At 39.3% G+C, this 71186-nt stretch overlaps 6 protein-coding genes and 1 non-coding gene across 11 annotated transcripts; 5 read left to right on the plus strand and 2 right to left on the minus strand.

The window, feature by feature from the left end:
- The first annotated feature begins 29306 nt into the window (after window positions 1-29306).
- LOC107188104 (soma ferritin-like) lies at window positions 29307-30744 on the plus strand. Its single transcript, XM_015576354.1, has 3 exons — window positions 29307-29463; window positions 29590-29814; window positions 30254-30744. Exons 1-3 carry the CDS (start codon window positions 29365-29367, stop codon window positions 30437-30439), a joined length of 510 nt encoding a protein of 169 aa, XP_015431840.1. The 5' UTR covers window positions 29307-29364; the 3' UTR covers window positions 30440-30744.
- Window positions 30055-30126, plus strand: Trnaa-cgc. Its single transcript has one exon. It is a non-coding gene; the product is annotated as a tRNA-Ala (tRNA).
- A 363-nt stretch (window positions 30745-31107) lies between the features above and the next one.
- LOC107187733 (soma ferritin-like) lies at window positions 31108-32076 on the plus strand. Its single transcript, XM_015575898.1, has 3 exons — window positions 31108-31344; window positions 31440-31631; window positions 31792-32076. The coding sequence occupies exons 1-3, from the start codon at window positions 31108-31110 to the stop codon at window positions 32074-32076; spliced, it is 714 nt and encodes a 237-aa protein (XP_015431384.1).
- A 370-nt stretch (window positions 32077-32446) lies between these two features.
- Window positions 32447-39837, plus strand: LOC107187960. Of its 3 annotated transcripts, XM_015576179.1 has the most exons (7): window positions 32447-32743; window positions 32812-33006; window positions 33334-37058; window positions 37125-38203; window positions 38275-38553; window positions 38631-39248; window positions 39378-39837. In XM_015576179.1, the coding sequence occupies exons 1-7, from the start codon at window positions 32704-32706 to the stop codon at window positions 39478-39480; spliced, it is 6039 nt and encodes a 2012-aa protein (XP_015431665.1). In that variant the 5' UTR covers window positions 32447-32703; the 3' UTR covers window positions 39481-39837. The 3 variants fall into 3 exon arrangements, with proteins under 3 accessions (XP_015431665.1, XP_015431658.1, XP_015431673.1); XM_015576172.1 differs by having other exon boundaries at window positions 32447-33006; window positions 33313-37058; XM_015576187.1 differs by having other exon boundaries at window positions 32447-33006.
- Window positions 39838-40209: 372 nt separating this feature from the next.
- LOC107187742 lies at window positions 40210-40773 on the minus strand. The gene is made up of 2 exons (XM_015575910.1): window positions 40538-40773; window positions 40210-40444 (listed from the first exon to the last, which is right to left on the minus strand). The coding sequence occupies exons 1-2, from the start codon at window positions 40771-40773 to the stop codon at window positions 40210-40212; spliced, it is 471 nt and encodes a 156-aa protein (XP_015431396.1).
- A 4552-nt stretch (window positions 40774-45325) lies between these two features.
- LOC107187906 lies at window positions 45326-56911 on the plus strand. The gene is made up of 6 exons (XM_015576107.1): window positions 45326-45821; window positions 50871-50976; window positions 54803-55014; window positions 55098-55205; window positions 55906-56090; window positions 56569-56911. The coding sequence occupies exons 1-6, from the start codon at window positions 45690-45692 to the stop codon at window positions 56726-56728; spliced, it is 903 nt and encodes a 300-aa protein (XP_015431593.1). The 5' UTR covers window positions 45326-45689; the 3' UTR covers window positions 56729-56911.
- LOC107187888 lies at window positions 51677-58684 on the minus strand. Of its 3 annotated transcripts, none has more exons than XM_015576096.1 (4): window positions 58575-58684; window positions 54276-54530; window positions 53735-54162; window positions 51677-52311 (listed from the first exon to the last, which is right to left on the minus strand). In XM_015576096.1, the coding sequence occupies exons 2-4, from the start codon at window positions 54515-54517 to the stop codon at window positions 51776-51778; spliced, it is 1206 nt and encodes a 401-aa protein (XP_015431582.1). In that variant the 5' UTR covers window positions 54518-54530; window positions 58575-58684; the 3' UTR covers window positions 51677-51775. The 3 variants fall into 3 exon arrangements, with proteins under 3 accessions (XP_015431582.1, XP_015431564.1, XP_015431572.1); XM_015576078.1 differs by lacking the exon at window positions 58575-58684 and adding an exon at window positions 58148-58262; XM_015576086.1 differs by lacking the exon at window positions 58575-58684 and adding an exon at window positions 57768-57859.
- Between the last annotated feature and the right edge of the window lie 12502 nt (window positions 58685-71186).

Raw genomic sequence — 71186 nt, forward strand, 5'->3', positions numbered from 1 at the left:
CATGACACCTTGAAGACACCCATTTTACGGTTATTTTAGGTCTAAGCCGTCTTTAAGCCGTCTTCAAGGCGTCATTGGGCGTCATGTGCTATCTAGGAAGTGTCCCAAGTCGGTTTGTGCAGAGTTTTCGGTGTACATCTGTGAAAAGCATTCGTAGAACATTAACTGCAGATGGCCATTCATTTTTAAACCCTTCAGACCTGGTGGTCACATTTGTGTACATGAAGTTTTTTACAATTTCACACAAAGCCTTAGGTATAGTGTGTTGCAGATCCATATTTTTGTTATAATTTTGAATTTCATTCATGTTCTGAATGTTTTTGGAAATTCTAGCGAATTCAGAATTGAATAACATTACAAAAATAAAACTATTGGACATATAAACATTTTTTTTAAACAAAATGTCATCTAAACAGTCTACTGAGGTAAAATTTTTTGTTTACATTTTTTTTTATTCTTAAAAGAAAATTAATGTCAAATGGATAAAACTAAATCGTGGAATAGTTGAAGAACGCGCCTCTCAAGTAGAATAACCTGTCTCGTGAGGCGTATTTTACGCGAATTTTTCCCGTATTTTCAACAATTAGTAACTCAGAAACGAAGCCTCAAAAGCAATTTCGTCAATTATTGATTTTCATTTCAGTTTGACATGTAGCATCCACTCTGTGAAAGTGTCCCACTTTTTTTATTAACAGTACATATACATATAACTAGACTGTGGATTTTTATGAAAATATCAAGCGTTCGAGATTTATTTATGGAAAGTAGAAAGACAGGAAAATTTATTTACTGCATCAAACGTTGAAACAGATCCCACATAAAATGATAACCATACTAAACTTTATTGAATATATTATACTGAATTTCTGACTCTCGGGTACACTATAAATACATAATATCAACCGCCAGCATATGAAACATCAATGTGTATTCAAAAATTAATACACGGTTGCTGAAGCTAGAATATATAATACATGTTATTATGTGTACCAATCCATTATTCTGTCGCATTCACCGTCCATTTTGAACATAATTAATCAGTTTGATGGTCTCGTCAATAAACAACAGATTTAATGCATTTCTATTTGAGTCTGTAAATCTCAATGGTACAAATTAACATTTTTATTTTATATTCGACTTAATAAATCTCTTAGTTAGGAAAGTCAATTGTTCTTTTAACTTAGTTTCCGTAAAATAGTCTATGGAAGTCTGTATTTGCATAAACATCTCCAATCAATTTGTTAATTATTGTTGTCATTCGTCAACACAATACATTACTTTTTCAAGTAAAAATTCAAAAACTGGTATATTTTTAATCATTCATTACAAACATCTACTAAAGAAAGTAGTGGATTATTTATTGATACATACAATATAATAATTTCGAAGATATACTGAAATAAACTCATTTCGGTCAAAAGATCAGATTAACAGCAGCTTATGAAAACCTATGGAAAACAGATGTAGATCTGGAACCAACTGAAACATCAAGTTCATGCATCACTGCCCCATCAGCTGAACTTATAATCAAGTTAGTTCAACAGTTCTAGAGACTCCTTCCGGATGAGATTAAGTCAATCGACGTCACTGAAATGTCGCTTTATTATTCATGGAATCCTTTAAACACATTTCTTAAAGTGTTATATCTACAGGAAAAGTAACACATTAGGTCTAACAATTTGTTCTAACAAACATACTTTACCTCAACAAATGTTTTAATAACCATCTACCTTAATAATCTAGTAACACAGCTTAAATTCGAAAAATTTCCACGTCATTTTATTTTATAAATATTATGAAACAAGATATTGACAGATAGACTACGGATTTTATGCATTTATATCCTACCTAAACAATTACCCTAACAGCATAACAAGCAACTAACGATTCTTTTATTGATATCCATTTCATTTTCCAATCCACCCCGTTTAAAATTTAAAGCCACTTAAACCTTCCGCTATCCAGGATCCGCCATTAATGTGAAGGTTATTAAAAATAACTTCCACGGTACAGGTATGTTCCCTGGAGATGGCGGGGAGGGAGGACTGACTGGTCTGAGGGGTGGAATAGGTGCGAGAGGCTGGTGGGGTAGCTTCGAACCAAAGGTGATTAACCCGGCGTCCCTGTTGCCACGACGACGATCCCGTGACGTCACGGGACAAGCCGGGGTTTATGGGTGACCCACATTCCAAAAATAGCCATCACCGACCTACCATCCCACCCCTCTACCGCGTCGCATTTACCCCCGAGCACTGTCGCCCGCTGAACCACCGACCCCGTCGCCGTGCCCTATCCCCCTCGACCCTCACCATTTTCCTTCCTCCGTTACCCATCCTCCACATCCTGGACTGTTCCTTGTTTTTCCTACCTGCTGGCGAAACTGCAAACGTCACGGCTCCGCAGACTCTATGAAGATCGAGATACCGGGGAAAAAAAAAGGAACAACGCTAATCACGATTTCGTTAAGAATCGTTTTGGTCCTTCGAGTGACCTTCTACAAGGGATATGTAAATCAGGTTACTTTTATTACCAACAAGTCTAGAATTTAGAAGACGTGATAGGACGGTATCGGCAATCGATTCAGGGGTTGAAGGAGAAACGTATATGCACAAGGTTTTGAGGTTATGTGTTTAGAACGCGAGGGAAATCTCGTGATCGACGAGGTTAGGAAAGATTCTGGTATGAAAAACACGTGAGATTTCGTTTTTTTTTTCCTTTTCTATAAACCAATTGCCAGCATGTATACCAGAGTTCCCAGTTATTCAAACTTGCATTGTCAAATATTTTTCAATGCCTGTTATGGTTACAAGTTTGATGCAAGATTTGCTACATTAAAATTGGTAGCAACATATGCAGCAATTGGTACAGGTTATGTTGCAATGTGTAACAGCTAAGAAACAGGCAGCGATAGACTCAAAAGCTCCTAAGTTGCACAAACGAAATAGAAATAAATAAAATACAAAATTTATTGGTTATTGGGAACATTTACAGTAGATTGTACGTATGAAAGGAAACGAAACTCAAAAGACCTCTCGACCGCAATGCGGTCGACCAATGAATTTTGACCGAGCACACATCGATACAGGTACTTAGATTCCATCGCGTTTTCTGTCAGTAAAATGTGGTCGTGCATGGATACCAGATCCTCCAGCGCAATATCTCAATAACTATTCGACAAAAATTCTATACATTAAAAGTTACTAAATTCACCTTGAAGCACACTATCGAGTACTGTAAAAAAATAAGAAATTCCATTTAAAAACCCAAACTCGACTTTATCTAAAATAATACTGTTAATAAAAATTCGCCATTGCCCGTTAATTAGACCCTCTGTGCCCTTCAATTTTATTTAAACAGTTTCTTCATATTCCAAATATTTTAGGAAATTACGGACTGTATACAATCTTCTGGATTATCGTCCCAAACTCGGGTCCGCGCCGGGACAATAATCTTGTAGGAAGTAGTACTTCGGACCCTCAAAAAATCGTTTTTTGCCCGAAGCGCGAACCTCGCCAGCAAAAGTGGAGAGGCAAGAAAGTATACGCTTGACAGGTTTCACGCTCCCCCCCCCCTCAAGTAGTGGGGATAATGCATGGACAATAATCGAGAGAAGTCTGTAATATTCGTGTGGACACCCTGTGTAACTATGATAAAAGTAAAAAAATTCGTGAAATAGCAACGAATAAAAAACAGTGTTAACCCTTGTGTGGGCAACCAAAACATTCACGATTATTGAGCAATCGGAGTACCCCAAACATCCTATTCTGAAAAATTAGATAAACATACATAATTATACTTTCATACTTTTCCGAAACTCCTACAATTAGTTTTCCTTTCCTATAATATACAAAATGCTGTCTTAAACAAGAACAAACAAATTTTTGAAAGGAAGTATAGAAACTGGTACCTGTGAACCCGGTTGCCCACACAAGGGTTAAACGGTTCAAATTGTTAAAATGTGCATGTGAATCATTTACATGTCGTGTAATATATACAGGAAAATATTTCTTTGGTAATTTCGAAATAATCGGAAAATGAAAGGGTTAACCAGTATCCAAGACGTAACAGAAAACCCTTGATCGTAACGAATAGAAGGGAATTGCATTATCCTTATTGCCTGGCGTTTCTTCCGTCTAGAAAATTATATGTATACTCCTGATCCAGTTTCTCTTCGCGCAGAACGTTCTGCTACCCCATACATCTTCGTCGCGGCTCATCCTAGCCTGGAAACATTCGAAATACTGCCATGGAACTGTGAATCCCATCTACCACCGTGAGCCAGATCGACGAAGTAAACTGTTTCTTCGTTTTCTGATTCGTGTGTATTCTTAGCGGCCGGATTTTTCTTTGTGCGCAGTTTCCACGGAATATGGACGAGAATATACGGTTACGTCTTTCGCCGGTAGCCATGGCGACCGGTCAATGCACCGTACGACTTAATGTTGTAGAGAGTACGGTGGAAAATACTACCTATTGCCTGTTATGGACGTCAGGGGGCTGTGCGCCCTTATTTATCTGTTCTATAGCCAACGGTCAATTAGTGCGTCAATTTCTTATGAGTCGCCTCTTTTTGGACCCGCGACAGACGTCGTTGTCACACACCCAGACGTATGGACGGTTACCTGGTTGCATACCTTCAGTGAGATATGAAAGAGTGACACTCTATACCTTCTGATAATATATATACAGACTCCTCTCGAATATCGTCCCGAATTCGGATCCGCACCGAGACAATAATCGTATAGGGAGAAATGCTTCAAAGTCTCGTAAATTCGTTCTTTTCCCAAAGCCCAAGCCTCGGCAAAAAAAGCGAAGGGACAACAGAGTATACGCTTGGCGGGGATAACGCCTGGACAATAATCGTGTAGAACAAGCCGGACGATAATCGAAAGGAGTCTGTATATATATTATGAGAAGGTATAGAACATGCAAAATTGTTGCCATATGTCACTAAAAATATAACAATATATTTTGGAATAAAGAAGATACCATTATAAGTGTATTTTTAATTCTATTCTTGGTCAACAATGCAATAAGTGGCAATTCCGTGAAATCTGTGTCGGTGACTTCAGTGGGGCCCTCAAGATCAGCTTCCCTTTTACGACAATGCTAAAAATTTTGGAAATCCTGAAAACTGTCCTGGGTCCGAGGACTTTAGCTAGGTAGTGCCCTTAAAGTTTATGACTCCACCATGTTTACTATCCTCATTACATCATCATCAGCCCCAGAAATCCCATTGCTATATTCCACCAATTAATAGACCTAAGTCCTTCTGACGTATTCTCATGAATACAAACTGAGTCCAATGTGAACCAAGTCTACGTCACATGACGCAAAATCGACCACCAGACGAAGACGCAAAATGGCCGTCAAAATGGTACCAGGAAAACCAAGTATATACCCCACTGTTCCGACGCATAACGTATTTCAAATTGGAACTATTATCACCCCTCATTCAAAGTATATATAACAAATTACCGCCTAGTACGCATAATAATTACATTAAAGCAAAGAACACATAATCACAGACCCAGTTCTAACCAAAACGTGTCCGAAGAATTTTCCCAAATACGGTCTCCAAGTGTTACCAAACACGAACAATGAGATAACGATGTCACGGAAAGCATCAGGGCCGTTCTTTCTCGACGGGGATAAGGATATTAAATCCCACTCCATTTTTTCAATGAATCGAGCCATCATGCAAGGGGGCAAGTATCCACGGAAAACCGAACGGGGGTGCTTCGACCTCGCGACCCAGTTTCTGCTCCCGTGACGTCATACATCGACGTCATTGCCCGGGCGAAACTGGGTCGAGCGGACCTAGCCGGGCCCCTTAAAGACGCTTTCGAAAGTTTATTGAGAAATTCCCAGGTCGGGGCTCGAACCTATTCACCGTCCCAACCCCTCGACACCCAAGGGGAACTTTCTCGTCGATATAACTGAGCTTCGATTTGGACGCGTATCCCTTTCTCCATCGGTGAAACCGAACGATAAGATCGACGAGAGCATCTGGATTACCCCTGTGGTCTCGACCAGCTCGTCATTGACCTACCTCAAAGATCCCGAAATTCGTACCGAAGGGAGATCCCCGTAATATTTCTCTCGATAACTCGATCCGCCCCTATCGGACCACTTGATCGGGGTCATTGTCACAGTCTTCCTTCTTCTATCATTCACACGGATTACTGTTCATTGGATCATACGTTCTCAGTTTCGAAATCTTGAAGCTAAAGGTGGAAAGAGTTTGTACCTCGGAAGACGAACGTTTAGAAATAATTTATTAACCCTTTAACGCCTAATGGCACACTGGTCCAACGCTCATTTTACAAGTGCATACGTTCTAAGTTTCGAAATCTTGAAACTAAAGGTGGAAAGAGTTTGTAGGTCGGAAGACCAACGTTTAGAAATAATTGATTAACTCTTTAATGTTCCCCTTAATGTCCCCCTAAAATTCTGTCGCTGGTTGATATCTAACTTTTTTAAGGGACCGTAGTTTCACTGATGCGAAATAGATCTCCGTGATTTCTATTGAGAAATTCAAGTATTATGCCCAGAAATAAATAAAAAAAGGAAAAAGATTGGTATATTTAATATCGATATTTTTAACTTCGAAATAACAAAATACGACGTACATATCAGTTTCATAATTTTGAAATGACGGTTTAACGCTAGAAATACCAGCGTTGAATGTCTACTAAATTAAATTGCATAATACAATAATATACATAATATATACCACAATTTAACATAATATAGTGTAACATGAAATGTTCAGTAAATCAAGAGTCAACATAGATTCCTCCAAAAGCACTATTACAATTTCAATAATCGTAAATTAAGAAATCTGCAATCCGTCATTTCGACAGGTTTGTTAATTCTAGTGTTAAGAGTCTGCCCGTTAAAGGGTTAACAAGTTCAGACGACGAAGACGAAAGATCATGGCAAATCTCTAACAATATCGACGATTCCATTATCGGTCAGTATAGAAACCACCAAAGAAAATTCACTGAAGACACAGCAATTACGAAATCCTGGGAAAGAAAAGAAACGTGAAAGTGTTTGATGGTCGAGAGAAATGTAAGGGGGTGGGGGTGGTTTTCGAAAAAAGTCAAGAAATGTGCCGAAAGCATGAAAGCCGAACGAACGGTTGGCAAATCTCATGAATGGCCGCGTAATGTGAATGAAGCTCCAGTGACCCAGTTTCGTTGACCGCCCCCTCCATACCTACCCTTCGCGGTGTTTCCACCCTTCGACCAGCCCCCTTTGGCTCCCACCACTGTGCCGCGTGGGCGTTACGTCAGGGACAGGTTATCGACTGCACCGCCGAGAATATTAATTCGCGAAATCGATTGAAAATTCGAACGATAACACATACACACACACACACACACACACTCGATGGTGATCACAATGGTGGCCGGAATTAGCGGTCAAGACGCTACGAGGGAATCGTGCATATTTTAAGATGAACGTATCACGTGGATGGGCTGTGTAATTCAGCTACGTCATTCGATCTGGATGAATTTCATATGTGAGAAACGTTCTCGTTTGGAAGCTCGAAGATCTGATATTACAGGGTAGTTATAAAATAAACAGAGACTTTTGGAAAACAAAGCAAGAGGATCTATCCAGTGAATGAACATTATATATTAAACGGAGTAAATTAAGGTATTACAGTAAGCAAATGATTCGGTATATTTTTGAGTATTTTTTGTTCAAAGTTGACCTTCATATGAACTCTAGAAAAAAATTACTCACATCAGGAAGTATGCTACTTGATACCATTTAATTTTCGTCTGAAACATTTTTCAATATCGTCAACAGTTTCGGAGATATTCGAGTGGGTCAGTTTAAATAAGACACCCTGTATAACGTTGATAGTATTTATTCCTTTTATAGTAACCCTGTATTACGGAATTCGAATAGAGTACTAATAGGTCTCTCGAGAAGAACAAATTTCCCGAATAACAATCCATCATTGGCAGGCGACACGTCGAGGATAATACCGCAAACCGCAGCGCGAATATTAAACTGCGGTACAGTATCGCCGAATTGGGATGATAACGCATCGACAGCAAGAACCTCGTAGTCGCCAACGATGGCAATCAAGTAGAACGTCGAGATAATTCGTCCCTGCTTGTCGCGGTCGAAATTGCATCGTCTTGTTATCGCATATTCACGCCGACAACCGCGATTCCGTGTGTACTGGACCTGTAAAATTGCATATTCTTGGAATACAGTGAATCATCGATGAGTGTTCGAAGGCTCACCGACACTGAGTGTTCAGACGTCATCCCCTCAATGTGCGCTTGACTGGTTCCTTTCTATTCTTTAGGCTCCAGTTTACTCGTATTTCTGTTATTTCTGTAGTGAACACTAGATACAGTAAATCCTCGATGAGTGTTCATAGGCTCCTCGGCACTGACTGTTCAGATACCATCCCTCCCCTGGGCGCTTGATTGGTTCTTTTGTGTTATTTAGGCTCTAGTTAAGTATTTCTATTATTTCTGTAGTGAACACTAGATACAGTAAATCCTCGATGAGTGATCGAACGCTTCTCGACACTGAGTGTTCAGACGTTATCCCTCCATTGGGCGCTTGACTGGTTCCTTTGTGTCCTTTAGGCTCTAATTTAGTCGTATTTCTGTTGTATCTGCAGTGAACACTAGGTACAGTAGGTCTTCAATGAGTGTTCGAAGGCTCCTCGACACTGACAACAAGAAATCCTCAGGTGTACCGCTGACCCATTCGACGAGGCTTGACACAGTGATAGAGCTTAGAATTCTAAAGCGAATTATATTTGTTTCCGTCGCATACGGTCATTAGTTTATGAAATATTTAATGTTAAGTGCCGACGAACTTTCGAACACTCATCGATGATTTACTGTCTTCAAAGACCTGGCGTTCCTGCTTAGAACCCAGTTCAAATAGTTGATAGAAAAGAACGAGAGCCAACGATTTCATCAAGATTCCTCCCGCGATCGATCAGAAATCAAAAGCCCGAACGAAAATTGGCTTTCCCTTCGGGACAGAGAGTGGGAGAAAAAAAAACACACAAGAGCCTAGCGGCGGATATACGATCTCCCTAATGAAGGCGAGGGAACGAGACACCAGGACCAATTAAAAATCGCATCGACTCGATCCACAACCTGAAATCTGACCTAAAAAACCAAGCCAGATGCCGCGAAAGGAAGAGGAGGATCCAGTTTTGTTCTTTTTCGAAGGACGCAGAACTTGGTCCCGTCGAGCTCTCGACATTTACATTGGTATATACCAGCGAAGCTGAGGATGACGGTAGGGGGTGGGTGGTTAGGGGCGTGAGGGTGGTTTGGGGTGGGTCGGGCGCTCGAATGACGTCAGCGGACGACGCAGGGCGTCGAACCCCCGTTGGCAAGCGAGCGAAGGGGTGCATCGACCTGAAACCCCCAGTAGCCTGCCTGGATATATCTCTCCGTCCTTCTCAGTCGCGCGTTGTCTCCCAGCATCCCCAGTTCGCGGGAACGAAATAGGAGATCTGCTGCGTCGCAGGACACACGACAATTTTAGCAGGCAAACGTGAGAGTCTCGCTTTTTTTATTCGATCAAATATGAAATAAATCCATTCTGTAATTCTTTATGAATGAAGATCATCCTGCATTGTTTGAAGGCACCAGGTGTAAGGTTCGATTTGATAGCTGGGAAAATGGGTTTCGGCCTTTACACTCTACCAATTTACTTTACTTTGTACTGTAATTTTGTAAGTTTAATGCAATCTATTATTATTATAATAAATCTATTTATTATGAAATTATTATGTACTATTGGAAACACTTAAAGGCCAATTAGGTCGTACACAATGCCCCGAAAGAATTAGGGGTTCGCTAATATGGTTCTTAACGCACCCATTGAGAAATAGAATCCTGTTGCACCCACTGAACGAAAGAAACGAAACAAATGTCTATAGGTTTTCTAAATTGATATCTTTTCCGCCAAATACTAACATCTACTAACATTTATTTATATTCGTATAAAAATCTTTTTGGAGATTATACATCGTATTGACGAGCAACTGCAATACAGCAAATCCTCGATGAGTGTTCGAAGGCTCCTGACAAGGAGAGATCCCCAGTGTAACGCAGACCATTATTGAGGTTCAGCACAATAACAAAGCACGGAATTCGGAAAATGATATTTGTTTCAGCCACATATGGTTCACGAAATATTTAATATTCAGTGTCGAGGAGCCTTCGAGCACTCATCGAGGATATACTGTACATAATACTCTAATTCTCTTCAAATTTGTATATCTCTATAAATTATACATAATAATAAGTGACAGGAGAAGGCGATTGTAAAAGGCGACTGTGTTTGCGAAAAGGGTACTTTTTTTAGATGATCTCGATTAGCCAGGGGTAGCTACGTCGAAGAGATACGCCAGACTCTCCCAGCGAGAAGGGTCACCGCACAGTGCAGCAGGGGAGAAAACTGGGTGAATGAGGTTGCTGGAGAAGAGCATCAGCAGCGGTGGTTGGTGGTGGTGGCGGTCGGCGGTGGTGGTAGTTCTGTCGCCGCCGCCACCGTGGCTGCTCCTCGACGAGTTATTTTTGGAATCGTCCGAATTAGGCATTCAGGACAAGCATCACACCGTCCGTACGGGACGCCCGGGTTTACGGGAGGAAATTCTCGCGTATGAAACGTCTGATTCAATAATGATAACAGATCGATACGACCTTAATCTTTATCCGGTGACGAGTTTAAAAGTGGACGGGGCCACACAAAGTAACCGATAATCGATTGGAAAATATTTAGGAAGGTCGGCGGCGTCACTGACCTTCGTCTCATTGGATCTCTGGATGAAAACGAACGGAGCCTATAATAAACTCGCTTTGCTGCTTCAACCGCTGTATTCCACGAACTAACATAGCCCCCGATACAGTGGTTCCTCGATTAATGCAACACGAGCAACGGCGTTATTCATACCATTGAAGGGGGTCCCCTTCTTCAGGGGCTCGTCTGAGGGTAAAAGACAAATTTTTTAGGGCGAGTATGTGGCACTTATCGAGACTTTACTGTACTGTAAATCCTCGATGAATGTCCGAAGGCTCCTCGGCACTGAACTATAAATATTTCATAAACTAATGACCGTATGCGACTGAAACAAATATCATTGGTTTCAAAATTCCAAGCTCCATGACTGTGCTGAACCTCATAAAAGAATCAGCGATACACCTGAGGACCTCACTTTCTGAGGAATATTACAATTACTGTATATAAATATCAAACAATCTATCTGTCGAAAGGTTTCCATAAACCTCATCAACCATCCCCTGGATCCTTCCACGGACACCCCCCAAATGATCCTGATCCTCTAATTAAAAAAAATAATCTAAAACGATCTAAACTGCCCCTGTCCTTGTTGACAGGTCTGAAAAGATAGGCCACGTGCTTAAAACTGGTAACCCTAAGGGAAATAGACAGGACTTAACACTGGCCTTAAGTGGTTGGTGTTGGGGCCAGACGTAAGACAGATTCGAAGCAAGAATCTCGTCCGTCCTCTCTTGGCGAAGCAACCCTCTTCTAAGCAGTTTTCAACCGAGCAACTGAAGCAAAAGAGAAAGAGGGAAAGATGGTCGATGAACAGAGAAATAAGCGAGAGAGAGAGAGAGAGAAAGACAGGGATAGAATGGGTAGCAATGGAAGAAGAGAGGGAATGCTCGATGGGCCACGTGGTGCGGCGTGCGCGGGACAATCAATGCAGTGACGTCACTGTTCGCTGGACCAATAGCGTGTCGGCTTCATTCAAACCTGGCAGCCTCGGCCTCCGAGTGGAAAATCGTCGAGTTCCATCGGACTTTAGCCCGACTGCAGTTCGGCCTCGATCACTGAGACGCGCGAATTCGAGGCTGGTCCCACCGATTTTGCCACCGAGGCTCCTCTCGGCCATTCTTTCGCGTATTCTTCACTGAAAATGTCCGTGTTTCACCCGAACGCCAACGGGCACAGCCTCTGGCAAGTCTCTGCGAACCAGTCGTGACAAAGCGTCGTGGATAATCATTTTTTTTTTGTAGTCTTCGGAAGTATATGTAACCGTTTGAAAGGGGAATTTTCGTGAAAAGGTCTCATCCGCTACGGAAGAAGATAACGATCCGAGGATACCCTGGGTAAAATAATCGTAACACGATGTGTAAGCTGTTCGAAATGTCCTGTCGCTAAAGGGGAATATCAGCGGCCCCGTGAGACGTTTCATCTGCCGCAGAACGGCGTAAGTAACAAATCGTTGTTGCCACAGAGTGTTCGCGCGGTTTCTGGACAGGTAAACAGTGAATAGATGGTACGTGGTTCAGAATTACTTTATCAGCCATTTTGCTTAGATTTCTTGTCACGAAAGGGACTTACGACCGAGACTCGTCGTGCATTTGTTTTACCTAAGAGCGAGATGACGAGTCTAACTAATCATTCGAGACAATATTTAATGTGTAAATTCTTGTTCGTTTCAGTTCTGGTTTTTAAACATTTCTTTTGCAATTCTAATTACCTGAAATCATTTTGATAGTATGGTTGTTACTGATATTTTAGAAAGAAATTAATTTTTACAAAAAACTAAATCTCTACCGTATGGAACATTTCTTTAAATAAATCGGTACCCTAAGGGTTAACAATTACTCGATCCCAACAGAGTTCTAGTGTTTACTCTACTGTCTCGGTTCATAATAGGGTTGCCGAATTTTGACCAACTTGTCATCTGCAAATAATTTGCAATATCTGTATTCTAGTGATAATTGCAATAACTTAATATATAAGTTTATATTATTTTGTCTATCGTACAACGGAAATTGCTTAAACATGACAAGGTACAATAATAGTCCAGCCTAGGTGATGATCCAGATTCGGCAACCTTCAACTACAACTCGATTCAAAGACAGGAACAGGGAAGTGGTAAAACTCAGAAAACTTTGGACTTTTAAACTTTCAGACGTTAGACTTCTATTGGCAGTACACAGTATACCGATAAACGAGCACGTGGTGCGGAGGGAACCCAAACAGACGCCCACGCAAAATTCTCGATAGACAAGACCGAGGCAGCTAGAGAAAATCGCGCATAGTTTTCACTTTCGCTCGAGGACGTGGCGCGTGGACGTTTCTTTTTTTTCCCCCTCGGGTATTCCAAACACGGGGGATAAAAAGTCACGATGTGAATATACATCGTATAATTCATCCACGAGGCTGCCGTTTTTTATTTTTTTCTCTCTCTTTCTCGAGGCTTTTCAGCGCGAACGGTAGAGCACTCTTCCCTCGTTCGAGACTGCAAAGGTCATTTTCGCCGGTAAACACGTCCCTTCGGAACTTTTCCACCGGGGTTGCGCACCGTAGTTCGTGAAATGTTGTTCTTTTGTGTTTCCTCGGTCGATTAATCAGGTAACTTTAAGTGTTCATCAAAAATTCAACAACCCTGGAAGCGTGACGTGCACCCTCTTCCCCCTCTTTCTATGCCAGGTGCCGTCATTGTCCCAGTTTTCTCTCCCGGTGCATTCGATTGAGAGAACTGGCCGCCGTTTTCGCAGCGCGACGTGTAAACTTCCGACGGGATTTGCATATCGAGGAAAGGGACAGGGTTGTGAACGAACCGCGCACGTCATTTTCGATGGTCCGATTAAGAAAGACTTCGACACTTTTAACGCTAAAACTGCTGAGGTAGATAAAATTACTGGTTCGTAAATTATTCAAAACAATTATTAAACTTGGAATTATTTTTCGAGAGTTTTGACAGTAGAACTGCTGAGGTAGACACAATTACTGGTTCGTAAATTATTCAAAAGAATTATTAAACTTGGAATTACGTTCGAGACATTTAACACTGGAAATAACAAAGTTGTTGAAGTAATTGACTCGTGAGCTCTTAAAAAAATTATTAAAATTCTTAATCTCGGAATTACTTTCTAGACATTTGACACTAGACTACCAAAGTTGTTGAAATAATTAACTCGTGAGCTCTTAATGATATTATTTAAATTATTAAATTTGGAATTACTTTCGAGACATTTAACACTAGAACTACCAAAGTTGTTGAAATAATTGACTCGTGAGCTCTTAAAGAAATTATAAAAATTATTAATCTGTTGCAATTTATTTTCTGAGATTCTTCGCAGCTTTTACTGCAATCTAATAAGTAGACTGTGAAGGTTATAAATTTGTAACATAAGTAAATACAGTAAATCATCGTTGTGTGTTCGAAGGCTGCTCAGCACAGATAAGGAGAAATCCCCAGGTGTAACACTGGCTTTTTAATGAGGTTTAGCACAGTGATAGAGCTTGGAATTCTAAAGCCAATAATATTTGTTTCAGCCGCATACGGTCATTAGTTAATGAAATATTTAATGTTCAGTATCGGGGAGCCTTCGAACGCCCATCAAGGATTTACTGTATATAGAACTGATTAAAATAGATTTCAATAATATTTAGTGAATGTACCAATTTATTTCCAACGTAACAGAACCATCGACCAAGAAAGTCAGTCTCTGCTTATGTCTGATTTTCCAAAACGTATCTACAAACGTTTGAATTTGCATAAACATCTAATAATAACCAAAGAATTTCGTTAATTTATCGATTTACATATTCTCAACAAGCTGTCGCTTTTACCAATATAAAGGAAATAAGAACACGTTCATCTTCGATACTTCTTGTGTTAAATATAACATCGATGCTATTTTTCTTGACAGTAGATCTACCAAAGCAGTCAGAACGACAGGTTTCCAAACTTTCGTAAAGGTGATCAAGATACAACAACAGTGTTCTTCATAAGATTTCTTTACAATTTAATTAACTCAAAAGTCAACTCTGATATTAACTGATACTTTTCAGGAAACACGAGACCATCCATTTCTCGTTTATTTCCAACGTAAAGTTGAAGTTCGGAGCAATAGTATCGTTAGAACTATCGACCTAGATCGACCCTAGAAGAAGATAGAAAGAGTGTTCTCGGTTAAAAAGTTGTAAAAGGACAAGCAATTTCGCAAGGCGGCCGTTCAGTCTCGTTTATTCGATCAAAATATGGTGCACTACTTATCCTCGTCATCCTGCACCTTCCAACAACCCCCCTCCCCTTTGTCCCTCAACAATCCGCCGCGCGCCCCGACCCTCTCTGGGTAACCCCCCGTTTTCCTTGGAATGCACGTCACCTCGGGGGAGGTGATGACGTCGGTAGAATGCGGACACAGGATTGGCCGGTGGCTCACTGACGTCATAGGGGCTGACTATCTACATGCGTTTGCAAGCGCCTTACCTCTCCCCCCCCCTTCCCCTGGCCGCTACCCGTGTTGGCTGCAATAGGCATCGAGAAATGGTGCATGACAGTTCAAAGCCCCAGTTTCTCAAGGCTGCGCGAACCGAGAGGTCGCCGTACGTTTCACCTTCTTCATCGCCACCCTTGTTATTTCTTCTTCATTTTTCTCTTTCTCAAACCTTCCGTCATCTTCCACACGGTTCTCCATCGAATCACTGGTTTTCGTTTCGACTCATCTTGCGATTTTATCCTTAATAAGAACCGATTCTCTTGGTAGTATAATCATACAAATTCAGTGGAGAACCGAATGACTACGTATTCCATTGGATTAATCGTACAGTTTAGCTTCTCTGGAACCGTTCCAATCATCCATTGATTTTTCGATTCGATTCCCATTTGAACGAAGAACTTTGCTTGATTGTGACAACAGTTCGTCCCTGCATTTCTGCACGGTGTAAAGGGGAGTATGCATCCATGGGCAGTGTGATTTATCGTGCAAACATAGTTCCACGGTCGAGTCCTCGAGAGTGTCTTCGTAAAAGTGATCGCGATTCGCGAGTGTCCACGGTTCGCCGAGTGACGAATGGATAACATCCAATTGATCCTCGTCGATCCCGCCATTGAAGTCCCCCGTTCGCTGGTAGAATCTTTGGTCGTTGCGACATCGAGGTTTCATAAATAAAGGCCCATTGAAGAGGAGCTCACACAGGGGGATGGAGTAGCATAACCCGGTGACCCAGATTTCCCATGACTTGCGTCATTCACAATCTCTCCCCACCCTAACGGCACAACGGCAACGACACGCATCCGAAACAGAGAGGGAAAGATGATCCAGGGTGAGAAGGGGTTGACTCGGATTGTCAGACTGATAGCTGGCGAGAGGATGACAAACAGAGCTGCGGCATCCCCTGCCAGGCGATCATTTTCAAGTAAACCACTTTCGGTCTTCTTTTTCAAGGACGTTAACGAACTACGATCTAGATCGTCCAGGTGAATGTGAATCGGACTCATTGATAAAACCGTGGTCGAAAGTGCGTAATCCCGGAATCTCCGAAGTAACAGCGTGTCCTGAAGTGTCATTTTTTGGTTTTTCTTTTTGTCATCAGTAAAGCAACAGTATACCGATTCGTCTCTGGCCAACCTTAATTACATTCTGCAGAGGTAACTGACAATTTTCACATGTTTCTTATCTCGTGTTCCGTGGACCAACTCCCAGTGACGGTTTAGTGTACGTGGTGGAAACAATGAAGCACAAGAATGCTCTCCTCGGAGATCGAAATCGTTGCACTTCTGCCAAAATGGTTTAAGCACCATGGTGTGCTGTTGCCTGGCAACCATCTTGGGTCAATGGAATACGCGTTCATGGGAGAAACTGGGTCAACCCGCGAGAATCTTCTCGGTCTGTCCTCAAGTTGTGCCGCTGAAAAGATACGCTCCTCTCTGGCTTACCTGAGTATGAAATTCACTGCTATGCAGTTTTTTTTTTGTCTAACGAATAATAACGCCATGAATTCCATAATACCGCGTCGATTCGTACGGGGCAGTTGAATTTTTCATTGATCATGCCCCTTACCCCTTCTCTGTTCCAAGGTAAGTTATTAACGTGTTCGTGTTTTTGTGAATTTCTAACGACATTCCGCTTTTATTCTAGACACACAAAAGATCCATCGTGTGTCGTATCAATTTTTCTGTCGTTAAAAATATTGCTAATTGTTTGTAGAAAAATACACTCGGCTAACATCCTCGTTCCTCCCGTTAAAATCGCGCATCGTTGAAAATCTTGAACAGCCCGCCCTTGGCTTGCCTTCCGCTGACCCGAATACCTATGTATCAGGTGGCAGGTTTATTTATAGAACCACCCCCCGACGAACGACCCCGACGAGCGCGCAAGTTCCAGTCTAAACACGAGAAAAAGAAAAAGAATTATCTTTCCTTTCGCCCGGTTTCCTTCAGCGATCGTACCCATAAATACGCTAATAAGACAAGGTGACAATTTGAATCGATCGCTTAAATCCATTGCCACACGAAACGGGTAGCGTTAACTAATCCGTAGAAGCGTTGACAGTACCTGTTTCACTGCGTTATATGACCTTCAGGATACGTACACCTGCATTAAGGTGGTGTTAATCGAACAAAATTTTCTTTTTATTTTTTCACAGGCCCACCTGCCAATGTGTCACCCTTATGAGTAAGTAATATGATATTATTTTCCAGTTAAATATTAAGGGTTGATACTAACCACTGAATTTTGTGTTTTTTTATGAAAATGAAAACAATTTTCTTTTCGATATATTATAATTTTGTAATGTATTTATTTAACGTTGGAATATTATTACAAATTAAATTTGTGAACTAAGAACTTGTAAAAACAGTCAATTCACATTTATAAGAATCTATTTCGGAAATAATATTATTAGGCGAATAAAGTCGATTTCTTAATATGAAGATATAACATTATAGAGAGCCTGATGTAAAATATTCATAAGCGGATAGGAGCCTCTAAAAAATGACAAAATGTAATAAAATTTTCAGCATGTAGAACAAAATAGTAAGGTGCCCAAGAAATATTATCAAAGTTGAATTTCACCACCCTAACCGCACGGTTCACCTACTTGTATCTACCTGTATACGTCACATTTCACTGTATCCATGCCCGCGGCGTTTATTAATATTGCACCTGGCGAAAGGGTAATACTCAAAGAACGTGCGCGCGCGCGCGCGCAGCCCCCAGTTTCGTTTGTCCTCGATTTCACCGCGGAACCAATAATGCGTCATAAATTTTTACGATTAAAACGGGAAGATTGCTTCTTTAGCCCTCCCCCTCGGGCGCCTCGCGCCTTTTTCGTCCCAGTTTTTCTGTAAAACATTCGAGCGCCTCCCTCTATCACGCTGCTCCCGTCGAAACGAGTTCACCGCCCTGATACAGTTTACTTTTCTCCTCCCCCACGCCTCTACTCTTTAACGTCATGGAATACCGTCGCGTCATCGTCGTCGAGATCACGGTTGAAAATAAAAAAAAAAATTGTTTTTTTTTTTATAAATATCTGCGCGTTATCTCGTTGGTACTAGATATGGTCTGAAAAGCTTTCGAGCATCACCACACGGATCAGTGTTTCGTAGGTGATGAAAGAGCTCGTTGAAATCCAGTTTACAAACGATCTTGAAATATTGAGTGAACCGTGAGGTGAAAAATTCATACCAAACTGTATAGAGCGCCAGAAAGAGAGGCTAGGGGTGACAGTGTAGGGTAGCGAAACGACGAAACTGTAATATCGACGCAGCTCGATGAAAAGATGGCGCAACGGTACTCGTGGCCGCGAGGGTTGGTAAGGGAAACAGGTGGTTTAGTGGCTATTGGTAAGCAGTAGTCGTGAACCATTCGGAAAGATGGTAAGAGAATTCCGTGTCGCGACATTATTCCATTTATTATTTATACTTAAAAATTAAAATATAACTAAATTAATATTAATTTTCAACTGTATGAATTAAATTTATTTCTAAAAAAAAATTAGATCGCGATAGGTAAAGGGATCTGTTATTCGTGGAGCATAATTGTCCGACGTCTGACGCGATTATTGTCTGACCGAGCACAGAACTACTCTACTGCGAACCGATGCGCTACCAACCTCATTTTAGAAAATTATGTATAATAAATAAAGTTACTTGTACGCTTTATTTTTTTACGAAAAATGCAGGACATTATAGGTGTGTTTTCAATTAAAACACTTTCGAAAAGATATCTTGTAAGGGAAGATTGCCAAATTTAGACCATCGCCTAGGTTGGACCACTACTGTAACTTTTGGGACTTATGATAGACAATATGTTTATGATAGTTATGATTGCATTAACTATTATAGTACGTATCAACGTACTGTCTAACATAAGCTATATCATTTATTCATTATCTAAAGTTATGGTGTAACGTTGCGATGTGCAATGGACTTTTTATAAAAACAACTTATCCTAGTAGTTTTTCATTAGAAAAAGATAAATATATGTTATCAATTCTGGCAAACTATACTTTCTCCAATTGTATGCACTTTATTTAGAATCTTTTGTTTGTAGTAATTGTACCGATTATTACTGAGGACTACATAAGCACGTATCTCAAAGGTGGTAACTATTAAAAGCAATATACGCAGAATTTGTATACATTTTGTTCCACGAATCAAATATGTACTTCCCTTCGTAGAAATTTGTAATGAGAAATTATCGCCAGATCACGCTTCACGTTGTCGAGATCCCAGAAAGGAGTAGAAATTTATGTTTAAAAGTGCAAGACTTCCATATATCAGGCAATACGACTAGTATTTCTTTTGTATACCAGATGGCAGGTCAAACTTTGAGAAACTGACGAGTTGTTTTGGTAGACGTGTGTGCAGAGTCAGTGTGTTCCAGGAACGTTTATTTACGATTTCAAGGAAAAAGGAATTAACAATGGAGCTTTTGGATCGAACGATATTAAACAAGATCCTACGAAATCGTGAAAAACGCCTGGATGTCGTCGGACGGCGTGACGATGGGGTCGCTGAAGATCGAGGTTGTACTTTAATGTAAACGATATTTTGAAAAATCGGTTCTACTACGTGGCATGATCGATATCACTTTATTATTAGAATTGCACTTTCTGGTAGTTATCACAATTAGCCCACTTGTTACACTAAATGACAGGTGTTAAATATTAAATTCATTAGATAATAAGCCTACCATTATATTACTTCAAAAGATAATTCTTCTTTGACAATAATAGGTTCAAAACTTAAGTAATGTAGCTTTGAAAAGAATCATGTCTGACTGGGTACTGTCTAATACTACTAACTCGAGTTTTCTTCTCTTTTTTTTTATGTCCCCGCGTATTGTACTAATTTCTAATCAATCGATGTCCTTTTATGAGCCATACTTTAAGGTACTGTAAGTCCAATTTAGAAAAAAAAATTAATGTCCTCTTTTTATTACCTATAATATTAAAGTCAAGGTATTACAATATCCTTATAGACAATAGAAATTCGGCTGATAAACGGACATATGCAGTTGGGGAAACTGTAAAACATTAAATATCTCGAGATAATAAAAAAGGGACTTATATCACTTTAGAAAATGGCTCATACACATAATCTACTAAAAGATGTCACTCTGATTTTCATAAAGAAAACAAGCTGCTACTTACTCTGATATCCACTAAATTTCGAGTAATATTCAAATTAAATACATAAAGATCATCCAAATTCTGTGCTTCTGTCAGATAGACTTAATATCCATTTTTTTAAACAGTTATTCTAACTTTTTGATAAAATCATACACGACCAATTATTATTCTCTAACTACAATACAAAAGAAAAGTAACGACCCATGATTTCCAAAAGCCAGAAGTCATAAAACCGCCCAACGAGAATCTCGTTAGAGCCAAAATAATTTTCAGTCACAGAAGAACTTACATTTTTCTACGCCAATGAGATTGGCATGGCTTCGCGTGGGGTGGAGATTAATCTCGTTTACCTCAAGCAGATTTAAGGCTTCTTATGCAACTTCACGCGCGTACATACGCGTGCATGTGCCTATACTTCTATGCGCGGGAGCGTCCTTAACGTCCCGAAAAATATGTTTCTTTTAATCCCATCAGCGAGATCGTTGCAACTAACGTGATTAAACGTTACTCTTGAGATAATTAGAACATTGAAACGAGCGCAGCTTTGCCTTGCGGTGTCCAGACATTGTAATCTGCTTACCTGTGTAATCTGTAACATATACAAACCGTGAGACAAACTCATTTTTCACTAAAAAAAAAAGAAACGTTTCTATAAATATTCATTCTTACTCGTCTAATCTTATTGTACGTCAATAGGAAAAGACAATTTGTCAAATTGTACTAACATAAAATCCGTGAAGTTGAACAATCAAGCCTGGAGAACCCTTGCGATTAATTTGTTGGACAATATCACAAACAGAAAAATAAATAAGGGACGAGCCCTTCGAAGGGTGTCTCAGTTTGAAATCCTAACTGGTGTCCACCCTTCTGACACGTAATACCAATCTGATACTGCGGCGGCCGATTGCCCGCACACTATATCGCATAACAAATTCTTTGTACAATTGCGTCAGTAGCATTATTTTTCCTATGCACTTTTTGTAAATTGCTCGACAACCGTGAAGAAACTTCGAACTTCGCAGCAGAAGAAGAACCGACGTTCGCCATCGGGGGATGGACGTAACATAGGAAAGCCGTCTTATGTTTCTGTCTTATTTCATTATAAAATTGCGATATGAAATATGACATAAACTTAAGGTGGGTACCTATATGATCGACGCACTGACAGGATATGGAAAAACGGAAGTCTTCGGTGTGAACCATCCTACAAGAAGAGGAATCGTGGGGGATGCAAACCTGAGGATCGAAATCCGTGAGTCTTAGCATGAAAAATAGAGAATGCCCACAAAAAAGTTTATTTTGTTCTTGTATAATATCATTTGTCCTTAGTTATATTGATTCTGTGCCATGAAGATTATGGTTAAAACAGTGTTTAGGTAGTTTTTGTGACAGTTTTAAAAAGACTACAGCAAACACAACTACCATAAGTTGGAATTACTTTGTTTCAAAGTCAGAAAATGGTCACTTTCGATTTTGCCGCTCTTTCACAGGTATTTTACCGTGAACCTTTTCGCGTAAAAATCAACTTGATTTAATAATTTGCAGAGCTACAGAATCGAAAGTGATCGTTAATTTTGAGACAAAGTTACTCCAACTTACGGTATGATAAAGATAATGTTCTGTTTTGTTTCAATAATTTTAGTTATCGCTGCTCAATATATTGAAACAAAACTGAAGCAACGCATTCGGCGACTGAAGTTACCATTTTGCATCAGTCTCTTACGATTATAAGATAATAGCTCTATATAGGAGAAAGTTTCTAAAGTAATTTCTAGGTCACTGAACCATAAGTACCTTCGTGGGCCTTAATTGGAACACTCTAAACATGTCAAGATCCTCTGTTTTAAATCTATAATATTTTAAAAATCCAGCTTAATAATCTTTCTATTACACGCTTCTTCCAGCACGACCAACAAATTCCCTCGGACATCGCAATTCCAACCGCTTCAATCAGCTAAAACGGAAAACCCCGAATTATCAAAGTATCATCATCCCAACACAAACTTTCAGACTGAGTTGGGTAGAATTTTATTCGCATAATGGACAGTGCAAATCTGAGCTTTAAACAGTTAATGAGATTAAATAATTGTTCGACAAATGTAGATTCATTCATAAAGAAGTATTATTCTATTATAAAAATTGAAATTTCCACGTTTAAACAATTAAAAATGACGAAATACTTTGTTTTATCTTTTATTCGTTATTCGAAACTTTTTATCTAGATGATTAGTTTGCCCATCTCTGCCTTCACAAAACGAATACAATAAAGATAGTTACCCATTTTGCGTCGAATAAATACGAGAGCTTCAATTTCAAGAAAATGAGAAATAATTCTGTTCAAACGAACAGACGCGTATTCCAACGACCACCAAATCGTGTTAAGTGTTCTCTGAAACGATTCGAATCATCTACGATGTATTCTCGAAATAAAATTCTGCCCAACTCCAGGTGACGTTTCGCCCGACACGGAAGGCTCGAAGAAAAACGGGACAACCGGGTGTAGTCGGCGAGCCAGTGGAGGAGTCGCAGGTTGGGCCAGGCAGACGTGAAGCCGGAGGATCGGGGGGTGCTAAGCCATGAATCCTGAGAAGTGTTCAGAGCTTACTCGGCTAGTGTTACTCCCCCTGCCGCCGCCACTGTCGTTCCCTTTCTCGATTCTCCGCTGTCTTTCCACGGGACAGAGGAAACAGTCGTAAGGGGCGTAAGGTTTTGGGCTCGATGGCACTCCTCATCTTCATCCGCTTCTCGCATTCCACCCTTATTACAAAGGGCTGAGCACCTTGGCAAACATAACCTAGCCCCGCCCTTTCGAACTTTCAAATTATAACAGAGGGAACCGTCAATCGATTCTTAATCGCTGTACCATGATCCCATAACGGCCAGTGTCCTCTTTGGTGGATAATTAACGAAGAATTCAAAAACACTTCATCGAGGATATTTATCAAGATCGAGTATTTCTGACTTGTAAAAGTCCAACGAAAAACGTTCATGCCTTCACTTGACATCGATATTTCTCTGGTCGTTCTCATAGTCCATATTCGTTAGTGGTTTTGTCTGATTTTGAAAGAATTTTGCAGTCTAGGTTAGTGATGGGCACCATCGACTAAATTAAACTATCGACTAATGATTATTTAGTCGATAGTTTTTAGTTGACTGAAATTTTGCTTTATAGGTTATGTATAGATTATGTCATCAACTTTTCAGCACCATTGGTGTATGTGTGTACCTTTTGGAAATGTATTAGTTCATAGATAGAATTTCAAAAATACAAGTGGTAAACAAGTTTTTTTAAACAATTACTAATATTCGATGTTTTGTAAGCTATTTAATGTTGGCGCTTAAAAAATTAACTGCTCTAAATTGTTTATGAAAGTCAATTAGGTTATAAGCAATAATTTGCACAGTTGTTGGTAATGCATAAAAAAATATATGGAAAAATTACAATTTGTTTGCATCGCGAAGAAAATAATCAAGATCCAGTCAATAGCGATCAATAGCTCGATAGTTCGAGCGTGTCGCTTGAAGCGACTAATATTAGTCAACTGAAAGTAGTCGCTTCAAGCGACTAATATTAGTCGCCTGAAGTTAGTCGCTTCAAGCGACTAAAGTAGTCGACGATTGAAAAAATTATTCGACTGAAAATAGTCGTTGGTTACTATCGACTTAGTCGATAGTTTTTAGTCTATGGTGCCCATCAGTAGTCTAGGTTATTGTTTCGCCGACAGCTAATGCTGACAATGAAACTAGCCCGATTTTTCGCCCCGCGATCAGGTATCCTGTGTCCTTTATCACGTGACCTCCTTCATGGGAAGCCGCAAAAGTCAACGACAGTCTACGCCGATAATATCCCCGTTAATTTTACTCCACATCCATGACCACATCAACTTAAATCGATTAGCAGCCCAGGTCTCTGTGCACCTTTCTGATCAATCGTTGTTTTTATCGATTGTCGCTGAGAATTCGGATCCTGATTGGCTGTCTTTGAGAGCATTCTAGGTGAATATACCGAACACGTAAAGAAACGGATAAAAAATCGAAATAACGTAAATTGCAGATTTTTGTTAGAAACTATAAATGTGGAATGAACAATGATGAGTTGGCGAGAAGTAATAAAAATTAGGTCGCCCTTATACCGGATCCGACTATTTAACAAACAGGCCACCTGCTTCGCGTCGGTATGTATGTGGGATACGTTTTAAGGATTCACTTCTCCACAATATCATTAAACACTACCACCAGCAACGATATACCGCTGGCGGAGTTTAGCAGGCCGGTCACAGGGTGAAGTAAAGTTGTATAACGAAACGGGGACTTTTATATAACCTAAGAAAGCAGAAGTTATGAATTCCAAAATGCATGCGTTTAAAAAATCCTTTACTTAATAATTTTCGCAGGACTATCTTCCATCTACAACAATACCGAAACAATCATAAACGGTCTTACTAGAAAGGCCAAGGAAAAGTAAAAAACGCATTTTCTTTTACTTTCTTCTATTCTGTAAATAATCTAATAATGAAAGTAATATAGAATAGTATCAATACCACCAATTTTAAGATAGAACGAATCCCAGAACGCTAGAATCGCAAAGAAGAAATAGTCCCCTGAATCAGGCCCAACGAGAACTCCGTGATTCGGCTGGAATCCATCGAATCCTCATCTTGAATGGCGACAAATGTAACCAGAACACGAAGATTCCTGGCCTAGAAGAAATGCCAAGCAAGCAAAGCGGTAACCGTCTGCTATTCGATCGTCCAACTTCGGTAACGCAAATACGATTTCGTTCGTAATGCCTGTGCCCTTATTTCCCAAGGAACACGTGTCTTGTGGCCTTAAACGGTGCCGTTCATTGGTCGAGCGAAACTAAAGCCACCCCCTCATTGGCCGACGGATTAGATGACCACGTGGTGTCCTGGTATATAACCAAGGGTGAACTAAGAAGGTATCGGCAGTTGTGCTCGGAACACGAACAGAAGTGTGCGATCATTTTTTATTAAACCTCCGGCTACCTTCGATCGCGTGGTAATACCGAAACTATTCGATGGGAGCATTGATCAAGTGGGACTACCGTACGGGGGGGATCTGCTATGACATTTACCCTGTCCACTCGTACATCGAACACCGCTCAGTGTACAGAGCCTGGTTGGGTCAACCAAAATATTTATATTTCACGTGAACGAGCCGTAGAAGATCGACCAAGTGAGTGACTGAACGTACTCGGACTGACAGGTTGGTGTACCCTAACGCGTCCATATGAAGAATCATCTTCGACCGTGGAAGAAAAGAGTTCACGAATCTCTACGATGCATCCCAGAGATTACCAGAGCAAAGAAATTAAAAGAACCTTTGAACACTCCAAAAAACACTTTCACCTGTTTTCGTAACGATGTTGAGGTAACCGAATCAAGGATCGTTCGGCAAAAGCTCACGATTGTGAACGAGGACCAAGGCTAGAAAAATCGCTGGAGAACCCGATACTTTTTTCCTCGATGGAAGAAGATCGCGATGCGAACATATTAAAACGATCGTTTCGAAATGAAGATTAACTGGGTTCCGCCGCGATCGGTGTAACGAGCGTTCCTAGCAAGAGGAGAAGAAGTCACGTCCCGTCGAGCATAAATCGCAGTAAGTCCATCGTAGAAATGCACGGTAGGAGGATCGAAGACAATGAATTTTATATACGAGTCGAACTATCCTACCAACCTATAGAACCACCAGATGTACGATCCCCACAAATTATATTTGATACGAACATACATTCCGTGTTATTTTACACGAACCGTATGGAACGTATTATTTCTCCGCCGTTAAATCTGTGTGCGTTGAAATGTTACGATAATATCTATAATTATGCATATATATGTAACAAGTAACCCATTACCTCGGATGTTGAAGGGTCGCGTTTCTTTTTCAGCAATAGAAAACGATGCTCGTTAGTTCCTTCCTTTGGAGGATTGCATTGATTTTTTTCATTTTAAGCATTTAATTCGTAACACAAGACTGGTGTCGGCAACGAGCACAAAAGGACATAGACCACGGCTAAAGCCGGCGAAAGTCCGAACACTTTACACATATACATTCACGAAACCTATACATATACATACTTGACTACTTCGTATCCCACTTTTTTTAAACTGTACTAATAGCCACGGCAGAAGTGGAATGAAGTAGTCATCGTAAGAAACAATTATATCGACTGGCTCGATGAAAGTGTTCAAATCATTCACCAAACGACCTAGATCGTAGACGACGTAACAAATTTCCTCCGGTGGTTAAATTCATTTTTCTTTACTTATCGCGTAGTAGCTGTTAATCGGTTTCGTAAGCTAGTTAAATTATTTTCCAAATAACCTATACTGTAGTTTTCCTATGGCTTATTATAACTAGTGTAGAACGCGGAGGAAGGACTGTAAACGAGGAGACGATTGAAGGAACGTGAAGAAGAGAAAGAAAAGCAGAACGGACCCCAGTGCAGCTGCTGGCCACTGCACAAGATTAGACATAAGACTCTTGTGCGTGTGACAGCGGCTATGATGGGGCTTCCAAAGAAACAGCGGGAGAAAGAACCAGAAATAATGACTCGATCAAGCGTGAAAGTCCAATCGTTAAAACGAACGCATCGGAACTTCTACGCGTTATGAAGACTTTATCGATATGAATCGCGCTCTCTTCCGCGTGAACAGACGGTGTGATGACGAAAATTGAGTTAATGATAAAAATTACAAGTTAAGATATACCTGCCGACAAAATCGATAAGGGACAAAAAATTCTGAAGTTAAATATAATAATTTTAAAGAACAAGTTCGGAAGAGATTATTATGTATCTACACACTGTATTATATGTATATCAACTAGAAAGTATGCAAGTTGTTTATGGTATGCAGAAATAAATCACTGGATTATTAACATTTACATTCTTTAGTGCAACTAATGTATTATTTTCCTAATTGATTGTTCAACTCATTGTCAGTGCCTAAAGTGTATAAGAATTATACATATATAAGTATTAATAGTATCATTTTTTTATAAATGTATGAATAATTATAACATACTAATATTGTTTATAATTCTTTTGGCATGTATTAGCAATGTATGACAGATGTATTCCTTCTGTTGGTGCAAGAATATTAATTGTATCAATCATCCTAATGTAATCCTGGCATATCTTAAAGATTTAGAAGTTTCTGTAAGATTGTATTCTGATACATTATATATAAGTAGAAATTTTAGTGTTTCAATAATTGGCAACTAAATTCCAAGATGTTCATGAAATGTTATTGTGCAGAACTAGTTGTTCACAAATCACTTCCAAAAAATATTTCAATCCATATTATGTCAGTTACTTGAAAGATAAAAGAACATTCAATATTTATACACATAATTATTATTTTTTACGTGTCAACTGAATATATGTTATATATACATCATTTTAGATAAGTTTTGCTGTCCTAATTATACTTGGTGGTAATAAAATAATACAGTATTAAACCCAGTAAGACTACAAACAGAGGATTTTTTCATAAGCCTAAATCCAACTATAGGAATAAGTTAACCTAAAAGCATAATGCTTTGTATAATACTGACAAAAGATATCAGTTCTTTAGTATCATATCTGGTATTAACTACTGGGCCCAAACCTCAATTTATAGTCACATTTAACCCAATTCCTCACCATATACTATATAATTGATATCAAATAAAATTTTTTTAACATTCCATCTTCATAATCATTCTTAAAAATAATAATTCAATTCGATATATTTATGTTTCCTTGATCATGTTATGTTCTGGAAATTCTAGATAGTCACATAACTGACTGAAAAAATCACAAATTACAAACGCATACTTTTATATATAAATAGAAGCTCCAGAATCTCATACGTATAACCTATAAGCGGGTACTAAATATATATTTCCGTTTATCATGAACCACTAAAATATTAAAGAAACTAGAAGACAAAAACGAAGAGTATAATATTAAAACATTCAAAATGAAATACTATTCTAAAATATAAACTTTAAAATACCAAGTTTACTTCCTTGTGGAACATTCATTGTGACACACTCGTGCATTTTCCATTTTCTTTATGCGTTTGGAAACTCATCCAAACGAAACTATCACACAACTTTTCATTGGCTTAGAAGAACCAAGAAAATTAAGAACGCTTTCTGAACACGCGTTATTCTGTTGCGCATTTTCTTGAACTGACGTAAATGCAAGAGGAAAACAAGAAATACGAATTAGAAATGTTCTATTTCTATGATACCTAAACATAATATTCGTTCTACAAGTAAAAAACTGAAATCGATAAATTGATAATTTATGATTATACAGGTTTACCTTAACTTGTAATTATATACCGTTTTAAAGAATGCCTAGTTCCTTTCAACATAAAGTACGTAACATTCTCAGAATTAATAAATACAAAAATGTATGTACGATTAATTATATCAGGATTGAAAATATTCTATATGTTTTTATTATGTTGTTACAGGGTTGGATTGGAAAAACAATTGCTGAATCTCGAACATTCGCGATAACATTATCAATCATGTGTATATATTTTAATTTAGTTTTTACTTTTCCATTCTTTACTTTCCATTGTTTTCCTTGTAGTACATACGGCAGTATCACTGTTAAGATGTAAAAAACGTTACCATTTTTTAATATCATTATTACAATTATTGTTATTATGACTATTAGGGTTATTGTTTTTACATTCAAGGTCGCGATTTCAGACTCGCGGTTTCAATCGATAAGAAGTGCATATTCGCGCATGCGTGCACCATAATCCAGCATCGTCTGCTTGTACACGATGCAGTATGTTTTGAAGGCGCAAGTCAGACTCATGACTCTTTTGTTTGTGTTGTAAATCACCACGAGACCAGTGTTACTCATCGTTGTGTGCGTTTTAAATTCACGTTTCCTTTTGTCGGTCAGTTTCAACAAGGAGCATCATGAATCGAATCAGACAGAACTTCCACGAGGAATGTGAGGAAGCCCTTAACAAGCAAATCACTTTGGAACTGTACGCGAGTTACGTTTACTTGTCCATGGTCAGTCAAAGTATCGATAAAGTGGCTATTTTTAACGCGACATTCATTTTTTGTGAAAACATTTTTTAATCGAAATGATCTTCCCTAGTCGTAAAACTGTCGTCTGCTAAAGTCGCTCTCTTCCAGTGTTATTACTTCGATAGAAGCGATGTCGCGTTGCCGGGTCTTCAGAAATACTTCAAACACGCTTCCGACGAGGAAAGAGAACACGCGATGAAATTCATGAGTTATCAAAACAAGAGAGGCGGTAGCATCCTTCTGACAGCCATTGAATGCCCGCCAAAGAATGACTGGGTCAGCGCTAAGGATGCTATGTCAGACGCACTTGATCTAGAGATGAGTGTTAACGAGGTGGATATTCATAAAAATACATTGAAATCATAAAAGTCACTGCTATCGCATAGTATTTTATTTTAAACGTGTTAACAATACACATATAAATATTTTAGTAGTATGTTATTAGTATATATTTAAAAAAAAATAGTTCTAGTTAGACTGCATTTGTTAATTTGACTAACATAGTAACTTAATATTTTCGAAGTTCAGTCGAATCGTTCGGTAAGTACAATTTTAGTACAGTTACTTTCAACAGGGGGTGTAACTCAGTGGTAGAGTGTCCGCTTCGCATGCGGAAAGTCCTGGGTTCAAATCCCAGCTCCTCCAGTCTTCTTTTTTTTTTCATTTTCTTTTTCAATTACGTACAGTATAGATGTTATCCGATCACAAAATCACAATACGATTATATTAGGTGACATACATTTTTTTTTTTAAATACTTTTACAATTTTCAGAGTCTTCTACAGTTACACGCACTGGCGTCGACGCACAATGATCCGAATTTCCTGGACTTCCTGGAGACTGAGTTCTTGCAGGAGCAAGTTGATTCTATCAAGGAAATCGCCGATCATGTGACGAATTTGGAAAGAGTAGGCGAGGGTCTGGGTGTATACGTTTTTGATAAAGAGTTTAGAGATTAAAATCTCTACTACAAAACCGATGCTATTGATCTGAAATGAGTTTATGCCTGTCGACGAATAGATCGTTCACGGATAATCGGACAGCATAAAATGAGAGAAAGAATTGTACGTTATACCGATTTAGAAAAAGGAAACGCCCCATTTAAAGAACTCGTGAGACGGTTAGGTGCTGTAGCTAGCATCAGTTGGAAAAGAATTGCCAATATTTACGTCACACCGTCAAATTACTTCGCAAATAAACTTTAGGAGCCTTCAACCGGATGTCAATTTCAAGAACGATTCGTAGCCACTAATATATTAACAAATATGGCAAATATTCTACTGTATTGCAGAACGTTGAGTAAACTGTAATCGTAATAAATAAACTTAATAATTACGAATTCTCGATTCGTGTTTTTTACCATGTTTACTATTACGTAACTACTGAGTATATACCGCTCAAAAAATTGCGAATCTGCGCCGTGACATGTAAACGTCAAAATTTTATTCGGTTCTGTAACAAACCTGTTAGTAAATTATATGTAATTGAATAAAAAAAATGCTGAAGCCATCCTGCTGTAGAAAAATTCTCGATAACGTGTTATCTCGTGCTCAAAAATTATCCAGTAAAAAGTAAGTTTTTATGTTATTGAGTAAAGGATTTGTTACGTCAGTCGCCGCTTGACAAAATGATTGATAATTCTTGGAGAATGTTCGAATTACAGTCACAGAAACACAATGCAGAAACGTTTTTTGCAAGATCGTACACCTCCAGTTGCGGTGAAAAACCTAATGAATGCATTGATAAACCGATGAAATGGCCGAGTGGAAAAACAGCTAAATTTAAATTTCACGAGGAAACCGAAGCAATATTGAACGCGCAAATAAATGCTGAACTGAAGGCATTTTATTATTATCTTTCTATGGTAACATTTACAATCCTTTTTATCTTGCAAATCTTTCTATATACCATACATATTATTTGACCACAAACTTCTGTGGTATTAATTATTTCCTCTAGGCTGCATATTTCGGACGCGCCGATGTTGCATTGCCCGGTTGCGAATCGTTCTTCATGCAAATGCATCACGAAGAGCACGAACATGCTCTCAGATTTGTAAATTACGTTAAAATGCGCGGAGGTTGTGTTAATTTGTGCAACGTGAAGCAACCCACCGATCAAGATTGGAAATGTCCCCTGCACGCGTTCAAAGTACATAATATTTTTAATAAGCAATATGTGGTCGACAGTTAATCTTTATTCCGGTTTAGTCATGCACCTTATCTTGCCAGTATTGACGTAATATAGCATTTAAATGTTCGAAATATATAAATAGTATTATCTAATTTCTAATATATGCGCATCTGTTTAGACGGCTTTGGAATTAGAAATTGAAGTAAGCGACAAACTAGTTGCTGTAAACGTCGTAGCGGAGAAGCATGGCGATTTAAACGCAAGTGATTTTATTGTTACTGGTTTTATGGAAGATCAAATGAAAAGCGTTAATGAAATGGGAAGATTCGTAGCTGTTTTATCTGGAATTGGTGATCAGGCATTGTCACGTTTTATGTTCGACAAAGATTTGCTTGAGAATCATGTTTCACCGAAATTCAATGTACTTCACACAAAATTGAGAACAAACGGAAATAACAATTAGTATTCCCGTTTTAGTACGAAAGGAGCTCGAAAATTAGATTGCAATTTGTATATCATTGTATAACATCTATTTTATAATATAGTGTATTCTGTACATCGTATTTTCTTCTTTAGTTTCAAACGAATATTTTTATGAAAATATAATAAATACAAAATATGAAACATGAATAATCTTACGTTTAATTGAAATATATAAAAAGACTATTAAAATTATAAAGTTCATGTGTGTTCTGAAAATCATCTATAATATTTTGTGTTCCACCTGTTTCTAGTGAAATTCTAGTGTCTAATTTCAGAACATATTGGTATCAATGAATACCAGCCATTCTTATCACATGTTGAAAACTACATTTATGCAGTATGGCGAAGTCAGGTGAAGTTATTGCATGCGTATAGGAGCGAAAATACACAACTACGATAAAATCAAATCTTGTGGTGGAGTTTCTTTGTTATTACTGTAGAAATCATCAGGCTTGTTAAAGTATAATTTATTTATTGCATATTCCCGTAAATAGAAAGATCATTATCGCGCAATTATTCATTGTGGTGGTATGTGCGTATACCAGGTTTAGATCAGCGAAAGAAATCATAGATAGATATTACTCACGCATAATTAATCGTACTTTTTATGGGAGATAATACGTTTCTGATTATCACGGATGGACGAGGTTAGTTGCATATGGTTCGAGGGTAAGTCTAAGAATGGCTAGCGATTTATCGAGTGGGTGTACCGAAGCAATTGAAGTGCTGGACGAGAAAGAAGAAGGTGAAATATCGTTGGAAGATGTGAGTTCTTCCGAGGAAGGACACCCGAATTATGGATACGGAACTAGAGCTTCTCAGTGCTCTAACTGCTTGTCAACGGAACACAATACAATGTGGTGCCCAGCTCCTGCCAAGTTTTATCGTCCTAAAGGCCCTAACAGACGAGGTAAGTCTATTAAAATTGTTAAATTTATTAAACTGGCAATTGGAAACAACATATAAAAATTAAATATCACATCAATATACGCTTAGATTATATTTAATTCATCATTTTTAATTTATAGATTTAGAATTACTTTAGTTTGTATATAATTTTATCTAATTATACAGTTTCTTAGAAGTACTATTTGAATACTAATCTAAATTTTAATATATTATCCAATCTGTCTGTTCTATTATTTTTTAATATAAAAATTAAAGATGTTTGATAAATGCATTATCATCCTCTGCATATCATGTCCTAATCAAGTAGAGGTTGACCTTGTTCTACAAGATGCAGTCCAAGGAAAAGAAAATCGTCACCAGGTTAAAGAAACAGGATGTTTTGGAGCCAAGCATGTAGCCTCTACACTTCAGGAAAAAAACGATGACCTTGTGCCTATCTCAAGTGATAGTGATATGGAAATCGTTGGTCTTGCAGATAATTCTAAACAAATTGTGATACGTTCATCAAAAGTTAAAATGAAGAAGAAGAAAAAGAGAAAAAGAACTCATGCGTCTATATTGACAATTGATGATTTAGTTTCTTCATCCACTGTGGATATATCTGTGTCAGAATGTGTTGGTACATTAAAACATAATATAACAGAAACTAGTTCTTCGAGGTCACACCATAGAGAAATAAGTCCTCCTCGTAGACCTAACAGACCAAGAGTACCTTCGAGGTCACCTCCCAGAAGGCATAGATCACTTGTGAGACCACATTCTCCTTTCAGGAGATCAAAATCTCCAGTTATGCATGCTAGATCACCACCAATGAGAAGGTCTCCCAGAAGGCTGAAATCTCCTAAGCGTTCACCATATCGATCACCAGGGAAAACAATACCAAGAAAAACATCTCATATTGATTTGATGTCTTCATCTCATAATTACACCGATAACCATAAATTATTGAAAAAAGTTCGACATTTAGATTCAATAGGAACCCATTCATTAGAACAAACTCTGAATAAAAATAAAGAGCATGCTTCCTCTTTAAAAGAGAAGTTATCACATATGATGAAAGGAGTCTGTGACAATAATAGTGATATAACAAACTTCTCTAAGGATGGGTCCAGTACACGAATAAATAAAACAGAACTTAATGATCCAGATGACGAAGAAGACATAGCATTACTAAGACAAAAAGCACTAGAAACAAAACAAAAGAAATCAAATAAACAAAATGAACAACCGATTACTGAAATTATGAAAAAAGTAAGTACTTGTCTAGATGATGATCAAGACGAAGAAGACTTGGAATTAAGAATGATTGCACTTCGTTCAGCAGTATTGAAGAAGCATCAGAATAGAGTTCAGAAAGGTATGAAGTCGGGGAAATATAAGAAATCTAATGTATCCCGGAGTGAGAGTCCATTTACTCAAAGCTTTTTGGACAGTATTCCTATACCAGGTGAAGAATTATTGCACTTTGCATCGCCACCACATACTCCACTTCCTATGCATGAAAATAATCACACAGAAGACATGGACATAGATACAGATGTTGAAAGGGAAAAAGAAAAATTACCATATTCTCCAACAGATAAAATTACTGTGAACATACCTATTGACACAGAATTATTAGGTATTCAGCCATCTGATGTATCATTTATCAATCTTAACGAAATTAATAATAGTCCAAGTTTTCATGCATCTGTACCATCTAATCAGGATGATCAGAAGTCTTATCAGGGCAAAATAATTGAAAACCGAAGTTACTTAACGAATGTTGCATATTATGCAGCATCACAAAATACATTTTATTCTACACCAAATACAAATATGCAATATTCACCGACAAATACACCAGAGGCCACTAGAACTGGCTATACAAAAGTACATAATCCTCATGTAAATGTTTTCAAAAGTAATAATACTTCCAACTTTGTAGATAATAATTTAAGTCAGGAGACACCTTATTCTCCAACTGATACTCCTGTGTATGATCCTGATTTATCCCATGCACTTTCACAGACTCTTGGGCCAATTGCTACGTCAAATTCTTCCTTAGCATCTATGGGTTCTTGCACTTCGAATGTACATGAAAATAATGAACAGTACAATCATATATCAGCAATACAGCATACAGAAACAATAAAACAAATAGACAATACAAATATTGATGAACATTTAGATGATATAGAAACACTTTCTATGAATCCTGCTGTTGGTTCTGATGCAACATCTTTAAGAGGGTCAGTATCACCAGCCAGTTCATTGATAACAATCGATGATCTCCCTGAAACTGATGTGGATGCAAGTCCGTTAATTGACTCGATTAAAAACGGAAAGAGTATAGAATGCATTCCTGAAAATGTAACAGAGAACATAAAAAATACGATACCGGAACCCCTTTATATGAAGGGAATACCAGATGTTACCAAAGACATAAATAAAATACCAACACTGATTAGCAGAACACTTGTCCCTTCGTCAATTTTAAAAACGAATAAACAGTTGCAACAAACCTTACCTGTAAGGAAGACTATAATACCGCAAGAACCAACCTTTAAAAATGCAGAAATGCAGCCAGTTACTTTGAATGATGATGCGACTACAAAGACAAATACTTGTTTCAAACCAATGAAATTGATGTCGTTCCCGCAAAAATCACATTCTGTTTTAACAATACCTACTGCATTTCACGATTCTTTATATGAAGATCACATTAACAAAATACCTATCAATGAAGATGGCTCACAGGTAGAAAGTAATAATAATGCAACTTTGGTACAAAATAATGAAACTGCGAATGCAGAATGTCCAGGTAAAACTTGTGATAATATAAGTCAGACACAAAAGAAGAAAAAATCTGCAAAGAAGGGAGTGAGAAGAAAAAGTACTGGTAGTATACAACTGGTTACCAAAGAACATAATACAAAAGCTACAAATAGTAAAAATGTACATATGTTAGATAAACAAATAAATAACACAGCTGAACTTGCAAAGTGTAACAATATAGAAGATAACACAAATCTAGTTAACTTAGAAACATCAAAAGATGGTGTTAATAAAAGAAATCGAAGTTCTTCAGAAACAAATGAAAGCAATGTACAGCATAAAGATACCTTCTCTGGTGATGTAGCAGAACAAGTAAAAAATACAGATGATAGAAGGCAAAGTTTAGATGAAGATGAGGAAGCACTAAGAGCAATTTTATTAGCTTCTTTACCAAAACGAACGAAAATAACCAACCAAAATCTGTCAACTCCAAGCACAACTGTGGCTGCAATATCAAATAGTACCAATCAGATACTTACAAATACAAATCAAACTGTTCCCAAAGTTGCATTGTCCATAGCTGACACAGTAAATGTAGCAAACACTAAGAGTTTAATATCTTCATCCAACCAACATGCAAATTCCGTTGCTTCCGAGAATGATAAAAATCAATCGAATTCAAAAGAAAAAGTAAATAATACAATTGCTTCAGAAGAAAGTCCACCTAGCCAAACTGTTAAGACATTACCTACCATCAATTCTGGGAGGAAAAGATTAAATCCTACGACTAAGGGTCCACAAAAGAAAGTTATGAAAAGAATTCCAATTCCAGCAAGTACGAAAGTTGTAAACAATGCAAAGAAGTACCAAAATACAATGATTCAAAAGAAATTAAATGTACAAAAAGCTGTGCAATACAGCAAACAGAAGATAACAGAAAACAAAATTGTTACTAAAGTACATTCTAGTGACAATAAATGGTCAGCCAACACAAAAATAGTGCCTGACACACAAAAAATAGTGATCAATTTAGAATCCGACACAGAAAGTGATTCTGAATCTGAACAGCATGCCAAGAAAATAGCAGCTTCGATCAATTCAATGACATCGGATAAACATCAATCAACGGCGAATCCTACAGCTGAATTCGAAAAGAACTTAGATCAATTTTTGCGAGCTGTACGAAAGAAACAAGAATCTATGGCAGCTGCAAGACCAACTCCAATATCACAGACACCTAAAAGAGATACAGCATTGACAACAAAACTGGAAAATTCGTCCAATCATACACCATTGGTAAGACTTGTATATTATAACATTTTACTTTGTATAAGACATTTAATCACTTGAACATAATTACAGGCTGTACGTCATTTACCTGCATCCCAGCAAGAAGAATATCATCGATTGAAGCAACAGATTTTAGAACGAGAAAAACTGAAACTACACAGAACTACAGAGAATAACAGTTCAGTAAAGAATACAAATATCCAAGCATCATCAAAATCGGTGCCATCCAACAGCCCAAATAGAGAGTTACATTCGAAAATAAGTCAAATTGGATCTACAAAAAACCAAAATTTAAATACACAACTTAATAAAGAAAATTATTCGAAGAATTTAGATGTAATAAAACATACAAATACCAATAAAATAAATAGTATGGATAAGGAAGGAAACACGAATCCAAGCCACGCAAAAATAATATCAAACTTAACGACAAATCTTAACATACGCATATCCAATGAAAATAGTTCAAGCAAAGATGGTAACAGTATTGGAAAAACTGTACAGTTGCCATGTAAAGTATTTGAATCGCAGAATGAAATCGCAACGAAGCATATAGTTTCACAGGGCTTGAAAATTCTGTCCACGGATGAAGTAAATCGAAAATTTGTACAAATTCAAGTCAAGAGTGACACGAATGAACGAGTGGTAACAATACATGATAAAGTGACCTTAAATAACGAGACAGTAATTAGTCAAAATGAAAATATTTCTGGAAATAAAGATACTAGTAATAAAAGTATAGGTGATCAAGATATCAATCAACCTGTGCAATCCGTTGAAAATGAAATAATTACATCTAATACTCGCGGTAACAACGATACAGTTGATTCAGATGCGTCGACTGTTATTTTATCAAAAAGCAGTCAGACAATAGAAAAAGAGGAAAGTGTTGATACATCAGAATCAACAATTCGACTTTCACAATATGAGGGAGATAATAATAGGTCACTAAGTTCCGTCGCAGACAGTAAGGATGATAGTTTTTCATTGTTTAATAGTAATCTATTATCAAATGACAAGAAGAGTATAGAAGAAAATTGGGATACGATTAAAAGGGACGTGAAAACGGAGCTAAACACTCTGATGAATCTTTCACGAGCGGAACAAGAACGACGTCTAATGGATACTGAACAAAAATTAGTTTTGAAACGGTATTATATACATCAGAAGTTATTCATTGTAACGTAGAATAATTATTTATTTATATTATCATATTGTATAGGTATAATATTGTGACGGACTTGGCAGAAATGTCTGGTAATCTTCGTGAGTGGCATGTGGAACGGGATCTTCAGACAAACTTAGTTGCAGAAGTGAAGAAACTCAGAGAACAACTGAAAGTAGCTGAGGAAAGATTACAACTGCAGCGTAATCGTATAAATAGTATAGGTCCTAAGGTAGTGTCGGCACATGCGAAAATCAATACAGGCCGGCAAGAATGTTTTAAACTTGCAAGGATTTGTTCGAGTTTGGGAAGTAGAATTGTAGGAAAAGAATACAAGTACAGTATAAGTGGATATGTTATAATGATTTCGAATGACAAATATCATCTTTTAAAAAACGTTATTTATTTTTTAGAGTACCTGACGCTGGAGCACAACTTGTAGATAGTAGATTAAAAGAAGTGGCCAATCACACGCGGGAACTTTCACGGAAGAAAGTACCATCTATCAGTCTTTCTGAAGCATACGGCTCGGTGAGGTTAGAAGATACTGTATCAACTGTCCATTCGGATCTGTCACAAAGTAAAATCTTGTTAGAAGAAGAAGAAGAAGACATTGTAAATAATGTTGATACAACAATCTTAAGTAAGAATGATGACTATTTAACGGAAACAAACGAAAGTGAAGATACTGCACCTGCAGAAACTACTGTAGTAAATATAATAGAACACGTGACAGTGAATGACTCGTCCGTTAATGATAATGAAGATAAACCCCAAGAAAACAACATGCAAGAAGAAGCATCTAGTAGACAACTGGATTTGTGTAGTGCCCCTGTTACAGTTTCTAGTATTCCTCCCTTAAAAGACTCTCAAACACCGGACCAGCAAGAATCATCGGAAAACAATACGTCTGGATTAACCGCCGAATGTAGCAACCAAGGCAGGACTTCTGCGAAACCGGAAGTGGAACAGCAGATCAAGAAGATGGTGTTACCTTATGAATCAATATTAGTACACTTCAAAGTGCCAAGGTGGGTTTTGCTGTCTAAATTTTTCAGCGGTTTTCCCGTAACTGCTTTTTAGATGTACTAACTCCTTCCACATTCAAATGCTACAAAATTTTTTAGCATTTTTTTGTGTTTTTTGTCATTCTTAACCAGGAATACGAATCCCAATGGCGTCCTTTGCCCATATGATCTGATGGGAACGTGCAACGATGGGGAATGTCATTTCGTTCATCAAAGAGAGAATCAAGCCAAGTAGCATATAGCTACTAAAGTGGCATTGTTAAGTTATACGTAAGGTGGTTTTAATCTTTAATCATAAGATTCAGAGGGCTTTATGAAATAAGAATCCAATCAAGCCTTTCATTTAAATCGATCACAGTTTTCAGAAACTCGTCTCAACATCAGAGCGGAGAAACTTTTCCTATTCTAAGTGTTGTTACTCTTCGAATTACAGATACTGTTTCTGACGAAGCAATATCCTTATATGGGTAGCATAATCCTGATAACAACCGAAGAAGTCACACCTGAAGATGGTAAGTTCTCTTCATCATGGCAGGAGTTTGTGCACAAATTAAGATAACCATTTTATTATGTAAGAATCTTAAATTTTAAACAGAACAAAATTTTTAATACTGTGCTATTTCAAGCTTATATTCTATCAAAAAGTTTAAGGCAGATTCGCTGCAAGTGTTTATTTTTTACATACTGTAAAAAGTGTCATATAAACAGCAAGTAGTTAGTGTGGTTAATGTAAGGAAAGAATAAAAGAAGAAATTATTGACCGATTGTTGAAGACAGCCGTAGAACAGGCCAACATCGGACATTGCAACAAATATTCATTTCATACTTCTATATAAGTTACCTCGTAAAAAATCTTGTACCTGTATAATAAAAAGATTGATATTTTTTTTTAATCGTGTATTTATTCTTTTACTCTTAATTATGTAAGTTTCCGCCCTAGATGTACGTTAGGTCAGTAGGTTGCCTAAACTCCGTATTTATCACCAGGAAATTCTCCTTGCGTTTTATATTTATGCCAAGGAAATTTGCCTTCCGCTCTGAGATTGTCCCAATGATCAATCCAATACTTCGGGCATATAGTCGTGAAAACTTGTTTGAACCAGGCACACGCGTCCGAACCTTCCCCTAAAATATGTTCACAGCGATAGAAATCGGTGTACATTACCCAACAACGTAACGTCTGATTTTGTTGCTGAAATCTAAGCGATAGACATTTAATGTAAATCAGAAGATTAAATTTATAAAAAAAAAAAAACCATATCTCCGTCATTATTATTATCAAACAAAGTTACCGTGGATCCGTTCCAGGAACCCGAATCACTGATTTACTGAGTACGTCTCCCTCTTTACCCTTGAGACACGGATCATCTTCATCTACTTCTATAGTTATTTTTTTCTTTTCTTTTTTTTCAATTTGCTCCGAATTCGTATTAGGAGGTTCTTTCTTTACAGCATCATTGTCATTCTCTGTATATGCGTACCTCATTCCATCCGCAACATGACTTTCGTTCATTTTTGTGGAAGACATTGCTTCTCAAAATCATATTTCCATCCTCATATGTAAGAAAATGTATTACTGTTTGTAAAAATATTATTTATTGACGAAGTCAGGGTGAAAATTACTCGAGCATAGAAATATTTCCAGTAAAACAATTAACATAGACTTGAATACTGATATAAGACTATTTTATCGAAACTTTCGATAATTAAAATATTTACTTCATTGTTTGTAAATATGATACCTGCCCTGTGTCAGATGATTTTTCTTTTATCACTGTATGTTTATAATCACTACCTTATGGAATAGATTTATCATCATTATGGAAGTTATTAGTGCCACATATTTTGAAATTTGTTAATCTTGAGATTTTTTAGCGCCTTCTGCCCTCTACGTTATAACAGAAAAAATGAGAGTGCTCACGCCCGGACATCGTTGTCCTCCATTTGCCTCCGAGTATGTATGTGTGACCGAAAAATAGTTGGAGTGAATATATTTCTTAACAATTTTCATCTTAAAAAATTGCTCCCAATTTGTTCCCTCGGAATCTAAAATTGCTCCCATCGCAACTATTACATGTAATAAGATATTCACACATGAAAAAGCAAAAATTTCTTGTCTGCAAAATAGATAAGCCGTCTTTGTCCTATCTGGGATGATATTGAATTAACAGGACATTTTCATTCGATTCGATCTTCGATGCAACAACATGAATCATCGTGAGATGTCATTCAAAAATTTTAACCGCAGTTAATGTTTCCCTGCTTTATCGCAACTCAGAAAAAATTTGACGTAATTATCAAATAGAAACCACAATGTGCGTGATCAGGATATGGACTCTGACCGCAAATTACAGCGAATAAACGAATCGGGGGGAGGGAGGGAGGGAAATCGCACTAAAATGAGAGTATATCAATGGTGTTTTCGTTGTCCCTTGCGTCAGTCGTTAATTTCTACCTAGACATTGTTGATCAGCCGCGTAGAAAGGTGACAAATCGTAATAAAAAGTTAAAAATCAAATTTGAAATGGCACCTCTGCGTCTCGTGATCTTCGCGCTTCTCCTGATGGCTCTGATAATTGGAAGCGAATCTAGGCCGCTGACATTTCCGCAAAGAACGCAAACGAAACGTTGTCCACCGGGGTACAGAATGATTCGTAACGTGGGATGCAGGAAAATTATATCAATCTCATCGCGTCACACGGTAATTTGAATAAAATTCATACTAATTCTTGCAAGAAGAGGTATAACTCTCAAGTTTTAACTAGCCTTTGTAATTTAACAGAACTTGGGAAGTTGAACTCAGTGGTATGACTTTTTTTATACATATACAGGGTTGTTAATAAAAGTGTGGAACAATATCAGGGTGGATTCTACATGCGAAACTAGGACGAAAATGAAGAATGAGGAAATTGCGTTTGAGGGTTGTTTCCGAGTTGTTAAAAATACTGCCAAAATAGGTGCAAAATACGTCTGATGCTAGGAGTTATTCTACATGAGTGGCGCGCTTTTCATTTGTTTCAAGCCGTAAAAATTACAGCATGAATTGATCCTGTGTATCACAGATATCCACATATTTGCAAAAATTAATAAATCCGAATGTCAAAATTTTAATCTATTTTATCATTATATTATGTAATAAAAAGGAATAATCATAATAATAATAATACTAATTTAGTGGATCGATAGTACGAAGTGAATCTTTGCTATTTCAAAGCGTACCACTCAATACAGCCTTATTAAAATTTGAGAGTTATAGGATCTTTTCTTTTAAAAAATTTTAATTAATCTAGTCGTGATATATATTATTTACGTTTCGTTACAGTGAACTTGGAATATAAAACATCCGTGCAATCATTTAAGAGATATTCGCGTTACATCAACGCCCAAAGCATTCATCATCAATATTTTTATTCAATATCTGATATCGTAAAACCCGTTTCTGATGTATAGATTACTCCTTTACAATTGTAAATGTCCATGTTATAATACATGTAAAATAAATCATAGTTTATCGAATGAAATCTTCATTCCAGTTTCTTGCATAATCGTTAATTTTTATATCAAATTGTCCTATTCAAATAAACCGCCTATTTATCAATCGTACCGATACGTGCATCGATCTATCGAAATGTTTATGATGCAAACAAGATGGCTGCCTCCAGTGTTTAAATTACTGAAGATGGAATAGGTCTTTGTATACTTATAAAACTATTTCATCAATATTCAATTAATACATGATATTCTTATATTGATTTAACAGTGATATTTATGTACCATATTGATAAAAATATATATATACGTTACATAACCTATTGAGTACTTTAAATGCACATCAAATCTTATTGAGAGAATATTTGTAGTAATTGTTGTTGTCAAATTAAGACATTGAATTGTTTGAATTTAAAAAATACCCTATAAAATAGTATAATGTTAAGCAATCTTTATATTACATTCATTTAATCTAATGCAAGAAAAACTTCCCAAATTAAGGTAAGCAAACTTAATGTATTTAAATTCTTGGTTCTAGGATGTGACATAAAAACCTGAATGAGTAGCATGGTCTGCACTGTAACAGTGTATGAAGAATATGTCGTAATGTTTGGAATGTCTAACATTCATGAGTGTATGATTCACAGACTGCTTCATGAACTGAGGAGTAAAGTGAGAGCAACAAGAACTAAGTATTTTGGACGAGATTAGGAAGTCTATTAAGCAATTTTCCTAATGACGGAACTAATTAAAGTACTATTTATTCTTAAATCTCTATCTTCTTATGTGCACTTCTTGTATTTGAGTTCTTTAAGATAATTAAATTAATAAATAGAACAAAGGAACGTTATTGTTTCTCAAGTTACTTAAAAGACCTCATATTATGTTTGGAAATTTTTTTTTTTGCCAATAGCTTTTATAGTTAATTAATTACCGTAAAAGCTTGTTATCCTTTTCGACGATGTAACTCCTATTGGCGTACACTGTAGCACCTGTCATAGACATCTCACCCCTCAAACAGACACGTCCGCAAAGGGTTAAATCACAATTAATAATAAACCGAGTTATCTGAAAAAGTCCTTCCTCCCTGTATAAATATATCCTGAATACTTTCACAATCGTTATTGCTCAAGTGCGTATGAACTCACGTTGATCCACGACAACGGCGTACCGAATTTTTTTCGCAAACCGCTACCTTGAAGCCTTGCATTATACAGAGCAATCCTAGAATAGTTTAATCTCGCATGCAAATTAATACACCCACGCCCCTGCTCGACCCCGTAATCATTAAAATCATCTCGACGAGCGAGCAACTTCACCATCGACGCATCGAACGATCAAACTTTCATATCTTTCCTATCAAATTGCGCAGAAAATTTCATTACCACAACGCTACACTCTTTGGATCATTGAGTCATCCCGTAAAATCGGGCGATAAAGCTCTTTGATGGAATCATCAAGAATGTTTTTATCTTAAATAACGATCGTGTAATAAAGCCGGTACTTCCGGAATATTTGCAGTCGAATAAAAAAATTTTAAAAGGCATTGATAATAACATCGTTTTCTGTTAATACTTTTGTTAATAAGTAACATGTTTCAAAATCTTAACGTACAGTGCAAAACAATATTTTTAATAAATAATATTATTATAAGTATTATTATTAGATTAACATTAGAAAAACAGTTTTACTGTAACTACTAGTTCGTTATTTATCGTGAGCAAACGCATCGTTCATAAGAAAATATATTTTAAAAAATGTTTCAAATACACTACCGACCAAAAGTATGGGATCAGGTCCGGGTATTTTAAAAAAAGTGGAAATTAATAAAAGTAATACGCTAAAACTAATTGGGAAATAATTTGCATACGTACTTAATCCGTAACAAAATAATAACTTCCTGTTGCATCAATTATGACCTCCAGTCCCATACTTTTGGCTGGTAGTATACTTTCAAAATGGCTAATAGTTCTTGATTTTATGAAGAAAAAAATGTTTTCATACAAGATCCCAAAAAGATGCAATAAGCAGATTAAAACTGCACATTACTGTCAATCAAAATATCGATACAAAGACGACACAATGCAAACTGTTTTTTCTTCCCCTATCATGTAATGTATTATTATACAAACTCCTCGGTAGCAATGCACATTTTAGTACATACTGCACCATACCGAATGCAATTCAAAGATTTAAAGAAGCTATTAATAAATAAATGTATCGCCAAGTTAGTAATAAATGTAAAACCTTTTCCAGAACAATCTCCCCACGAAGATTAAAACTGCGTTAATAAAAGAAGGAAAAAAACTACGACAGGAATCTGCAAAGCCCTAGTACATAACACCGAATGCATCACTTCCGGTGGACAATAGGGAAAAGACATACAATCAGCGTAGATACCGGTGCATTAACATCTCGGTTTCGATAACGACGAAGTAGTCATCGCGAAAAGCAACGGATAAAATGAAAAAAAAAAAAAAAAAAAGAAACGAAATGGAAAGTCTGCGACAGTGGCACACCGGCGAGAGGAACTACGCGTGTGTACGTGTGCCGTCGTCTATTGCGATCCGTACGTGAGCGGGTGACGCGTGTGTGTGGCCAGAAATACGCGCGGGGACGTATTCGCTTCGGCAGTCGATCGCGGCGCGAGCAGAGGAACCTGCTCAGGTGTGTGCGTCCTCGCGGTTTTCCCCACCCGGTGCGCGACGAGTGTAATGCGACCCTGTGTTTCTCGTAAACACGTGCCAACGACCAAGTTTTCCACGTAACAAAAAGAAAGAAAAAAAAAGAAAAGAAAAAACGTAGCCTCGTCAACTACTGAACCTGTCTGGTGTTCTTTCGTCGCGAGAAGATTTACACGTTCGCCAGGGAAACCAACTGGGTGGTGTCCTCTTCTTTCCGGCGTCAAAAGTGGATCCCGAGACAGCATTGGTGGATCGACCGTCACGTCCAAAAATGTCGAACTACAAACGGAACTCGTACATACTGACGAGCGTTTTCTTGATACTTACGGTTGGACTCTGTTTGGGCGAAGTCAACAAGAGGATCGTGTTTCCTTACCCTGTTCGCAAACAATCCGACTTAGCGGTAAAAATTTTCTATTGTACAGTAAATCCTCGATGAGTGTTCGAAGGATGTTTGGCATTGGACAGTAAATATTTCGTAAACTAGCTGCCATATGGAGCTGAAATAAATAGGATTGGGTTAGGAATTCCAAGCTCTATCACTGTGCTGAAGCTTATTTAGAACGTCGGTGTTATACCTGGGGATATTTCCTTGTTAGTGTCGAAGAGTCTTCGAAGATTCATCCAGGATTTACTGTATTTGTGTTCGAATGGTTAAAACAGGATGTATTCGATCGATTCCGTTCTCGTGCACAGAGTCTCCCTAACAGTCCCACGTTTTCCCCTCGGGTAAATAGCGCAATTATGTTGTCCGGCGTGAGGTGATTGTGAAACGAGCGTACCACACAATGAACCGACAACGGACAAGTTTAAAACCCGATCCGCCGTGTCGCGCGCGAATGACGTTTGGCGGGTCGCTGCTGCTGCGCGAGCTACGTGATTTTCTCGGCGTGAACCGTTGGGAACGCGATGTGGATCGATAAAATAGGTTTGTGGACGTACAAAAATCATTGTTAAATTAGGCGAAGAGTTTCTCTGATCGATCTGATAGTTATCTGGAGAAATTTTGTTAGGGTTTCTTTTCGAAACGACTGCGAAATCACGCGAATGAGGATCCGTGGAATCTGTAATTAAAAATAAAAGAATTAACTCGACAAAAGAAATTAGGCGAAAAGGGAACAGTGGAATCAGTAATTAAAAAAGAATAGAAGTAAAATCGTAAAAAAGAAAAATTAGTGGAATTAGTAATTCAGCATAAGAAATTAAAAAACAAAAAGAAGTAAATTGATGAAAGAAATTACGCGAAAGAGGATCCGTGGAATCTGTAATTAAAACTAAAAGAATTAACTCGACAAAAGAAATTAGGCGAAAAGGGAACAGTGGAATCAGTAATTAAAAAATAATAGAAGTAAAATCGTAAAAAAGAAAAATTAGTGGAATTAGTAATTCAGTATAAGAAATTAAAAAACAAAAAGAAGTAAATTCATAAAAGAAATTACGCGAAAGAGGATCCGTGGAATCTGTAATTAAAAATAAAAGAATTAACTCGACAAACGAAATTACGCGAAAAAGGATCAGTGGAATCAGTAATTCGAGGACCGTGGAAATCAGTCATTCGACGCAATTCTGTCAGTGTTTCTTTTTTACTGTTACCTCCAGCTTGTGTTGGTTACTAATAAATAACGATCGAATTATAAAATTAGTCGACGGGAACAAGAGAAAGTAAAAATTACCGGCACTTTTTGTCCCTGGAGTGTCTTGCGCCGAAAAGAAGGTCAAAATGTCGGTCCAAAAGATAAGGTCTTGTTTTTTTTTTTATCTTTCGTCAAGGCAAGTAATACGTTTCTGGAAGTAATATGTAGCGATAAAGAAAAGGAACTAGGTTTGATGGATATTACGACATCCTTGTCACCGGGAGCACATTTATTTTTCCTCAAAGACCTGAATGACGTCGATGGTCGAACAACACTAATGTCAAGGAGGCACGGGATACTCGATGTGGAAACCTCGCACGAAACACTTACGAACGCTCGTCACGGTGTCCCTGCGGTCCGATATATAGGTAATTGATTACACGTCATTTCGCGAATAGTTTGTCGATTACCTTGCGACCGTCTAATTTTATCGTTGCTTCGAATCCCGCGCCACGGAAGTCGTTCATTAGACCATGGGAACAGAGAAACTTAATGAGTACGATTAACTTTTAGTGATTATATCTGCTTCCAGTCTCGAATTTTGATGTAGAACGCTCAGGTGTGTTTCGTTCCGTGCACTTTTTGTTTGCGTCACACCTCTCGTTGCAACTCGAGTTGTGTAAATCATGTTCGTAACAGCTCGACGTCACTGTTATTAGTATTTTTATTCCATCTTTCGACTTGTTCCCTTGAGAATAAAATAAGATTCAAATTAATTCAGAATTTTCTGGGTCCTTAAACAATATTAATAATAATAGTAATGGTAGGAATGATCTATTAACATGTTCACTGTGATCAACTCTGTACGCTTTTTTTATCAAATTCTGTTCATTTAATTTTCACGAAGTTGATTAATACCAGCTTCACTAAAAAAAATTAACAAATGTTGAAGATAATACGCTTTTATTATACAACGATAAAACTGCAGATGTTATGCATTTACGAAATATGCAGATAAGCAGCACACAATGAAGTAAACGAATTTAATCAAGACTATTAATGTGTTTATTTTATTTGTTAATTGAGCAAATTTCATGACTGATGGATCAGATTTGTCTGTGATTCTGTGAAACAGTCTTTAAAATGGGTAATTTGCATAAGCATCCCAGTCTAGTAGGGAAAACATGAATAAGCAAAGTTACGACTTTAGATACATGTATCTTTCGTATCACAGTGAATATGTTAATACTAATGTGATATACACTTCCGTCCACAAGTATTACAACAGGTGTCAAGTGTGAAATAAACTTAAAAAAATGTTATGATGTTATTAGAGGTCCTGAATGAGTATTTCTAAAAAGTTACCAAAGCTGAACAAAGTATGTCTATAGGAAGTCTAAGAAAAATGGCCCCCAATGGAGTTTGGGACCCCCTCATCATTCTTACGAACTATCAAATTTTCCTGAAACGTGGCAGGTTTAATAATACTTAAGAATGGGAGTGTAAATCGTTAGACTAATTTGAACCCGTTAACTGTATTTGTCCACTACAGTAGACGCCTACTTTATCACTTTAAGTAATAATATCTGGAACATATTTCAACGATCGTCAGTGTGAAAATTTAATTAAATTTTTCAATGTCTCAAGTTGAAATCTATTCGTTACAAAAAGGTACAGATATTAGAAAATCTAATTTTCATATATGCAAAAGAATATTTTTTAATATTATCATTTAAAATTCGTCTTTAATAGTTATAAAATCTTTCAACTGTTCATTCATTGCGTTCACCCTAGTAAACAATCGCCTATCGATCGTCACAAAATACGACGATCCGTATCACTGAACCAATCGAGTCGTAGCTCGAACGAAGGAAAGGTCAGTGTATTTAAGAATTTGAAATATATTCCGCTGACTAATACGTATCCAAAAGCAGAGAGAAATTGAGGTTACGATTAACAAAACCCACATGCGACGGCGCAAAGTGTTGCAAGGTCGAAGCCTATTCTTCCGGCAAGGTCGCCATTTTATTTCACGGCGTTTCCGTTCGTATCGTGCCGCAATTATCGCGTATTTATCGAATACGTGTACGTACTCCAGTGTCGTGATGCAATCCGAACGATCGGCGGCTGGCGCCGATTATTATTGGCGGCCATTTAAAAGGTCGAGAGGCTCTCCGATCGAGCGCAAAATTCTCAGAAAGTAAAATGTCTCACGACCACGGATTTCACGATTATGCAAATCGTGTTCGTAATCTGTTTATCAAAAATACCACGTCGTCCCGTTACCCACGATCGAATTCCGTCTGCACCTGTAGAAATACTCGAGAGCTGCGTCGTTTTTGAACATAATTTACTCGAGCAACTGGGACGAACCAACCGATCTTCGAATCGTTCGAAAGAAGAAAAATTCAATCGTAAAAGGGGGACATTAACATCGAAGCTGGTTCTTAGAAGTTGGTATCCACATCGTCCCCCTCCCCCCACCCTTTTTTTTTGGTCGATGTTCGCGCGATAGAGTATATACAAAACCTGTTCCAAGTCGAAGGGCGAAACAACGTTCGAGATCCGGAGAAACGAGACTCTTTTTAAGCGTGTACTGGATCCAGGGTTGACCACTAATGCATAAAGATGTTTTTAATTAACGGTCCAAATATAGCCGTCGCGAAAGTGAAGAAATTCTTTAGAGTTTCCCGGATGATTGACCTGCGATCGTCCGGCAATCCTGATTCGATCGGTTGTCCGCGAAGCTGGTGACTCACGGATCGTTTAATACCGGGAATCCCCGATAATTATATACAAGATCCCGTTCGAACATTTTTCTTTTTCACCGTTCGATCGTGTTTCCTTCACTACCATTACCAATCCAGCTTTAATGCTAGAACTACCGACGATAAACGTGAAAAACTTTTGAAAATTTCGATATTAACTAATTTCTTCACTTTCATATCGTAATAAAAAGTGCAAAAGATCTGAGAAAATGTATTGTCATAATATTTTAATCGTCGTTGTAAGAGTGTATTGACAAGTCATTTTGACTTGCTTGGTAGTTCTAGTGTTAACCTTCTGGTGCATACAGGGTGTAACAAAAATATTGGAGGACCCAAAAATGGGAGACTCGTGAGATGATTTAACAAAGTTTTTCCTTAGCAAAAATGTTATCCGAGGCTTTGTTAACGAAATATTAACGAAAAACCCCGACCAGTCAGAGCTACGCGCTGTGATCGGTAGCCAACGTTAACGCGGGAATTCGGCTGGCAGACTCGCGCTCTGATTGGTTGAGGTTTTTTCGTTAATATCTCGTTAACCAAGCTTCAGTTAACATTTTTGCTAGGGAAAAACTTGTTTCAAAACACTTCACGCGTCTTCCATTTCCGAGTCCTCCAACACTTTTGTTACACCCTGTATAGAAGCTCGAACCATTGTTTGGAATAGCGCACCTGAGTACTCTTGTACCTGGCGATCGTCTTTGAATTCAGCGTGTCTCGATATGCATGACAAAACGTCGGAATTCTTACGCAAAACAGGCTTAAAAGCGGCTGATTAACACGTTCTTCGTAGGAAAAAATTGTTCCTGCAACCGAACAACGCATACCAAATTCCGAATGATCGTACGCGGTTTCCCGGGAAAATGACAATAAATTATATTTTCTTTTTTTCTCTTGAAACGATCTCCCGCGAATTCCCTTACAGTTACAAGTATCATCAAAATCGAGATCCGTAGTCCGCGGCGCATTATCGATACACCGTTTCCGATTAGATTACCGTTGCGCGATCGAGATAACGCTTCTCTGCGCGCGAGAAATTACGAGTTTTTTTTCCATTCGATCGTTCATGCCGCTGTCCAGGGTATTCTGTTTACTCTTTTTTTGATTTTTCAGAAAATGCTGGAAATTGCTAAGACGATCAATACCATGAATTCGGTCGACGAGTTTCTCAATCACGTGAAGAATAGACCGCCAGACTCAATAAGCATCAGTCTCACCAGTAAGTACACACGTTTCTTTATCGTGTCAATGAGGCGAGGACTGTTATGCATCTATATGAATTAATATCGTTTCGTTGAGGAAAACCGGTTGACTCGCGACGGCGTATGAAAAACACATGTGTAATAAGCAGTGCGATCTTGTAGATCGTGCTTTATTCGATATAAAGGAATATCAAAGTACGCCATCTTGAAACAATGGAGGATACCATTATACGGTGTAATATCGTATACAATACTTGTTATAATAATACTGTTTTATAGAGCGAGTTTCGGATGACGACACAGAGCCAGTCCGCTATCTTACCGATTCTCCTTTATGTAACGAACAGACACTGGTAAATAAAGCAACAACGATCACGGTAAATATCATTTGGTTAGATAAACGAATTAATCCGAGCGGTGTCTACCGGCAATTTCATTGCATAAATATCGCCCCGATTATCAGCGGAGCATGAGATCATTCGGTAAACACGATCGTACAAGTGAAACCTAAAAAGAATCAATACGAAAAGAGGCTTATAAAAACCTGAAATCGAAACAAATAGAACTGGTAATACTTAATCACTATCGGGTAAGTATTTTCCTGACATAAAATCGCCAGTATCGTAGAACGATCGTTAAAGAAACGAATTACAACAAAAATCTTTAGAAAAACATAAACCTAACTAAATCAATAGATTAGGCACAAATCGTCTCAGGAATGCATTTCCTGACAATATATAATTAAAAAAAAAAAAAAGAATTGGATTCTAATCAGTCTTCTGATTGTATCAACGACACCCGTGACTAGAAGTGAATCTAATTCGCCTCTTCTATCTTTGTCTCCTTCGACATTTTCGTTTCTTCGAAATCCGGTAACAGATTCACCTTACACTTGTTGGTGCCCTCGTATATGATCAGATGGATCTGATAGTTGAAGACGAACTTTTTCTTATTGCGATCGTTCTGATCGTCATGGTTCACGCAGGGTTTGTCGAACACAAGCTTGTTCCTCACGTAATGAGGTTTGAGCACGGGGTTAAGAGGATCTTTGATCGCAATCTCCGTGCCCAAGCTCGCCAGAAAGTCTTTGCGATCCTCGAAGAAGTCGACGTCCTTCAGGAAACCACCGAAATCGTTCGTGTTCGGTACCAGTCGATTGGTGATCTCGTTGATCTCCCCTAGGCTGAACAGTCTGGCTTTCGGCTGGTCGTAGAGCGTCGCGCTGTTTCTGCTTTTACGAGACGGCTCCAAGGTTGGTTGGTCCGTTAACGTGGAATACGCAATTTGCAGTTTGCACGACCGTCTCCAAGTGTGAACGTTCGATCTGGCCGAGATATACGCGTTCCAGGCACCTGCGATCGAATCGAAACGTGAATTTCATTGTGGGACCGATTGCCTAACTCTACTTGAGTTTACAGTGATCAATAGACTGCGGATTTTATGCATTTATTGCCCATTGGGGCCTGTGAAATACAAAACTTTCGTCAGATCTAATCAGTTTTCTAGTTTATTCCGAACCTAATATGATGCTTAAGAAAAGAAAGAAATTCCTACATTTACTCTTCTCTTCATTTTGCATGAAAATCCGCAGTTTAGTGATCAAATTACAGTATCATTTTTTTCTGTTCTGCAATATCCGCCGGACGATTCTTGTAGAGTTTCTTGGCCCAAAACCGGAAACGGAACTGCTCTATCGTCCTTGGTTTTTTAAAAACTCGAGATTTTGTACAAACGCATGATTTTGGGGAGAAAATTACTTATTAAATGAAAACTGAAAACATTAGAAAGGTCAATTTAATATTAGAAGATAGAAGAAAGTTTTCTGAATATACTAATGGATACAACTATTAAATTTTGTGGTTCTGAATGGTAGTAAATGGCCATTACAGTTTAAAAAGAGCGGATGTGAATAATTCTTTATCCAGCATGAATTTGCTACACGGAATCGGAATCTGTAGACACTTCTGAGGAAAATACCACTGAGAAAAAGTGTCGAAATAGTTTGTGATTCGGAGAAATCAAAGAAACATCTGTCGGCAACGTGTGGACTATGTTTTCGTGGATCGCCCAGTGGATATTACAGATCAAAATTGATGTTGAACAATGTTATTAGAGCCAGAGTACGAAAAATATGTTTTATTTTTGTGTTTATGTAAAAACAAAATCACGATATCAAGGTTTTTACACTGGATAATTTTTAATTAACAAGTGTCTACTAAACGTACACAAACAAAATTAAACTTGGCTCGTGTAATTATAAAAAAATACAGTTAACATCGTACGATCGTCAATTTATGCAGGTGGCTCTAATAATTTGATCATCCACTGTACTTGTATTCGTATTCTTTGAAGATACTAATGATCATTACATCCACATTATTTAATAGTTAAATCAGTAAAATTAAATTAGTTAAATTAGTACCATTGCTAAATTGAATTACAATATATTAAGTTTTCGTTGTAGAATACTAAAAAGAACGACAATTAACGTTATCATTGGATTCGTTTTGAGTTCCTTTACAACCCGAAGTAGGAATAAATAATGTGGTTCAGCTTGAAAAAAATACAGGTGACCTCGTTTTACCAATTAACAAATATTTTGTAAATCCTAAAATTCCAAAATTGTGGACACTGTTGCGAACAACATACTCTTTGTGTTCTTCTTGTAGACTAAATATGTGAATTATAAAAAGATAAAGTGTAGCAATCTAATTATTTATCAAACATTCCATACAGATCGGGGGGGGGGGGCGTACGAATAGAATTAACCCTTGCCTTGTTTCCAAACTCTCCGCGAGAATTCTATCTCGCCGTCAGCCTCGACGTACTTAACCGAGCTGGTTTCAACGACAACAGGCCCATCTCCTTGACCGCGCTCTCTCTTGATGGCTTTGACGGTTGGTGCCATTTCCTCTTCCAATTTTATCCTATTAATGCTCTGCTCGATCTCCTCTATGTTGGTCGACGAGATCTCGAGTTTGAAAAGATTGCTGAGATCACCCTCGTCCAGGCAGTAAGACATCTTGTCGATGTCCATCGCGGTGATTTTTTTCGGATCGATTTCGTTCTGATTAATATCCGTGATGACGTCATCCGCCGCCGACATGCACGTTTCTTGGAAAACTGTCTGACCTTCAAGACGACCGTCTTCGTTATCGGTATTAAACGATTCTTTGTCATTTCGATACGAACACACTCTTTTCCTGAATCACAAAATCCACAATTAGGACTTTTCGTCGTTTTCCTCGTTCGATAGATTTCGAAGAGAACTAAAACGAAATCTCTAGCCACTCTTGGGGTATTTCCATATTCTCACCGATTCGAAGGTTTCCGTTGGTAACCGATACTGGTACAAGGCATGATGGTTCGAAACATGTGCCTACTGTTCACCTTGTGGGCTTCCATGAAAGCAGTCACGTTTCGCCTGCCGGTGACCGTTCTGCCGAACCAATCCAGGACCACGTTCTCGGCCAGGTGGCTGTCCAAACCGGAAGCGAGACCGTCGACCAGAGCGAAGTAGCAATTCGCGAACGAGATGGCTTCCGCGTATTCGTTCATCGTACCGTTTTACCTGAAAGAATAACCGTCGGGGTGTTACGTAAAAGAATCTTACCCAGATAGCACATTACGCCTTGAATACGGCTCAAAGACGCCTCAGACCTAAAATGTGCGTCAAGGCATTATGTGCTATCTGGGTATAGGACTAGGCTACTTTCGACACCACAGAAACCGTGTAATGGGTAGACAGATAAAAAAAAAAAAAGGAAAGCTGGAATCGAGGAGAAATTCCCTGGCTAATTAGTGAAGACGATCGAAGGACATTTCAAAACGGCTTGCTTTCAGGCAGAATCGGTGACACCGAAGAACGCTCGAACGCCGAGCGACCAATTCCAGCGAAATGTATGCCCGAGTTACAACCAGTTTCGCTGAAGCTAGAGAACGATCCGTCGACCATCTATTATCCCTCTTGCACGCGTGTCAAGAGGTGCGGGGGATGTTGCAGTCACGCGTTGCTCTCGTGTCAACCAGTCGCGTCAGAGTTTCGGAACTTCGAGGTAAGTCAGAACTGCATTTTCACGCTTGTGTGTGTATGTCCAGGTCGAAGGAATTGGTATAGTTACCGCCATTTTGTTCAAAGGTACTGGTCGTCTCCGTGGAGACCGACGGGCTGAGCTATAAGAGCAAACAGATCGTGCCGTTGGAGGAGCACACGAAATGCGCGTGCGACTGCAGAATTAAGGCGGAGGTAATTTGAGGACAGCCGATAATTGGGATCTTCCTTCTTAAACCGGTAACACGCGGTTCGCGGGGCTTATCGTTCACGGTTCGCGGACACTTTCGCGCTTACATACACGCTACCGTACCCTTTAGTCACCGAACAATTTGGTCGGTTCGAGGAAATTGCGAAATTGAGATACAGACGTGAAATTCGACGTAGGAGCTGGACTGCTACTGCTGTATTTGTGCAGATAGCGAGTTTAAATTTACCCAGTTATCCAAAACTGCAAAGTCAAATTTTGTCCAATGTCTTTTGTAAAGTTGACACAGACGAGGTATTGGAGTAGACATTTCATCCAATGTATTTTTGCGGCCTACTTTTCTGGAGTTACGTTACCCCATTTCCATTTTAGTGACACTACACACCGTAGCACATGACGCCTTAGACCTAAAATAGCCGTAAAGAAGGCGTCTTCAAGGCGTCATGTGCTATCTATATTCCTACGTTTAAAAAATATTCTATGTACATACTAACACCTTTGCTGTTGAGGACCCTCTTATATGTATACATGGTTTATCTCTTGGAGTAAGTTCGAGAACGTTAACATTTAGAACACTATCTATGTACGAGGTGTTTCTTAGGGTATAAGAGTAAATTGAACAGAAGACATTGAAATAATATTTAAGATCGGAAGTGTAGCATCTACAGAGGAATATACCTTATTAAGCATTGCAACGTGAAACAGACATACTTGAAGGAGGAATGCAGATGCGCGTGCAAAAACGTGGACGAGGCGGAGAAATGCATAAGAAATAATGACACGAAGACCTGGGATCCAGAGCGTTGTACCTGTCTCTGCAGGGACGAACAAGAATGTTCCACCGGATACTACTTTGATCAAAACACGTGCAGGTGTGAGCAGAAAAAATAGGGCCAGTACTAAGGGAATTGGGCACTCTCTTCTCCCACTGCACTCTATTATCTCGCATATCGCGTAAGCTGTACACGTTGCACCAGATCTCTTTGTTGGATTCTTTTTTTTATGGGTTTTCTCGTTTTTTTTTTACTTTAACTGTGAAATTTACAATTTTGTTTTGTAATAACTTTTCCGATTTTATTTACGTAACCACTGTACTTACAAGAATGTACTACTGTTATAATACTTTAGTGTTTGTTTACTCCCATCTGTGTATGTACCGTAACAACCATGCTGTTACAGACTGAAGACACTTGAAACACGCATGGCTTTTTTCAATCATATAAGGTCCATTACTATATAATGTGTCCTTATTGGAACCATGTTCAGCGTTCTGAGTACTTTGCATGTTTCACTTAACTTTTAAGGTTCCCGGATGAATTCAAATCCTTAAAGTTAAAAAATGAATTCCAGATGCAGGCAAGTACCATTATCCAGGACATGGTTTGCACCGACAAAGGGTGCTGATTACAGATTTGGTCAGACAGAGAAACCAGAAAATGTTCCCCCTGTAATAGTTTCGCTAGATGCTGCAGATCCAAGGAGAAAACCCAAAGATGACCCAGAATACTAAGAGGATTAGCAACTTGTACACTACATCATAAGACTCGCGAGACAGCTATTTAATGGAACATGCTTATAGCTCAACCCTCCACCTTCGTGCCATTTTATTACAACACGAAACATGTATTTATAGTATTCCTGAGATAGTATTAATTTGATATTGCAGGATATAAGTCACTATATATTTACATATCAAAAGACTTTGTGATATAAAGAAATACATATAATTATTTACAAAATTTTATGTGCTATTTATTTTAAAATTAACACCTATGTTACTTTCACCTTGTTAAGGCAATCCACAAAAATCAAGTTAGCGGATATATTCTTGTTAACTATTGTTTCAAATGTTAAATTGATACTTGTAAACATATTATAAACAACATACACCGTGATATAAAAGCATATCAGAACATATGCCTCTTATTTGTATGAATCATTATGATTCGGCTATATTACTCTGCTCCAAATCAGCTACTATTCCATCTATATTCAATTTCTTGTGGCGTTTCTGAGCTTCCAAACAATATACAACCACAGCTTTGTTAACTTTTAAAAGAGTTCTATAACTGTTCGTTATGCTTCCAACTGATTCACCTATATCTCCTAAAAATATACAATAATGAATTTATCTTAATTTTGATTAACTTACTAACTACTGTTTACCTCTTTGAAGCATAGGATTTTACAATAAAAAAATGCATACTTGTACAGACATTTTTTTGTTTAAAATGTGTCAAAATATTATTTTAGTTCAATTACGTTTCGTTTTTAGTAACTTCACGATTTAAAAGTGGTTGAATAACGTTGCACCACGCGAGTTGAGCATAAAAAAAATGTGGAACATTTTTCATACCACCGTACTTGAAAGAGTTAACATATATTTTATAAAATTCAGTATATAACCTTATTCTAATATCTAATTTAAACTTGTAGAAAATACAAGAGTGTAATTAACGATTCTTATCAAATATTAGCAGTATATAGATAATAATATGTAAATACTGTTATGAATCAATTGAATTCATTTATAACCACTAGTCACTTACTAATAGAAGATGCAATATCCTCAATTGTCGACTCTTTTGTAATTTTTTTGCGTTTACGTATCTGCTCCGTTTCAACGTCGCTACCAGTTGTCGGATTCATTGTTTCTTGTGCAAATTAAAACTGACAATAATTCAAATAAAAGGCACGTGCGAAATGTTGTCTAAACAGACGCGTACAGCGCCAAACAATGAGAAAACTATAGAATCAGTCGGTTACAAAGGAGACAACGGACCAGTAAAATTAATTTTGTAAACATTTAAATATTATCAAATACCATGCATATATAGAAATCTACAATAAACCCATTATAAATCACAGCATTTATACAACAAAACAAATTAATTAGACGAACGTAATTTTCGACAAATAGGCAAGTTACCTGTTCGACCGCTGTTGAAGTCACACAAGAATAAAAATTCTACTTGCCACATTAAACTTTAAGGGTCATACTAACAGGCAAAATATAGAATTTGACATTAAACGGCTTAACTTTAATTTACGGTTTTTAGGCGCTCTTTGCATAAAAACTAATCCCCGACTCCAGTCTCTCTACACAAAAAACATTACCAACAATCAAACTGTACATACAGTACCACGTGGTACCACACAACTTCACTGCCACCTAATGGTCAGCAATGAAACACAGTACGTTCTACATATATCCTGTAGATGTCGCGATATAAGTGACCAAATGATCAATATCACGCGTGACCATAAATAAGTTTACAAAGAACATACTCCATTGGTTTCTTAAACATTGCATCGATTAACGAAAATTTAACAGCAACATCGGATATATTACGTACAGCTGTAATTATGTTCAATGCAATTTGTCGTATTTCGACACACACTGGAAATATAATCACACCCCAACATTATAACTCAAAGAATTCATTCTTCATCGTCACTGACACGTATAATTACATGCCCACCATTAAAACTCTATTCAAGTCGCTCCTCTACCTATTGAAGTTCGCCACGAAAGATAAAACTCCAATTTATCGACCTTATCAAACGAACATGCTTGTAATTTCATAGTTAAAAGACACACAACAATCGTGCACTGCGTGTAGAAATTGCAGGCTCGATTTTCGTCTATTTTTACCGCCTTGCAATTGATACGCGGTTCGCAACTCAAATGTACAACGGATTCCAATATCTTCCATTTAGCTGTTCGCGTTCGACGATCTCGCGGCTGAAACATTCGAATAAACGGGTCATTTGCTGCGAGACTTTAATCACTGGATCAGCATATTCAATCGGCGAGAATTATCCTGGTTTGTACTTTATCAAGATGATCGAGATCGCGTGAAGAGGTTGACGGGGGATCGCCGTGGAGAAAGGGTCCCGGGACTAATGTTGCGTGTTCGTCCAGGGCCTCGTATTGGGCGAGGAGGAGGAGAAAGAAGCCACCGAAGGAATGGACGGTGGGGCGCTGTTTTTTTTCTGCCACCCGTTATAATTGCCGGGGCCTTGTCACTTTTGCCGCAGTGAAGTATCTCGTTGGCGCGTCGCCCCGTGACTATTCTGGTTTTTCGCGTATACAGCGGCGGCTACCTCAAAGCGAACGTGTCGCCTTGCTCGACCGAAGACGCTCGGGGAAGTGAGTCCCCAAGGAGGACGTAAGGCCGCGCAGGAGGGAGGGGGGGGGCGTAGGGGCCCAGAGAAGAAGACAAAGACAACAGCGAACTTCCGAGCCCGCGGTTCGAGGTAGTAATCCCGCGTCACCGGGAATTGTCGGCCGTAGCACGCGAGCGCGGCTGAATTTGCAAAGCGCAAACACGTGCGGAGATAAACGCGTTTTCCGTTACACTCTCTCGACTCGACGAAATGGATCAAGGGCTGAGGCAGCGTATGAAGCTTAACGACGAAACAATTGTAGGTAATTTGGTAAAAAGATTGAGGAGTAGCTGCAGTACCGAATAATCGAAGGGGATCCAAAATAAGATAGAATGTTGACGCGAAACGTCATACGACGTCTGGCTATCGACGGATAATTATACGGCTAGGTGTTGAAGGCACAACACTGGCGCGCGGGTCGGTGTAATGTAAATCGCGGCTACGCATCGGATGAACTGAAATTTTTTTTTTATTTTTTCTCTGTTCCCGGGTGAATGCGGCTTAATTGCGTTCGGTAGCAAGAGCAGATTTAAAATTCAAAGAGAGGAGGAACAGTTGCGGGGTCCCCCGGAAAAAAACCGGTACCTCGCCTACGTATTTTACGCCACTTTCTTGCGTGTACGCACGCGTGTATTACTGTCTCGCTTCATTGGGGGATCTTCGTCTCTCGGCCTCTCCTCGTCAAGGACTCTGCCTCTCTTGGAAGGTCCGTGTGTGTAGCCCCGGTAAGAGGCCTCCGCGGCGGAGGATCGTAACACGGTAGCCAACACGGTGGTAGGTTTAAATCATATTAAAGCGCATCCAGGCAACGGGGGAACCGTAAGCCTGGATTACTGCTACAAATCGTCCCGTACGGGGAATTCCGTGCGCAGTAAGTAATTCGATCGTCTTTAAAGGTCTTGGCTAATCACCGGGTAGACCTCTTCCTCGGCTTTGGTCACCGATTATGATTATTTTTTTGCAAAAAAAAAAAACGAAAAATTCGCCAGATTTTTCTATCCGGATTATGTACAGTTGGTAACAAAAATTGTTCTAGACAATGGTCCGCGCAGATGCATGGAATCTGTACGGTCGGTTAATCGTGTTATACTGAATTTTGATGTTACACTCTGAACGCACTCGCGACGAGTTTCATCCGATTCAGTGAATCATTAACGACATTAGACTGATATATTTTGTTCGTGGGAATGTACGAGCCGATCAATCACGCGATACCACGGCTATCGATAGCTGGGAACAATAAGAGGGACGAAGAGTAAATGATAAAGTGGTCTGGTGGAAAGTTACGAAACAACGTGGGCAGCGACAGTAGAAAATGGCGTGGGCCATGACGGTCTGAGACCAGGTGGAACGTGTTTATACAAGATACGACCTGATAAGACATCGCCGAAGCTCGGCAGAGAGAGAGAGAGAGAAAGAGAGATACCTACGGAAGAGACGAAATGACCAATGCCCGAAACCCATTGAGGTGCTCGAGCTTATTTCTCGAGCTGTAAAACCAGGTCCAAACACGTTTCGAAATTTCTATCTCTTACGAGTTCAGAAAATGTCGCGTGAATTCGTCTATAAATTGCCGGAAAGGTCAGAAATTTCTCCAGAGAATCATCATCGTTGGGCGACATTAAGACCCGTGCCCGTTACATCGGTCACGACTTCATCGCGCCTATTAGCGAATCAGCCCATTGAGAGACATAGAGGATCATAGATCCACTTGTGTGTACACTATCCAGCCGTTCGTTGAGAGTCATTGTGATCACGTCCGTCCAGAACACCGATCCGTGAATCGTGACGCGAAGAATGCAACGCCTCCGCCTATCGTGGCGACAAATCTTTCGGCAGTGCTCTTCCAAATCCTGATACAAATTGCGTGTCGTATTGTAACAACCTCAGTTTGGAAGCAGCGATCGTAATTCCATCGTTGTTCACGCGAATAGGGACCCGTACATATACATATATGTATACAGATCTGGCTTTCCGGAGATACGAGAAGGAACGGCTTTCTTCAAAAATTGCGATCGTAACTTTCATCGCCCGGTGTAAAAGGAAAAAGAACAATGCGATTCGGGGGCCCCGTCGGGGTAGCTTTTGCCTCATAAAAGCAACAGAACCGTCCCCGCGACCGTACCATCAATTTTCCCCTTGCGCCCGTAGAAATATTCCAGCCCACTTTGCCTTCGTCCTTCTCCATCTTCTTTTCCCCCTCTTTTTCTTGCTCCACCGGAGTACCAGTAGCACTCATGTATCGCCTCTTTTCTCCCGCCCCTCTCGCTCTTTCTCTGTTTCGCACACACACACACACACACACGTATACTCTTCCTCTCCTGTCTCTCTTTCGTGTTCCTTGCTGCACGTTCAGCTCCCGTTGTACCGATTGAGTGTTGACCCCGCTGCGTCACGCTCGCATGGTGCAGTTTGTCCGAAACGATACGCAACAACCGGCAAAAACCGACCAGGAATAGATGCATTTGCATCCGAATTCAACGGACGCGATTTGTTCATGACTAATTTATAAGAGGACATGTCAATTATTTTTGTAAGCAACTGGTTCGTTCACCTGCTCCGCGTCAGTATTTTTACCCGTTGCTCGTGGTCAGTTTTTTCCCTTAACATTTGGTCCGCCATACAATAAATCCTCGATGAGTGTACGAAGGCTCGACAAAGAGAGGTCTTCAGGTGTAACGCTGACTTTTTAACGAGGTTCAGCACAATGATAGAGCTTGGAATTCCGAAGCCAATGATAGTTGTTTCTACCGAAAATGGCGGTCTCTTTACACGTGTCGATACGTTTGTATTAAAACAAAAATTGTATTGAACGTTTATCAAGGTTTCAAATTTTATTGCATTTCACTTTAAATTCTGCTGTGATTTTATCTACGAATTGGAATAAATCTAAGAAGAAATATTCTGTTCGCTCGAATAAATTTCACCGGCTTAATGTTCCATAGGTCGGTGCTCGAGACAGATCATTACCGCCTGAACAATGCTGACGATAGATAACCGTCTTCCGAGTACAGGATCGTATTTTTAGTCGGGCGGGTTCCGAGTCCCGCGCGCTCGCGCGGGTGTGCGTGCGAAGATGACCGTGCGTGATGGCTTCTAAACTACGCGCGATCCACTTTTCTTTGGTACAGACAACCGAGAAAGTCCGTGGAATCGATTCCCCCCGGGTGACCGTCTCCTCGGTAGCTGGAATGACAATCGTATTTCTTCGATTTTATTGGAAACTCCCATTCATCTCCGCGCGGCAGCTCTGTGTGGCTGTATACGCAGCCAATCAGTGCCAACTACTGGCTCGGAGCATAAATTGACAACGAAATTGGCAAACGTAATTTACAGTGTGCGAGGGTATCGAACGTTTTTGATCTACACGCGATACGTGGCCACTTACGTGGAATCGATAACCGCGCACGATGCAAAAAAAAAAAAAAAAAAAAAAAATAAAAAAAACAGACTCGAGCGAGTCGAGGAGCATTGATCAAGATCGGTGTATTTGCGATTATTACATGTATCTTTTCCCTTGCTGATACGTGTAAGTCGCGGGTAGAAGCATCTGTTTGGATCCCTTCGATCGAAAACAAAAAAGAAAACAAGCGAACAAAGTTGCGAGCAAAGGATACGGGAAGAGGGAACTCCGATGGAAGAGAAAATCGTAACCGCAATCGTACGTAATTTCTGCGTGGAAGGTGGAAGAAAATTATTGGAGTATCGGGAGCCACTTATGTCAGTCATTTCGTTCTTGTAACGGACAAAAGGCACAACATAACCTATATATACATACATATATACGAATAACAGCGAAACACACGTCCTTTGACAAGCCTGCGTGAAAACTGCCACTTACTACTTAATTTTACCGACATACCCAGATCGTATTTCGCATCGTGTACCCTCGATCCTCGCACGAATGTATGTATCACCGCGGAATCGAACACCGGAATGACGAGGGGGAGATACAAACGGCCTTTCTGATTGCGTAAAAAATCTGGAAAAGAGGGGTTTCTATACGCACGGCGTATGCAGAAGAACGGCGAAGGAACAGTATTTGCGCCAACGCCGATGACATTAATGGGGACCCCTGCAGAATTACGGGTCTCCTCTTCTGAAGGTGGATTCGTGTCCAGAGAAGCCCCTTCGCTTGTGGAAACTACAGCCCTGTTTGCAATGTGTTCAATATATGGCTCTCTTCGCTAGTATTCGCGACTGTTCTTTTATGCTTGGGCCTTCTCCTTCCCGTGACGGTATCTACGAGTCTATCCGGCCCCTTATAGCTTCATCGAACTGTGTGTACTTCGCACGAGCCACGCTATCCGCCTTAAAGAGGACGGCCCGATGGTACACGAGCGGTCCGACGAGTTACCGATTAAGTCCTTTCTCATATCGGGGCTGCTTTACATGACGCTCCGCGGCGATAGCGTCGCGCGGAAAAAAGACACGTGACCACGGGAACCTTATAAGTCCGCTACGGGAACACATTCTCTTCGTGAAATTGATTCTAACTTCCACAGTATGGATGAGATCTTTCCTCGTCGTTATGGATACAATTCAAGAAACGATTGGATCTTCGCGAAGTGTTAGTAATTTACCCTGTCACGATAACCTAGGCTAAAGGTACGTTTCCACGTGACAGTAAATCGTAACCTTTACGGTTATGACAATTAACTGTTAAGACTTGTTAGGTCATCTTAAAAAGTAGTGTGTTGTGACATTGGTTTGCAGTTTACATTGTATAAAGCATGCAGTGTCACGACAATGAAAGTCAGGACTTTTACTATCACGTGGAAATTTACCTTAAGTACGAGCAGTTCGCGATTCAGAAAGATTGGTGTGACGATCGAGTCTCGGCCGTAGAGTATCGCAACCTTGTATAGACTCGATGCGTTCGTATCCACATAACGATGGTCTCCTTATACGCGTTTGATAGGCATTGAAAACTGGGTCCATTAAATATTTATACCGGACCCGTGAGCAGAGACACCCCGACGACGAGATGCAAATTTGTCACAGCCACCTCGGAACGTGTTGCTCGGCTCAGCAGCGTCGAAACGAAAGAATCATAATCACCGTGTGGCATTTGGCAGAACAACCACCACCGTGAGCCGTAAATCCACTACGCACAGCTACTTAGTCGCTCCGGTTCCGATTAAAAACGATTACCTCCCCCGTGGATTGGTCCCACTGTTCGCCCCGGTTTCTCTACGCGTCGTATGGGTACATATATTTGGAAGTGGACACGTCCCACGAAAATAACATCCGTTGCTCGCGATATCCCTGAGGATCGTGACGGGCCAATCTCAAAAATCTCCGCTCGGACACGTCAAATCTATCGAGAAAAAAAAAACGGCAAAAGGACGAAACCGTAGGGGCCCAGTGAGTGATCCAAGAGGATCAGAGAGTTTCGTGGATCCGGATCCGAGGGTCGAATTCGATCTTGCATCTCGCGTGTCGAGACACGCTTCGGCTGTCTTTCTTCTCTGTCGTGGAGCATCTCTTGAGATCTCTTCTTCTTTTTCTTTCACTTCCTCTCTGTCTGACCAATCATCGCGTCTCTCTTTTTCTCCCTCTCTCTTTCTAGTCGCCGTTTCCTCCCCTCTTGCTCTATCCACTGACTCACTTACTCGGCGGAGAAACAAAAGGAGCAACTGATGTGGGCAGAGAGCGGAGGAGCGTGAAAGAGGAACGGAGACAGAACGTCGAGGTGGAGGATGAAAGGGGTGGGGTTAGGAGGGAAAAAGAAGGAGTGTAAGGCCCCTTCTCCGACATAGAGGGTGGAAAAGGGAGGGAACGAGCACGGGAAAAAGAAGATGGAAAGAGAGGCGCAACAAAAGTAGCCGTGACGCCGCCGCGCTCGCGCAAAGCGAGCAAACCGACGAACACAGCCGCGGTGGAAAAAGACGAAAAAAAAAAACACCGATCCTTCGCGAGGCAACGCGGAGAAGGGAACTCAGGAGAGGGAACGAAGAAGACGAGACCGGACAAACGTAGAGGGGACCTCAGGGATGTAAGGTGGAGACTTTCGTGCCTTATACACGCTACCCAGAGGATTAGATCGACCGCTTCAGGGGGAGAATTGGAAATCACTGAACTGTCGTCTCCCAATTGTCCATTTTGAAACGATTTCTGATGACGGAAATCAAAGAATTATTAATGGGAGAATATTATGGAATTCAATAAGTGATCTTCTTGGTAAAAATCGTTTCATTCGAAGAACAATAGGAAAAACTATAATAACATTATACATTTTTTTTCTGTACTCGTTGAACGTTTTTTTTAAACATAATTGCGTTACTGAATCGATAAAATGTCAATATATCACAAAATTTAAAAAGCCCATATTCATGTTCTATGAAAACAGATTAACCGCTAATCTCGTTTTATTACCACAACCAGCCGTCATAACCGCAGTATCTACTCGCTCCGACTTCCGAGTGTAATTCGATCGATCAGCTGGTCGTAGTTTGACTTTTCTCTTTCGCGGACCTCACCCCCCGTGCTCCCTCGCAGAAAACCCCGGCCAATTAACCCAGTGTTAAGTGACTGTATACGGACCAGCATCGGTAAGAATATATCCAATGAAAAATGGAATCCGTTTTCTGACACTCGTAATACATACAAGCAAAAAATCAGCAAACCATGAAGCGCGTACGCACTGTTGCGGAACGCGTCGAAACACCGGGAGTCGATGAACCGAAACAATCGTAAAACGTCTCTCGGAGCCGATATTCGGTCGCTACGTCCCTGGACCGTGGCAGAGAGCAGATATAAAGGGAGGTGGAAGAGGAAAGAGGAGGAGGTCGAGGAGAGAGAAAAAAAAGGACAGAGCTGGCAAAAGGGGCAAAACCACGCGCACACACCACTCTCTTTCCTCGTCTGGCTTCTTTGGTTAGTCGGGACTCCCCTATATATACCGCGTATAGAGTGTAGTAACGTGCAGCGGGGCCACAGCCAAGAACATAGTACCGCGGCGCATTCGACTTTTCAGCGTGCACGTGCACGTGTGTCCGAAGGAGCATAATGCGCGCACCGGTTCTTTTTCAGTGGGGGCCCTATGTACCTGCGTGCGCGCCTCTTCAGCATCATCCTGCCGAGGTTCGGACACACTGGCGAGGCATCGAGACAACCTGGCGATCGGCGGATGTCAAGGTCCTCTACCTTTCTCCTTTTCTATACCTCGCGCTGGTCGGATCGAAGACACTCCCGGGGGCCTGATTAGCGTAGCGATCCCTCGCTTGGAACAGTGTCAACGGAGTCAGCGGACTGTTTTCGAATTTCTAGCGGATGGAACAGATTTTTGTAGGCGCATAGATGATTCACGCTGTATTTGTAGTGTTATCGATGAATGAAGGTGTAGATAATAATGAGACGCAAGCAATTACACGTGTGACGTGTGGATTTGAATGGTACAGAAGTGTCGTGTGGAGAATAGACAGAGTGACGGCACCGGTTTAAGGGGGGACTAGGGTGGCTGCAACCCCGGGCCCCACTTTCCAGGGGGCGGGGGATCTAAGCCTTCCATTTATGTCAAAAATTAATTGATTGATATTTTGTTTACTGTTTCCCTTTTAAAATAACTAGAAACTGCACTAAATGTAGAAATAAATCGTACCAATGTTGTTAAAATATAACGAAACATTGTTCGTTATAATAAAACGTTCGTTATGATTGAATGTTAATTAATTTTACTTAGAATAAATTTAGTTATGTATGTTATTGTATGTTTTATTATAGAAATTGTTTGACCTTCCCCTCTTCCCGCTTTGTCACCAAGGAAGCTCTCGAAGGTTTGATAGCCCTGGGCCCCAAAAACTTTAATCTGGGCCTGGAGTGGCACTGAAAAATATAGTAGGTATTCATAAAATAATAGAAATTTTTAATCCTATCCTGTGGCTTCTCCAATGTTTTATTAATAGCAAATCCTATAATGGAGTGTTTTAAACAATTATTGATAGTACCAAGTGTGCGAACATTGGTAATGATTGTCATATATCAATTTTCTGCAAGTGACATTGCAACAGAACCGCATCGACTGGGACATTAATTTTTTTCGTGAACTTTAACGAATGGTATAAGTAGAATAACATCGCCAAGAGTTGCTAGTCAGTTTTCATACATGGAGGATCACCCGGGGATATTCGGAAGATCGAGCCTGGGGGTTCGACGGAGGATCCCCTGGCCAATTTTGGTTATGTTGGACCCCCTTGGAGGAGGTTCCTTCTGAGCAACTTTGGAGTTTCTGGAGGGGTTCTCCAAGGATCTAAGGATTCCTGAAGGTGTCCTCGATAGGGCTACCGGTCGTCGAAGGACTTAGGTCTGCCTAGACCAATTCTCCACGAACCTATGAATCTTTGAAGGGGTCGTTCAAGGTCCTAGAGCTCCATACAGAATCCGTTAACGGCCTTGTGATCTCATGGAGGGCACAACTATAACAAGCTATATGTCCTAGAATAATTTTTCAGGGAATTTTGAAGATCAACTCAGCTATCCATTCTTACGGAAATCTTCGAAAACCCTATTCCGAATGAAATACCTGTCATTATTTACACATTCATCTAACCGTTTTATTTTAAAGTACATAATCCAATTAGTAGCCGGAAAAGTTTTCCTCGAACGGGAGCCCAACGGGAAAAAGAAGGATAAGCGAGCTGCAAGAAATAAATTAATATTTGCGACGTGGGCGTCTTTTTATTTTTGTTCGTTGCACTTTCCGTAAAATTAATACGGAGCAGAGTGATCGAGCGGTCCGGGCCGATCGAAACGGGTTGATTTAAATTGCCTAATTGTAAGTTCCTCCCCATTCGTCGTCCTCTGGGTGGAGCCGATCGGTAGTTGTATTCCCCCGCGGTAGCTGTTGCACGTAATAGCATTCGGAAGGAAAGCAAGAGCAAAGTGAGCTCCGAAACGAGACGAAAGAGAAACACGAAGAACAAGAGAGAGAGAGAGAGAGAGAGAGAGAGATGGAGAAAAACGAGCGAAAAGAAAGGGAGAAAGAAAAAAAGGAGATCGACGAATCTAGATGACCGGGGGGCTTACAAGAGGTATACATCAGAACAGATTAAAATCGTCGAATCTGCCTCCATCTATAGCCTCGCCCATCGAAATTGCGACCACCATTCGACCAGACGCGAATTCCACCGCGATTTCCCCGTTCATCCTCTCAGGTGTGTCACTTTTTTCTTCCATCGTTTTTTTTTCCTTCTCCTCAACACCCAACAAGATACTACTCGGCGTCGAAAGTGCGCGCGAGTTACAAGCACCAAATTAACCGGATCCCCTAAACATGCTCGTGCATTAGCATTTATAACCGTCATCAAACGAAACCGATATACGCCATTCATTCGGTCGTCGTTAATTTGAAAATATAAACTTTGCTGGTTTGCGCCATAAAACGATTATTCCTTCCTTTTTCTAGCCAACACACAAAAACACGAACACCACGCGTGTTATCGGAGCTGAACACACCGAAGATGCGCATATCCTAGAGTCTCTACGTTACACCATAAGATTGTCACGCGTGAACGCTAGGACCCCATGTTGTAAACTTTTCCTTATTACGTCCCCTTATCGCTTGTTCTTACTCCTCTTACACGTTTAGATGTTCCACGATGCCTCTCACGTTTCTCGATAACCCCTTCTTCTACCGTCGTTGCAACCATTCCGTTCTTTGTTTAGCGCAATTTATCTGGCACTCTCTGCGAACAGGATTCCGATCGTGGCACGATCGTGTACCATCAGCCTGTGGTTCGCCGTCGTTTTATCGCAAGAACGCTTCAATTTGGATTTAGCACGTCGATGGGGAAATTCGCGGGCATAAACTGGCCCACTCCTTTCCCCCCCTCCCCTTCCTTTAGGGGAGACCGGGGAAGGTTGTAACACGGGGTAAGTTGTAACATAGTTAAAATTTTCTGAACGACAAATTTGGCATCGCAGCAGGATGCCAGAGCGTTTTGAAAATATTGATATCGTCGGTTTTATTGCAACAATCGATCTCCAAGTGTCTGTTTTGTAGCTACAGGTTAGATTTTTATTATTTGGAGCACGTAAGTAAATATTGTCCTAGCACTTTTATTTCAATTAACCAGCATCAGAAACCGTTTGAATTTTTGCTTCCTTGTCGCAAACGAATCATTACATATTGGTTTATTATAATATGTACGCATTTCAGTAATTTTATGTTTAGTTTCTCGTTTGCTGAGACAAAACCGAAAAATTCAAGCTCGGGGTAATTTGTAACGAATTGCTCGGGGCAAAATGTAACATATTACTACTTACCCTGCTCTAAATGGTAGTGAAGAAAAATTGCTATTTGCTGAAATATTAGTAATTTAGGATGAAAACATACAAGAAAAGGTTCTACTTCTAAAGAAGATATGAAAACTGCACTGACAGAAGTATTCCTTGTATCTGTCAGTGAATAAGCAACGATTGTTTAATCCATGTATATCAAATGGTGAATAATGATGTGCATTTTCATTTACATTTTTTGGAAACGTATATTTATATTCATATTTGTGTTTAACTAAATAAAACAGACGTGTTACAATTTACCCCGGTCTGGGGCACATCGTAACAAAAGTTCAGATGTGTTTAAGATCAACATAGATGTCTAAGTACCAAAGATTTTGTCACATATTTCAACTCAATGAGTTGACCAAAGATGTGAGCAGCAAGTCACGCAAATTATTTCCTGATCGAGAAAAACACTTTTGAGGAAAAATTGTGAAAACCTTTTTTGTTCCAATCTGCCCCGAAAAATTAAGGGTTCCGTGTGCGTGGTTGCGTCGTAAAAAAAATGCGTCGTCGTAAAATCTTCGGGGACAGTTTAATAGCTCGACCGGGCGCGGGCGAACGAGATGGGGTGGGATGGGAGGGAGATCCTTGGTCGTCTCACATTTGTGATTTACACGTCGTAAAGGCTACAAGCAAGTCGCAATTTGGCGTGCGTGTACGCCGCCTCTGTCGCCGGCCGGATTTGGCGCGACCGATTGTATGCGCTTACGCTACAGAACGGGCCCCGTATAGCATAGCGCGAGTCGGGGTCTGCGTCGACGGTGCCTCGACCTGTTCGCCCGTTGTGTTGTGGGCGAGTAGTATGCAAGAGCGGTGACGTCATCGGTGCCATGCCCTTGCGGAAAGGTCGTCGAGGCCGGAGGAAGCGATCCTGTGAGACCTTCCCTTTTATTCGGACCCAAGAGGGGATCCCCCTATGCATCTTTTAGACCTTTCTTTTTCCTTCTTCGACTGTTTCTTCCGAGACTATTAGCAGGATAGTTTTTGGTAAGCAAAAAGCGTTCTTGGATAAACATGGTTTTTTGATTAATCACTACGAAAGTGAATACACTCTCAGGGTATATTTATACACGAATCCGAGTGAATGATAAAACGTTTGGGGTGAACTTAAAAAAAGCAACCAGCTGAACTTGATATATGTTATCAAGATCACGGTTTTAAGTAACCTTCAAACTGTTTAAATCGCCGATCATTGGTTATTAAAAAGTTATTAATAGGGTATCGATTTATTTAAAACAAATTTTGCATATGGTACAGATTTAATTTTGTGGTGATTGGAGTAGGATATAAAAGTAGATTTTATGTGAAGATTCATTTATTTGAAATTTATATTTTTTTTTAAGAATTGTTCAAATCATACCGATCGAAGTTGGTTAGAGACAGTTCAAGCATTATTTTCGTTTATAACTTTCTAATAACCAACGATCGGTGGTTCAAACCTTTTGAAGGTTACTCGGGATGGTGATCTTGATAACATATATGTGAAGGTCAGGGTCATCGGTTGTGGGTGCTTT

Source organism: Dufourea novaeangliae, unplaced genomic scaffold, assembly GCF_001272555.1.
Source record: "Dufourea novaeangliae isolate 0120121106 unplaced genomic scaffold, ASM127255v1 scaffold16, whole genome shotgun sequence".
In the NCBI taxonomy this organism is placed as follows: domain Eukaryota; kingdom Metazoa; phylum Arthropoda; class Insecta; order Hymenoptera; family Halictidae; genus Dufourea; species Dufourea novaeangliae.

What these genes read in the sequence shown, in the direction of transcription:
- LOC107188104 (XM_015576354.1), top strand. Translation starts at nt 29,365, where the DNA reads ATGAATCGAATCAGACAGAACTTCCACGAGGAATGTGAGGAAGCCCTT. An exon ending in GTTACGTTTACTTGTCCATG is followed by an intron (nt 29,464 to 29,589) that starts GTCAGTCAAAGT and finishes GCTCTCTTCCAG; the next exon opens with TGTTATTACTTCGATAGAAG. An exon ending in TAGAGATGAGTGTTAACGAG is followed by an intron (nt 29,815 to 30,253) that starts GTGGATATTCAT and finishes TACAATTTTCAG; the next exon opens with AGTCTTCTACAGTTACACGC.
- LOC107187733 (XM_015575898.1), top strand. Translation starts at nt 31,108, where the DNA reads ATGATTGATAATTCTTGGAGAATGTTCGAATTACAGTCACAGAAACAC. An exon ending in TTTATTATTATCTTTCTATG is followed by an intron (nt 31,345 to 31,439) that starts GTAACATTTACA and finishes TATTTCCTCTAG; the next exon opens with GCTGCATATTTCGGACGCGC. An exon ending in GTCCCCTGCACGCGTTCAAA is followed by an intron (nt 31,632 to 31,791) that starts GTACATAATATT and finishes GCATCTGTTTAG; the next exon opens with ACGGCTTTGGAATTAGAAAT.
- LOC107187960 (XM_015576172.1), top strand. Translation starts at nt 32,778, where the DNA reads ATGGCTAGCGATTTATCGAGTGGGTGTACCGAAGCAATTGAAGTGCTG. An exon ending in CGTCCAATCATACACCATTG is followed by an intron (nt 37,059 to 37,124) that starts GTAAGACTTGTA and finishes ACATAATTACAG; the next exon opens with GCTGTACGTCATTTACCTGC. An exon ending in GTACACTTCAAAGTGCCAAG is followed by an intron (nt 39,249 to 39,377) that starts GTGGGTTTTGCT and finishes ATTCTTAACCAG; the next exon opens with GAATACGAATCCCAATGGCG.
- LOC107187742 (XM_015575910.1), bottom strand. Translation starts at nt 40,773, where the DNA reads ATGTCTTCCACAAAAATGAACGAAAGTCATGTTGCGGATGGAATGAGG. An exon ending in GTTCCTGGAACGGATCCACG is followed by an intron (nt 40,445 to 40,537) that starts GTAACTTTGTTT and finishes TCTATCGCTTAG; the next exon opens with ATTTCAGCAACAAAATCAGA.
- LOC107187906 (XM_015576107.1), top strand. Translation starts at nt 45,690, where the DNA reads ATGTCGAACTACAAACGGAACTCGTACATACTGACGAGCGTTTTCTTG. An exon ending in CAGAGTTTCGGAACTTCGAG is followed by an intron (nt 55,015 to 55,097) that starts GTAAGTCAGAAC and finishes TTTTGTTCAAAG; the next exon opens with GTACTGGTCGTCTCCGTGGA. An exon ending in TTTGATCAAAACACGTGCAG is followed by an intron (nt 56,091 to 56,568) that starts GTGTGAGCAGAA and finishes AATGAATTCCAG; the next exon opens with ATGCAGGCAAGTACCATTAT.
- LOC107187888 (XM_015576096.1), bottom strand. Translation starts at nt 54,517, where the DNA reads ATGAACGAATACGCGGAAGCCATCTCGTTCGCGAATTGCTACTTCGCT. An exon ending in CAACGGAAACCTTCGAATCG is followed by an intron (nt 54,163 to 54,275) that starts GTGAGAATATGG and finishes TTTGTGATTCAG; the next exon opens with GAAAAGAGTGTGTTCGTATC. An exon ending in GCGGAGAGTTTGGAAACAAG is followed by an intron (nt 52,312 to 53,734) that starts GCAAGGGTTAAT and finishes ATTCGATCGCAG; the next exon opens with GTGCCTGGAACGCGTATATC.